Genomic DNA, 72,089 nt, shown 5'->3' on the forward strand with positions numbered 1-72,089 from the left:
ACTCATTTAAAGCTAAGCATAATTTGAGTCTACATAAAAAATTACACAAATGTTTCTTTTTTAACATTTTGATAATGACAGAAGCCTCATACTTTATAACAGTGCTTCTCAAACATAAATGTATATATGATACAAACATAAATGTATGTATACTTTAAAATGTAGATGCCTCTTCAAGTCTCTATGGGGCAAGAATTTTTATAGCTCTAACCAAAATGCAGTGCTACCTGATTTGGACCACCAATGCATTATCATAATAATTCAACTGATTGGATACTTGTAAAGTTTTTTGATAGACATTTGTAATTTTATGATTTGCTTTATACCATGAATAAAAAGTCTGATCAGGACCCCTGTTCCAGATCTGCTGACATTATACTCAAAATTCACCCCACCACAAATTATGCTGCTGTATGTGACTAGTTCTCAATTTCCACTGATTACCAGGTCCACCTGGGAAATGTTGGTTCATTGTGTCTGATATAGGTCTGAGCATTAGTATTCTTTAAAAGAGAGGACTGACCGATTATTCTAACATTCAGCCAGATTAAGAAGCACTGTTAAAGATAAACGCTGGAGTTAAGACATGTATTTTTCAAACAGTAGCCATGAACTGGACTTCCCCTGGGGGCTGCCCAGGTGGTGTTAGTGGTAGAGAACACCCCCGCCAATGCAGGAGAAGGAAGAGATGCAGGTTCGATCCCTGGGTTGGGAAGATCCCCTGGAGAAGGGCATGGCAACTAGTATTCTCCCGTATTCTTGCCTGGAGAATTCCATGGACAGAGGAGCCTGGCAGGCTACAGTCCATGGGATCACACAGAGTCTGACACGACTGAAATGACAGCATGCACACACGGTGACTCAGTAGTAAAGATTTTTCTTGCCAATGCAGGAGATGTGGGCTCAGTCCCTGGGTCAGGAAGATTCCCTGGAGAAGGAAATGACAACCCGCTCGAGTACTCTTGCTTGGAGAATCTCCTGGACAGAGGAGCCTGGGGTGCTATGGTCCATGGGGTCACAAAAGTGTTGTATATGACTTAGCAGCTAAACAATAACAGTCATGAATTAAGCGAGTGTCTGTCAAACTTGAGCTGTGTCAGTGTCTGCTGGAGAGCTTGTTAAAACACTGATTGTACAGCCCTATTCCCAAGAGTTTCTGCTGTGTGGATGGGTGCCCCCAGCTTTGCATTTCTAGCAAATTCCCAGTTGTTACTGATGATAGTACGGAACCAGGGAGTTCAGCTGTAGATCAGATGGCCACTCACACAGCCTTAAAAGTTAATAAAATTTACCTCTACATTCAATTATTATAGTTCCTTAATATTCAGCCAACATGATTTATTCAGGCAGGATATCATTGACCTGTAACAATCAAATGTAGACTTTCTAATAAATCATTTTTCAACAAAAATAACTTGACAAGAAGTATGCTCTGTAATGAAAATATTTGCTGCAGCCTGAGTGTCTATCATTGCAACAGAACTAGATTTCATGTGGGAAATTTTAAGGCACTACACTTTTTTCTCTCCATATATTTAAGGAATTAAATCCATGCAACATAGGAGAGAAAAAGAAAATTATATGCCTCACAATGACTTCCTCTCTCAAATTCTTTATTTAATCATGTAAATGATCTCAACGGTGACTTCATTATTATCTGCAAGTAGTTAATCTCATTCTAGAGACACTGGTGATGAAATTTCAAATCACTCACATTCATAGGGAGTAGTAGAATTTTTGTTACCAGTTTTTCATTCAGATTATAAAGAATACTATTATTGCACCTTGTATGACTATGAACAGTCTTAATTTCTTTTTTCCCCCTAGGAAAAGGATAAAAATATAAACCACACAAAAAGAATCTTATTTATGTAGGGAATTCAGAGTTTTGGTCTTTTGTTTTAAATGCCATATAGGATACCTAACTATAAAAACAAGGAATGGTCTTGTACAGTAACATTAATGTGGTCCAAAAATAAGGAATCACATTGATGTTAGTGACTAAAATAGAAATTCAGCCCAGACTTCCTCTGAAATGAGGACCCATGCTTCAGTGGTATCCATATTGGAATTGAATCCAGGCTCAGACCCTTACTAGTTATTTCAGATTGGTCAACTTATATAATTTTTCATAGCAGTGGAATTAATTATATCTCTCATGAAAATTGCAGCACATCCATAAAATGACAATAAACTTCTGATCACAATAACTGTGGAAAATTCTGAAAGAGATGGGAATACCAGACCAACTGACCTGCCTCTTGAGAAATTTGTCTGAAGGTCAGGAAGCAATAGTTAGAACTGGACATGGAACAACAGACCGGTTCCAAATAGGAAAAGGAGTGTGTCAAGGCTGTATATTGTCATCCTGCTTATTTAACTTATATGCAGAGTACATCACGAGAGATGCTGGGCTGGAAGAAGCACAAGCTGGAATCAAGATTGCTGGGAGAAATATCAATAACCTCAGATATGCAGATGACATCATCCTTATGGCAGAAAGTGAAGAGGAACTAAAAAGCCTCTTGATGAAGGTAAAAGAGGAGAGTGAAAAAGTTGGCTTAAAGCTCAACATTCAGAAAACGAAGATCATGGCATCTGGTCCCATCCCTTCATGGGAAATAGATGGAGAAACAGTGGAAACAGTGTCAGACTTTATTTTGGGGGGCTCCAAAATCACTGCAGATGGTGACTGCAGCCATGAAATTAAAAGACACTTACTCCTTGGAAGGAAAGTTATGACCAACCTAGACAGCATATTAAAAAGCAGAGACATTATTTTGCCAACAAAGGTTCATCTAGTCAAGGCTATGGTTTTTCCTGTGGTCATGTATGGATGTGAGAGTTGGACTGTGAAGAAGGCTGAGAGCTGAAGAATTGATGCTTTTGAACTGTGGTGTTGGAGAAGACTCTTGAGAGTCCCTTGGACTGCAAGGAGATCCAACCAGTCCATTCTGAAGGAGATCAGCCCTGGGATTTCTTTGGAAGGAATGGTGCTAAAGCTGAAACTCCAGTACTCTGGACACCTGATGCGAAGAGTTGACTCATTGGAAAAGACTCTGATGCTGGGAGGGATTGGGGGCAGGAGGAGAAGGGGACACCAGAGGATGAGATGGCTGGATGGCATCACTGACTCGATGGATGTGAGTTTGAGTGAACTCCGGGAGTTGGTGATGGTCAGGGAGGCCTGGCATGCTGCAATTCATGGGGTTGCAAAGAGTCAGACACGACTGAGTGACTGAACTGAACTGAACTTATTTTACCTAGCACATAATAGATGTTCAATAAATGATAATATTTTCCTCATAAAATGTCATCAAACTTCAGCTTGAACAAATTTAGTATTGAGCTACTCATTCTCTTTAATTCCATTTATAAGGCAATTTACAAATTGAGAAAATTCCTTTTTGTGTCTTCACATACTTCATTTTCATCTACAATAAACTTCAGCAACCACAATATGTTAAAGAGTTAAAAAGATGAACTCTTTCAGCAATAGCTGAAAGTATTTTACAATCTAATCTAATTTGACTTTTCTGCTGGCTCAGATAGTAAAGAATTTGCCTATAATGAGGGAGACACAGGTTCAATCCCTGGGTGGGGAAGATCCCCTGGAGAAGGGAAAAGCTACCCCATTCCAGTATTATTGCCTGGAGAATTTCACGGACAGAGGCCAGAGTCGTGGGGTTGCAAAGCATTAGACACCACAACTGAGCAACTAACACTTTCAATCTGAGCCTACACAACCTTAAAAAAGTAATGTAACACAATGAAGGATATAAATCCCAAAGAAAAGTAAGAATAATATGGACCTTGAAGTAGACTTTTGTCCCAATTTTGATAGCTGATGAGAAGCTATTAAAAATTGTTGGCACAGATTTCATTTTCTAGGACTTTATTATTGTTATTATATTTGCTCCAAACGTACGTATTGGTCATAGCAAACACCCTCTTCCAACAACACAAGAGAAGACTCTACACATTGACATCACCAGATGGTCAACACCCAAATCAGATTGATTATATTCTTTGCAGCCAAAGATGGAGAAGCTCTATACAGTCAGTAAAAACAAGACTGTGAGCTGACTGTGGCTCAGATCATGAACTCCTTATTGCCAATTCAGACTTAAATTGAAGAAAGTAGGGGAAACACCTAGACTATTCAGGTATTACCTAAATCAAATCCTTTATGATTATACACTGGAAGTGAGAAATAGATTTAAGGGACCAGATTTGATAGATAGAGTGCCTGATGAAGTATGGATGGAGGCTCGTGACATTGTACAGGTGACAAGGATCAAGACCATCCCCATGGAAAAGAAATGCAAAAAAGCAAAATGGCTGTCTGGGGAGGCCTTACAAATAGCTGTGAAAAGAAGAGAAGCGAAAAGCAAAGGAGAAAAGGAAAGATATAAGCATCTGAATGCAGAGTTCCAAAGAATAGCAAGAAGAGATAAGAAAGCCTTCTTCAGTGATCAGTGCAAAGAAATAAGAGGAAAACAACAGAATGGGAAAGACTAGAGATCTCTTCAAGAAAATTAGAGATACCAAGGGAATATTTCATGCAAAGATTGGCTTGATAAAGGACAAAAATGGTATGGACCTAACAGAACCAGAAGATATTAAGAAAAGGTGGCAAGAATACACAGAAGAACAGTACAAAAAAGAGCTTCACAACGCAGATAATCACAATGGTGTGATCACTGACCTAGAGCCAGACATCCTGGAATGTGAAGTCAAGTGGGCCTTAGAAAGCATCACTACGAACAAAGCTAGTGGAGGTGATGGAATTCCAGTTGAGCTATTTCAAATCCTGAAAGATGATGCTGTGAAAGTGCTGCACTCAATATGCCAGCAAATTTGGAAAACTCAGCAGTGGCCACAGGACTGGAAAGGTCAGTTTTCATTCCAATCCCAAAGAAAGGCAATGTCAGGGAATGCTCAAACTACCACACAACTGCACTCATCTCACATGCTGGTAAAGTAATGTTCAAACTTCTCCAAGCCAGGCTTCAGCAATATGTGAACTGTGAACTTCCTAATGTTCAAGCTGGTTTTAGAAAAGGCAGAGGAACCAGAGATCAAATTGCCAACATTCGCTGGATCATTGAAAAAGCAAGAGAGTTCCAGAAAAACATCTACTTCTTCTTTATTGACTATGCCAAAGCCTTTGACTGTGTGGATCACAATAACTGTGGAAAAGTCTGAAAGAGATGGGAATACCAGACCACCTGACTTGCCTCTTGAGAAACCTGTATGCAGGTCAGGAAGCAACAGTTAGAACTGGACATGGAACAACAGACTGGTTCCAAATAGGAAAAGGAGTACATCAAGGCTGTATATTGTCACCCTGCTTGTTTAACTTCTATGCAGAGTACATCATAAGAAACGCTGGGCTGGAAGAAGCACAAGCTTGAATCAAGATTTCTGGGAGAAATATCAATAACCTCAGATATGCAGATGACACCATCCTTATGGCAGAATGTGAAGAGGAACTAAAAAGCCTCTTGATGAAAGTGAAAGAGGAGAGTGAAAAGGTTGGCTTAAAACTCAATATTCAGAAAACGAAGATCATGGCATCTGGTCCCATCCCTTCATGGGAAATAGATGGGGAAACAGTGTCAGACTTTGTTTTCTGGGGCTCCAGAATTACTGCAGATGGTGATTGCAGCCATGAAATTAAAAGACACTTACTCCTTGGAAGGAAAGTTATGACCAACCTAGACAGCATATTAAAAAGCAGAGATATTACTTTGCCAACAAAGGTTCGTCTAATCAAGGCTATGGTTTTTCCAGTGGTCATGTTGGGATGTGAGAGTTGGACTGTGAAGAAAGCTGAGAGCTGAAGAATTGATGCTTTGAACTGTGGTGTTGGAGAAGCCTCTTGAGAGTCCCTTGGACTGCAAGGAGATCCAACCAGTCCATTCTGAAGGAGATCAGCCCTGGGATTTCTTTGGAAGGAATGGTGCTAAAGCTGAAACTCCAGTACTCTGGACACCTGATGCGAAGAGTTGACTCATTGGAAAAGACTCTGATGCTGGGAGGGATTGGGGGCAGGAGGAGAAGGGGACACCAGAGGATGAGATGGCTGGATGGCATCACTGACTCGATGGATGTGAGTTTGAGTGAACTCCGGGAGTTGGTGATGGTCAGGGAGGCCTGGCATGCTGCAATTCATGGGGTTGCAAAGAGTCAGACACGACTGAGTGACTGAACTGAACTGAACTTATTTTACCTAGCACATAATAGATGTTCAATAAATGATAATATTTTCCTCATAAAATGTCATCAAACTTCAGCTTGAACAAATTTAGTATTGAGCTACTCATTCTCTTTAATTCCATTTATAAGGCAATTTACAAATTGAGAAAATTCCTTTTTGTGTCTTCACATACTTCATTTTCATCTACAATAAACTTCAGCAACCACAATATGTTAAAGAGTTAAAAAGATGAACTCTTTCAGCAATAGCTGAAAGTATTTTACAATCTAATCTAATTTGACTTTTCTGCTGGCTCAGATGGTAAAGAATTTGCCTATAATGAGGGAGACACAGGTTCAATCCCTGGGTGGGGAAGATCCCCTGGAGAAGGGAAAAGCTACCCCATTCCAGTATTATTGCCTGGAGAATTTCACGGACAGAGGCCAGAGTCGTGGGGTTGCAAAGCATTAGACACCACAACTGAGCAACTAACACTTTCAATCTGAGCCTACACAACCTTAAAAAAGTAATGTAACACAATGAAGGATATAAATCCCAAAGAAAAGTAAGAATAATATGGACCTTGAAGTAGACTTTTGTCCCAATTTTGATAGCTGATGAGAAGCTATTAAAAATTGTTGGCACAGATTTCATTTTCTAGGACTTTATTATTGTTATTATATTTGCTCCAAACGTACGTATTGGTCATAGCAAACACCCTCTTCCAACAACACAAGAGAAGACTCTACACATTGACATCACCAGATGGTCAACACCCAAATCAGATTGATTATATTCTTTGCAGCCAAAGATGGAGAAGCTCTATACAGTCAGTAAAAACAAGACTGTGAGCTGACTGTGGCTCAGATCATGAACTCCTTATTGCCAATTCAGACTTAAATTGAAGAAAGTAGGGGAAACACCTAGACTATTCAGGTATTACCTAAATCAAATCCTTTATGATTATACACTGGAAGTGAGAAATAGATTTAAGGGACCAGATTTGATAGATAGAGTGCCTGATGAAGTATGGATGGAGGCTCGTGACATTGTACAGGTGACAAGGATCAAGACCATCCCCATGGAAAAGAAATGCAAAAAAGCAAAATGGCTGTCTGGGGAGGCCTTACAAATAGCTGTGAAAAGAAGAGAAGCGAAAAGCAAAGGAGAAAAGGAAAGATATAAGCATCTGAATGCAGAGTTCCAAAGAATAGCAAGAAGAGATAAGAAAGCCTTCTTCAGTGATCAGTGCAAAGAAATAAGAGGAAAACAACAGAATGGGAAAGACTAGAGATCTCTTCAAGAAAATTAGAGATACCAAGGGAATATTTCATGCAAAGATTGGCTTGATAAAGGACAAAAATGGTATGGACCTAACAGAACCAGAAGATATTAAGAAAAGGTGGCAAGAATACACAGAAGAACAGTACAAAAAAGAGCTTCACAACGCAGATAATCACAATGGTGTGATCACTGACCTAGAGCCAGACATCCTGGAATGTGAAGTCAAGTGGGCCTTAGAAAGCATCACTACGAACAAAGCTAGTGGAGGTGATGGAATTCCAGTTGAGCTATTTCAAATCCTGAAAGATGATGCTGTGAAAGTGCTGCACTCAATATGCCAGCAAATTTGGAAAACTCAGCAGTGGCCACAGGACTGGAAAGGTCAGTTTTCATTCCAATCCCAAAGAAAGGCAATGTCAGGGAATGCTCAAACTACCACACAACTGCACTCATCTCACATGCTGGTAAAGTAATGTTCAAACTTCTCCAAGCCAGGCTTCAGCAATATGTGAACTGTGAACTTCCTAATGTTCAAGCTGGTTTTAGAAAAGGCAGAGGAACCAGAGATCAAATTGCCAACATTCGCTGGATCATTGAAAAAGCAAGAGAGTTCCAGAAAAACATCTACTTCTTCTTTATTGACTATGCCAAAGCCTTTGACTGTGTGGATCACAATAACTGTGGAAAAGTCTGAAAGAGATGGGAATACCAGACCACCTGACTTGCCTCATGAGAAACCTGTATGCAGGTCAGGAAGCAACAGTTAGAACTGGACATGGAACAACAGACTGGTTCCAAATAGGAAAAGGAGTACATCAAGGCTGTATATTGTCACCCTGCTTGTTTAACTTCTATGCAGAGTACATCATAAGAAACGCTGGGCTGGAAGAAGCACAAGCTTGAATCAAGATTTCTGGGAGAAATATCAATAACCTCAGATATGCAGATGACACCATCCTTATGGCAGAATGTGAAGAGGAACTAAAAAGCCTCTTGATGAAAGTGAAAGAGGAGAGTGAAAAGGTTGGCTTAAAACTCAATATTCAGAAAACGAAGATCATGGCATCTGGTCCCATCCCTTCATGGGAAATAGATGGGGAAACAGTGTCAGACTTTGTTTTCTGGGGCTCCAGAATTACTGCAGATGGTGATTGCAGCCATGAAATTAAAAGACACTTACTCCTTGGAAGGAAAGTTATGACCAACCTAGACAGCATATTAAAAAGCAGAGATATTACTTTGCCAACAAAGGTTCGTCTAATCAAGGCTATGGTTTTTCCAGTGGTCATGTTGGGATGTGAGAGTTGGACTGTGAAGAAAGCTGAGAGCTGAAGAATTGATGCTTTGAACTGTGGTGTTGGAGAAGCCTCTTGAGAGTCCCTTGGACTGCAAGGAGATCCAACCAGTCCATCCTAAAGGAGATCAGTTCTGGGTGTTCATTGAAAAGAGTAATACTGAAGCTGAAACTCCAATACTTTGGCCACCTCATGCCACCTCATGAGTTGACTCAATGTAAAAGACTCTAATGCTGGAAGAGATTGGGGGAAGGAGAAGGGGATGACAGAGGATGAGATGGCTGGATGGCATCATCAACTTGATGGACATTAGTATTAGTGAACTCTGGGTGTTGGTGATAGACAGGGAGGTCTGGCAGGCTACAATTAGTGGGGTCGGAAAGAGTCAGAGAAGACTGAGTGACTGAACTGAACTGAACTGAAATGAGATGAATGCAATTGTGTGGTAGTTTGAACATTCTTTGGCATTTGGGATTGGAATGAACACTGACCTTTTCCAGTCTGTGGTCTCTCCTGCATTTTCCAATTTTGCTGGCATATTGAGTGCAGCACTTTAACAGCATCTCTTTTAAGATTTGAAATAGCTCAACTAGAATTCCATCACCTCCAGAAGCTTTTTTCATAGTGATGCTTCCTAAGGCCCACTGACTTTGGACTCCAGGATGTCTGGCTCTAGGTGAGTGACCACATCATCGTGTTTATCTGGGTCATGAAGATTTTTTTTTTTTTTTTTGTATAGTTCTTCTGTGTATTCTTGCCACCTCTTCTTAATATTTTCTGCTTCTCTTAGGTCCATACCATTTCTGTTCTTTATTGTGTCCATCTGTGCATGAAATGTTCCCTTGGTATCTCTAATTTTCTTGACAAGATCTCTAGTCTTTCCCATTCTATTATTTTTCTCTTATTTCTTTGTCTTGATCACTGAGCAAAACTTTCTTATTTCTCCTTGCTATTCTTTGGAACTCTGCATTCAAATGGGTACATTTTTCCTTTTCTTCTTTGCCTGTAGCTTCTCTTCTTCTCTCAGCTATTTGTAAGGCCTCCTTAGACAACTATTTTACCCTTTTGCATTTCTTTTCCTTGGAGATGGTCTTGCTCACTACATCCTGTACAATGTCACAAATCTCCATCCATAGTTCTTCAGGTACTCTATCACATCTAATCCCCTGAATCTATCTGTCATTTCCAGGGTATAATTGTAAGGGTTTTGATTTAGGTCATACCTGAATAGTCTGGTGGTTTTCTTACTTTCTTCAATTTAAATTTGAATTTGACAATAAGGAATTCATGATCTTAGTCACAGTCAGCACCTAATCTTGTTTTTGCTGACTGTATAGACCTTCTCCATATTTGGCTGCAAAGAATATAATCAATCTGATTTCGCTATTGACCATCTGGTGATGTCCATGTGTAGAGTCTTCTCTTGTGTTGTTGGAAGAGGGTGTTTGCTATGACCAGTGCGTTCTCTTGGGAAATCTCTGTTAGCCTTTGTCCTGCTTTGTTTTGTATTCCAAGGCCAATTTGTACACAGAGACAGACGTGCATGGAAGGAAAATGATGTGAAGACACAGGGAGAAGGTCACCATGTGATTGAGAGATGCACCTGTAAGCCAACAAAAATGCAAAGATTTCCAGCAGATATTGCAAGAGCCCAGGAGGTATTCTCTACTGGAGCCATCAGAGACCATGGCCCTTATGATAACTTGCCTTCTCACTACTAGGTTTCTGACTGTGGGACAATAAATTTTTATATTTTAAGCCACCCAGTTTGGGTGCTTTATTATTTGGGTATTTATTATCATGCTACTAATAAACTAATACAGTATGTATGCAAGTGTTTAAATGGTGTTCTTTTCCTTCCTCTGCATTTCATGCCAGTATAATTAATTTTCCTCAGTTTATAACCACAATAACCTCAAGAGGAAAGTTTCCACAAATCAGCACCAGTAGCTATAAACTTGCAGCGACAAAATAGTAGGATAATGAGACTTCTAGACCAATGGATTTTCTAAAGACATCCATTAAGTATCAACACTCAGGTATTTAGATATTCATCTGTGTGCCCATAACAGGCATTTTAGTTTGCAAAAATTGCTCTAGAGATAAAGGCAAGACTTTTCTTTTAAGATGGTATTGATATTATAAATTCTAAATAATTCACTTAAAAAATCAATAGTAATTTCTGAAAATTCATTGTATAAAATAAATTATCTTTGCTTTTATGTACTTGTTCTGTAGAGGAAAAACAATTAGGAGGTCTTTTGTGTCCCTCGGTGAAGTATTTAAATCTATACAAATAGTATCATCGGTAATTGCCTCTGTTTAATTCTATTCCTTTTTCTTTTTTTTTTTTTTTACAGTGAGATTGTGGTTTTGAACATTTCCCTGATATTTTGACTTTATAGCTTCTGAAAACTATTTTACCTGAAGTTTTTCATTTACAGAGTGTAGCACTCTGCCCTAAGTCGATGCCGATACCTTTATTCTAGTTGATAGTCATTAGAATCTATTCAGGCAAGGGATGCCCCTCAGTATTGAAATTTTCTGGGTGTATGTAGTGCATTTTTAATCTGCAGTTGTTGGATTGGCCTTAGAGTTGTAGGTTTTGTAATGAATTTGTATCATGATAGGTTAGTACCTAATTTGGTTGGCTGTTTCAAATTATGTCTCCTTGGAGAGTGATTTTCCAAACAGTCTCCAATGAAAGCAACTCTCCTTGACCCAGTTTTGAGTGAAGAGTTTTCCTAGGAGTACTTGTTCAAAAGAGATGGTCCCATATCCATAAGTGAAAGTCAGCAGAGCCAGACTTCATTCTCTAGGACTGTGATATGGTTTCAATGTGTATGTCAATGCTTTTAATTAAAAAATATGGAAGCACCAAGGCTAGATTCCTGGCATTTTGGTTGGAGTAAGCAGAAGGAGTGTTGGCAATATCAAACCAAGCCATCCCTATCTTCTTCTTGGATGACCTCATATATATATGTGTATTATCATGGTATTCAATGGTCTCTTTTGGGGAAACAGACTTGGAAAATTCTAAGTTCATAGGAAAATTTTTCTTTTTACTCTTATCTCCATGGGCAAGATGCTTTTTGATCAATTACAGTCAATATCCTTGAGTCGGTTTTAAGATTATGCTTTTCAATGATATATCTATTTATCAGTATTACCATGTTTGAATTATTTTTTATTCATATTGCATGCCAGTTATTATTTTAAAAATAGAATAGGAACCAAACAGTATTTAGATTCCTCAAAAAAAGCTACAAATAGAACTACCTATGACCCAACACTTCCATTCCTGGGTATTTATCTGAAGAAAATGGAAACATTAATTTGAAAAGATATATGTGCTCTTATGTCCATTGAAGCATTATTTATAATAGCTAAGATGTGGAATAAATTTTAAGTGCCCATCAGTAAAGAAGATGTGATGTGTACACACACACACACACACTGAACTATTACTCAACCATGAAAAAGAGTGAAATCTTGTCATTTGTGGCAGCAGAATTAGATCTCGAGGGTTTGATTCTAAGTGAATAAGTCAGACAAAGCCAAATCCTGTGATTTCATGTATATGTTGAATCTTAAAACAATGAATAAACATGACAAACAGAAACAAAGTCATAGACACAAAGAACAAACAGGTGTCTGACAGAGGGGAAGGAGGCAGGAAGACAAGAGAAATAGGTGGTGGAAACTGAGACGTAAAAACTTACAAAATAAATGAGTCAGGGATATAAAATGTGTAGTGTGGGGAGTATAGTCAAGAAGAAAGCAACGTATTTATATGGTAACAGATTATAACTAGGATTATCATGGTGACCATTTTGAAATGTATGGAAACAAAGAATCACTACGTTACGTGCTGGGAACTAACATAGTGTTGTTGTTCAGTCGCCAAGTGGTGTCCAGCTCTTTGCAACCCCATGGACTGCAGCACTCCAGGTCTCTCTGTCCCTCAGCATCTTCTGGAGTTCGTCCAAGTTATGTTAATTGCATTGGTGATGCAGTCTAGCTATCTCATCATAGTGTTGTAGGTCAATTATACTTCAAAAACAAGGAAATATGGACTTACTGAGACTTCATGACTTTAACCTAAAGTCAACTTAAAGTTTGAGGCTGTGTTCTATCCCTGAAGACCGTATGTCTGATGGTAAAAACAAGATACTGTGAAATAAGAATGCTATCTCTTACTGGCCAATATTTTTCTTTCCCAGGACCTGAGAAACAAGGTATGCTGAGGATAATATGAATTTAGTATCCATCATGTGTTTTCTGAATTCAGCCCTCTCCAGTGGCAGTTTTAGAATCTTTAATGAAGACAATGGGTTAGTGTTGATCTAGTCTCAAGTTCCTGTTACTATTTTTTTCATTTATTTATTTATTTTATTTATTGACATTGGAGTATAGTTGCTTTACAATGTTGTTGTAGTTCCTGCTGCGTAGCAAAGTGAATCAGTTATGCAAATATATATCCACCCCTTTTTAGACTCCCCAATTCTCAGGGTGGATGCCAACAAGAGTTTGACTCTTCTTTAATTAAAAGACTTTGACTCTTTTAATTAAAAAAAATAAAATGCTTGTGGAAACAGAAACAAACAAGCAAACTCATAGAAAAAGAGATAAGATTTGTCATTATCAGAGATGGGAATGGAGGGACGATGAATTGGATAAAAGTATAAGATAAATAAGTACTAAGGATGTAAAACACACCATGATAAATACAATTAACATTGCTGTATGTCATATATGAAAGTTGTTAAGAGAGTAAATTCTAAGAGTGGTCATCACAAAGAAAAATATTTTTCCTTTAATTTTGTGACTATTTGAGATGATGGATGTTCACTAACTTATGCTAATTATTTCATGATGAATGAAAATCAAATCATATCCTGTGCACCTTAAACTTGTACAGCTCTGTATGTTAATCATATCTCAATAAACTGGAAGGAAAAATTTGTTCTTAAATCTTTTAGCTATTTCCTTTCACTAAAATATTAAATTCAATTTATAAATAATATCTCAAGTTAAATATATTTTCTGTTTTGGCTGGGATTTTGCATCATTTATAAATTATTTGAGGAAATAATAGAAAGCCTTACCATCATCCATTCACTTTCAGTAAGAAAGAGAGCATATTTTCTTATTTATTTAATTTTTTTTGCCTTTATGAATAGTTTCAAAGATAATTTTCAGATCAAATAATTTCAAATCATATTTTTGTGATGAATATCTTCAGATAAAAGTAGATGATATCAGTTAGTAACTGTATTTGTCTAACGTGAAAAAAGAGCCTGAATATCAGTAGTTTAAACAAGACAGAGGTTTGTTCTATCACTTGAAATTCAGTCTGGAGTTTGGTTGTACAGAACTTCTACTGGGCTTCATGGCATAATCAATGGTACAGGCTTCTACTTTCTATTTGCACTGCTATTCTTAACAAGCATCTTCCCTGTTAATATTGCCTCATGTTTGAAAAATTGTGGCTGCACTGGTATCCATCATCCATCATGTTTACAAAGCCAGCCATCACACCTACAATTCAGGAAGGAATCAGAAAGAGAGGGGAAGGCAAAAGGTACCTGCCTGGTGAGTAAACCCCCAAATAAGCTTTATTGGAAGCCACATCCAATTATTTCTGCTTATATATCAGCAAGCACCATTGTCTTCAAGTATGTCTTGGGGGTGAAGATTTATTTTTGATAGGCATAGTTCTACCCTACAGCAGATCTTTTCATGAATAGATATTGGATAGCATCAATCTATCTCTATCTATCTATACATCCATCAATCCATTTTTATATCTATATTTCTACTTCTACTCTAGTTTCTCTGTATTTTACCTACTGGTAAAATTCAATGTTGAAATTTGTTTTTTAGAAATACCACTATGAGGAACTGTGGAAAACTGAATTATTAATCTAGTAATAGGTCATCAGTTCTCTTTGCTGCCCAGAGTTTTCTATCACTGATCATTTATCACTATCCCTACTTTTAACAAACAAACATTTTTCTCTTGCATGAGAAAAATGAGCTCTAAATAATATATCTGTTCAAATGTGAATATGCAACTGACTGCTAAATCACAGATTATTTTATGGTATTTAATTCCTCAATTGTCATTCATGCCAAGGAGTGACTCAATTTCCCAACCATTTTATCTATTCAAACCTGTTAAAGTTTTCTTTATATAGTATGTTATGACTTCATTTGCATGTGACATCAATGTTTGATTCATTTATTAAATTCTGTCTCTATTCCTCTCTCATTAGCTTGAGATAAAGTAATGCAATACTGTTATTTACCATATTCTTCTTTGTGATGTCAAATCACACTTTCAATTTATTAAATAACTTTGGAAGTAAAAGTCTAGGTCTATGAAAATGTCTTTCAATTACAAATTAACCCAGGATATTATCTGAGTTCTGTCAGAAACAGAAATGACTCTTGGTATTGCAAATAGAGGAAATTTGATACTGGTAACTGGATATATGCGTGATGGAAGACCTGAGGATTTGTGCAGAGGAACATGAAACATTAGAAGTACACAAAGAGCCTACCATCCCCAGAACAGAGAAGGTAGTGTTAGCTCAGTCCAAAAGCCTTGAGTTGTAGTTGAAACTAAAATGATATCCCTGCCCTGCCCTGTTTTGCCTTACCCTGTAAGATTTGGGACAATGATGAAAAGGACTCTCCAGTGGTAACTGAATTACCAAGGATATACAGATACTTTGGAGATAATGTCTAAGGTAATGAGAGATGTGGAAAGATGGAATGACTTGATTTCCTTCAGTCCTCCAATCTCTTCCTACCACTTCTAAATGACCAGATATGGTTAGAAACAGGATGGTAAGAAAGTCTGAAAAATGCAATTCCCTGTGCTAATGTCAGGTCTAGGAAAGAACAAGCAATGGGTCTGAGAGCAACCAGACAAATAATAAGCACACAGCTCTACTTTCCCCTACAGAATCCATTCTTTGCTCTTTTCTATCCAAATCTGGGGCCCTGAAAAATGACCACCATAGACTGTATCACCTCTATCTTTTTGCTTTTTGGCTTCCATTTGAGTTTAGCACTGGTTGAAGACTGAGGAGCTGGGAAGATTCAGCTGTGGGTGTTTACTGTCCGCATGCCTCTGTGCCAGCCAGTCTGGGTTTGATGATTAGCTCTGGCTTTTCCTTGATGCTGTTCCCCTATTTACCCTCTTGGGTTTATGTGTGTGAGCAGTTCCTTATTCTTGCCAGTCCCAGGGTACTTCACCACTTCTTATTTGTTCACTTAATTCTACAAATACATTTGTAAATACTCCCATCATTAAATCATCTTCATTCGTGTACACCTTTTGAATGTACAGTGTATTTTCTGCCAAGTCCATGTGTGTTATATTGAGCAAATGAATGAATTTTGTCTTTATAACCACTAGAATAATTCAGTATGAGGACAGAATTGTCATGTTGGCATTTGGTCTTGCCTGTCTATTGGCAGCTGGACTTCTTTACTAATACATTAGAAATAAAATTCATTTTAGGTAATTACTTGTTGTAACAGTCTTAAATTCACTTGCAAATGTGAGCATCGAAATTGCATGGCATTTCTCACTTATAAAATGTACAGTGAAGGATCTCAGAGAGGTCTGAAGCTTGGGATGACCAAGAATGCTCTGTCTTGGGACATTGCAATGGTCAATCTTGTAGAAACCCATTAAAACTGGTCTGTGGTCCTTCTGATGATATGAATGCAAAAATGAACAGTCAGAGAAATCTTTTTCTGTTTTTCAAGTAACTTCAGTTCAAAATAATCCTTGTGTCAAAGTGGCATATTTTGGGGTGGCATATTCTGCTGTCTCTCAAGTGTTAAGCTCACTTTCTTTGCCCTTAAGTGCTTTCTTCTATACAGCAATAATATTGCAAAGGAAATTTGAAGAGGTATGGACCTAGGACATATTGATTTTATTTACATGACCTATGAAAAGGGCCATCAGCAGGCAAAATAGTTCACTGGAATTGAAGCTTACCAATATACAGACCCAATTTAATTATTTTATATAACTCAGATTCTTTCCTTCTTTATATCATTCTTTGGTGGATTCACGAAATTCTTTAAAAAATTCTTTCCAACTCTCCCACATTAAAACTATCTGAACTACATCTTTTTGTAAAATACTCTCTTGCTAGTTACTACTTATTTAATCAATATATGACTTTTCCCACTTTAACATCATTTTCATAAAAGAGAACTCTATTGCCAAGGACAACTGGCAGACTGTAGTTCATTCTTAGTTCAATCTTTGCTGAGCCCTGAGCTCTCCTTGGTCGAACTCCACTGATGCCCTTAACTTGCTACACTCCTACCTCCTTTTCCTTCATCTTTCTGCTTCACCCCAGTGTGTCACTGACCTCCACGTACTTGCTTCTGAAATCAATGAATTTAACTTATATTATCTCTAGTAACTACCCTGAGAATTTTCTCTGCTTCAATAACAAGAGATTCATTCGTCTTATGAGCAGTACTGGCCAACACACTAACCAGCATGAAGCAATGATCTCAATGCCTGACATGTAGTACACAGGCAATAAATGATAACCTGATCTTTCTTTCTCTTATGGTATATTGATCCCTTCCCATCTAACATGATGTTATTTACTTAAGGGCTGACAGAAAAGTCATCAATTCTCTTGGCTTTCTGTTTCTTCCCTTTCCATACGGAAGGGAGAGTTTGGGGTAGGGGCAACACATCTTTATTCAAAATTTGAAGTAAGAGAGAGTTCCTCTAGGAGTAACTTACTCTGAGCTCTAGAAAGGAAAGGAAGACAGAGAGATGTGAGTCTAACAGCAGAAGGTTCCTGAGAGCTGCCAGACTGAGAACTGCCTTAAGGGCAGGACAGTGGACATCTCATAGGCCAACTTGGGAACTGATTGTTGAGGTCTAGATCTTCCTCTTTTTCTCTCTTTACTCCTGATACTTTTATTAGGTTCTTGAGCCTGTGGAGTTGGATTGAAAGGGACGTCTAAAGAGGACTAAGATTATTTTCTTTCAACTGAGAGTTAATGGGGCTCAAAACAGAAATTATCTTATGTTAGAGAAAACATATTTCTAACACAAATGAATTTGTAGACTGCAACATAAATATTATTAGTGTGACTATCAATTTATTTTTATTGTTTTTTTTTCTTGTTATAGTCACTCTGTGAGTAAAACGGCATACAGAAAATAAATATCCTAAGATTCGCAATTTCAATCCTCCAAGGATGGAAACACATTGCACAAATCAACTTGAATAAGAATTTAGCACCTTTTAAGTTGTAGCCCGTGGTGAAAAAGTTCATCTTTCACTTATATATTCCCATCACACATACACATGATAAGGTATTAACTTATCTCACTGCCCACCTGAAACCCACTGTCCCCTTATCAGCAAATATAATTATATTTTCATGGGCTTGCTTAACATTTAAATTTTTTTGCCTCTCTCCTGTCCCTGTTCATTCCCTCATGGTTTGTGTAAATTCTGTTTCCTTTCCCAGACCACTCAGTCTTGAGAGATTTTCTTTGTCCTTGTTTTTCACTCTTGGGAGCTTTCAGAGAGAGGTTTTATTTTATTATTTATTTATTTATTCTCAGATTCACGCTTTTCTTCTTTATTTCACTTTCTTTTTGGCTGTTGTGTTGTCAGGTTTTTTTCCTTTCTTTTTTTCTTTAGGTCATTTGTATAATGCTCTAAAATGAAAGCACCTTATAATTTTATAAGCTACAAGGCTTCCCTTGTAGCTCAGTTGGTAAAGAATCTGCCTGCAGTGGGAAGGGCACCGGGTTTGATCCCTCGGTTGGGAAGATCCCCTGGAGAAGGAAATGGCAACCCCCTCCAGTATCCTTGCCTGGAAAATCTCATGGACAGAGGAGCCTAGTGGGCTGCAGTCCATGGGGTCACAAAGAGTCGGGCATGACTGAGCGACTAACACTATAATTTTAACTATATTTAAATCACCCTTCCTATGAGGTGAATTAAGAATTTGAACAATGTTATTACTGGAGATGTTTCTTTCACAGTATTTAAAAGGTATTGTTCTAAATGGCACAACAATGTTTTTTCATTCACTCAACAAAGGTGTATTGGGTACTCTGTGCAGCAGGCTCTGTGCCAGTCCATGTTGAAAAGACACTCTTCCTGTCCACAAAATCTTTGGGGAAGGTAGATATGCAAAAATCACAAAATAAAATGGTCCTTGCTATAATGTACAATATTCAGAGAAAACCTAGGGGGACACCTCAAAGAGGGACTTAAAAATTCTTAATTTGAAGAATCAAGCCCAACAAGAGGAGTTGTATCTAGGGAGGAGTGGGAACAGGGTGATTCAGACAGAGATACCATGTGATGCCATAAAGGAGTGAAACACAGGGTGTTACAACATAGAGTGCTTGTGTATGGTTGGGAGAGGCAGATCAAGATGACAGAACCTGAGGATGGATTTGGTTCAAGATAATGAAGTATCTCCTACGTTAAATAGAAGCCATTATAGTCTACTGGGGGTGGTTATGCTTCTCCTAAAGAATCCGTCTGCAATGCTAGAGCCCCTGGTTGGATCCCTGGGTTGGGAAGATTCCCCTGGAAAAGGGAATAGCTACCCACTCCAGCATTCTTGCCTGGAGAATTCCATGGACAGAAGAGTCTGGTGGGCTACAGTCCATGGGGTCACAAAGAGTTAGACAGGACTGAGTGACTAATACTTTCACTTTTCAAGGGTATGCCTGGTTAAGTACTACAAGCTGAGGGATCTATATGGTGACTCCTCCAGGAAACTGTAAGGGTACTATAAATTTTTAGTATAAATTGTTATGTGGAAGATTATTTTTGCATATTTTTATATATTAAAACACATGACAATTTATAGTAGAAGACAAAATCCATATGATATTTAAAATAAAACAGTAGGCTTCAAAAATATTTGTCTTATAGTGAACTACTTTGAATAATCTTCTGTCCCCAGGACTTTATCCACTAATTCTTTTTTTTTTTTTTTTACTTTACAATTATTTTAACCCTTATGGAAATACAATGAGGTAGCCCTGTTTTTTGTTTTTCATTTTTTACTTTACAATACTGTATTGGTTTTGCCATACATCAACATGAATCTGCCATGGGTGTACACGTGTTCCCAATCCTGAAGCCCTCCCACCTCCCTCCCCATACCATCCCTCTGGGTCATCTCAGTGCATCAGCCGCAAGCATCCTGTATCCTGCATCGAACCTGGACTGGTGATTCATTTCTTATATGATTTTACACATGTTTCAATACCATTCTCCCAAATCATCCCCCCACTCCCTCTCCCACAGAGTCCAAAAGACTGTTCTATATATCTGTGTCTCTTTTGCTGTCTTGCATACAGGGTAATCGTTACCATCTTTCTCAATTCCATATATGTGTGTTAGTATACTGTATTGGTGTTTTTCTTACTGGCTTACTTCACTCTGTATAATAGGCTCCAGTTTCATCCACCTCATTAGAACTGATTCTAATGTATTCTTTTCAATGGCTGAGTAATACTCCATTGTGTATATGTACCATAGCTTTCTTATCCATTCATCTGCTGATGGGCATCTAGGTTGCTTCCATGTCCTGGCTATTATAAACAGTGCTGTGATGCTGGTTTCCTTGGTGTGTATGCCCAGCAGTGGGATTGCTGGGTCGTATGGCAGTTCTATTTCCAGTTTTTTAAGGAATCTCCACACTGTTCTCCAAGAATTAATTAAGAAATTAATTCTTAATTCTTATGACCCATTGAATCCAGTTTTTGTATTTGATAATGGCTTTTAACTCTTGTCTCTCCTTCATGCCCCCTGTTTGAGAAAACTGATAAGAAATGTACTAGTGGAATGTAGTGGTGGGAATGTACTAGTTTGCATTCCCACCAACAGTGTAAGAAGGTTCCCTTTTCTCCACACCCTCTCCAGCATTTATTGCTTGTAGACCTTTGGATCTCAGCCATTCTGACTGGTGTGAAATGGTACCTCATTGTGGTTTTGATTTGCATTTCTCTGATAATGAGTGATGTTGAGCATCTTTTCATGTGTTTGTTAGCCATCGGTATGTCTTCTTTGGAGAAATGTCTATTTAGTTCTTTGGCCCATTTTTTGATTAGGTCGTTTATTTTTCTGGAATTGAGCTGCAGGAGTTGCTTGTATATTTTTGAGATTAGTTGTTTGTCAGTTGCTTCATTTGCTATTATTTTCTCCCATTCTGAAGGCTGTCTTTTCACCTTGCTTAGAGTTTCTTTTGTTGTGCAGAAGCTTTTAAGTTTAATTAGATCCCATTTGTTTATTTTTGCTTTTATTTCCAATATTCTGGGAGGTGGGTCATAGAGGATCCTGCTGTGATTTATGTCAGAGAGTGTTTTGCCTATGAAACTATAAAACTCTTAGAGGAGAACATAGGCAAAACACTATCCACTAATTCTTAATGAAAATATTTAAGAATTACTACTTAGGGATGCATAACCACTGAAGAATTTTGAACAGGGTCATGGCATCATCAGATTTGCAAGTCTATGAGGTTGACATAATGGTGAAAGATGAATTGGCAGATGGTGTAGATTAGAGAAAGAGGGTGTATTTGAGAGGTTATGATATCAGTGCAAATGAAAGATGATTGTGTTTCATAATGGAATAAGAAGTTTGAATCCAGTTTTTGCATTTGATAATGGCTTTTAATTCTTGTCTCTCCTTCATGACCCCTGTTTGAGAAAACTGATAAGAAATTCTGACACTTTTCTTTTGGCTCTGGTGGCTAATGCACACCACACAAATCCCTGACCACACAATGGGATCCTCATCTTGTCCTTAGATCCTAACCACAATAGAAAATCTCAACCAATATCCTTACCTTTCTCTCTCAAGCCATTTTCTTAAAAAGGCTTCCCATAAATCCCCAGAATACTTTATTATGTAAGTAATAAAACTTCTAATGCTCACTTGGAATGTGTGTGGTGTCACTAGCTTTGACATCTAAACCAAGCAGTAAGGGTCAACTTTGCTTCCATAGGATGATCACACCACATAAGGTAAATATTTAGAATATAAGAAGGGAAAGGTGTTGACTAACTGGGTGAGGGAATATGGAAGAGGATGGACTCTCTCACTTTGGTAGAGAACAAGGCCAAGTCACACATGTGAAAGTCAATTTTCTAGACTTTTTCCAATAAATGAGTTTTCATAAACTTTAAGTTCTTCCCTGGTGACTCAATGGTAAAGAATCCATCTGCAATGCAGGAGATGCAGGTTTGATCCCTAGGTCAGGAAGATCCCCTGGAGGAGGACATGGCAACCCACTCCAATATTCTTGTTGGGAAAATTCTATGGACAGGGGAGCCTGGTGGGCTGCAGCTCATAGGGTCACAAAGATTCAGACATGACTGAAGTGAATGAGCAGAGGACAGCACAGTACATAAACTTTAAAAATAAAGAGAATGAGAAAAAAAGTAAAATGAAAAAGCAAACTAGTCAAGGGCCTTTTACACCTGAATTTCTTTGGGCTTTCTCTATTAAATACATTTTAGACTGTTTATAATAGCCAGGACATGGAAGCAACCTAGATGTTCATCAGCAGACGAATGGATAAGAAAGCTGTGGTACATATACACAATGGAGTATTACTCAGCCATTAATGAATACATTAGAATCAGTTCTAATGAGGTGGATGAAACTGGAGCCTATTATACAGAGTGAAGTAAGCCAGAAAGAAAAACACCAATATAGTATACTAACGCATATATGGAATTTAGAAAGATGGTAATGATAACCCTGTGTGTGAGATAGCAAAAGAGACACAGATGTATGGAACAGTCTTTTGGACTCTGTGGGAGAGGGTGAGGGTGGGATGATTTGGGAGAATGGAATTGAAACATGTATATTATCATATGTGAAACGAATCGCCAGTCCAGGTTCAATGCATGATACAGGATGCTTAGGGCTGGTGCACTGGGATGACCCAGAGGGATGGTATGGGGAGGGAGGTGAGAGGGGAGTTCAAGATGGGGAACATGTGTACACCCATGGCAGATTCATGTTAATGTATGGCAAAACCAATACAATATTGTAAAGTAATTAGCCTCCGATTAAAATAAATAAATTTATATTAAAAATTAAAAAAAATAAAGGAATAGGGTTTCGGGCAGAGCGGGGCAGGCTTGGAGAAAGGTTATATAATATAATATGTTCTTCAGGCGCCATATGAGGGGGAGACAAAGCTGCCTTATGGGACCTGCTCTCAAGTGCTACTTAGAGGCTTACATAGTCCTGGCTATTCTACCTCATGAAAAGGGAGATCCAATCAAAAAAAATAATTTTTTTTTTTTTTACAATCAAGATTGGTTTTGATGCAAAAAATTAATAAATACATTTTAGCCATTAATTTTAATGTCTGACCATTTAGTTGACTATGTCAACTAAAACAAAGTTACATGATAAAGCAAAAATAATTTTTGATGAAAAAATTTAAAATGGAAAATTATTTAGCTGCAGTACACACACACACAGACTTTTAGTCTGATTATCACAGTGGGTCTAGATGTCCAAGATGAAAAAATAAGAGTGAGAATAGAGGGGATAAAATAGTCATTGTTCTTTTCTATCTCTTTATCTCAAGTGTGATATTCTACTATTTTTTTTATTACAGCTTTACTTTAAAACCTTCTATAGCTCCCTTCTGTCTGTACAATAATACAAAACAACAACCCCTCCTCCAACCCCAAATCATTTTCTTTAATAGTCTAGTTCTAGACTTCCATTCTGCTTGTTACATTTTCATCTCAATGTAACCCTTTCCCTCTAGGCCATAAGGTCTACTCATTTTCTCAAAATATACTGTTCATTATTAACACACCTTGTAGTTTTACTCATACCATTTTCTCTACCTGAAAGATCATACCCTTTCTTTCTGCACATACCCTTTTTTTCTTCACATACCACTGTTTTCAAACTCTGACTAAGCCCTCTGTCCTCTGGGGTACTGGCCCTGAAGACCCACCAAGCAGTGACCTATAACTTCTCCAAAACATTTGCTCTCTGAATCTTCTCATTTTTCACTCATTATTTTCTAAAAAATAGAGTATGTATAGGCCCATCTCAGCCACAAAAGAATTTTCAGTGTGGGCAGGAAACAAGCATTTTAGTCAATTAATGAACTATGATTTCATCTTCTTCACTTGAATCACTAACTAGATATCATAGTAACTAGATCTCATAGTAACTAGATCTCATAAAGTGATTAAATCTTACAGAATTTTGATGACACATAAGTGCCAAGGAAATATGATGGAAGAGATGATTTTTGTCTTTTTTTCTTCATGTGTTTATCTGACTCAATCTTCCATTTGAGCCACACATAGTTTTTCTCTATTACTCATTCCTTTAATCATGGGGAAAATACTAGCTTGCTTTGTTAGAACTTATTTTAACACATATTTTCCAATATTTGTATTATCAGTTATGAAAGTGATAATCTTCACCTTCATAGTCTTAACCCATAACTCAGTTCTGGACTTGTTTTGAAAGAAAAGGGTAATAGTTATTAGACCCTCTTATATCCTGACACACTTCTTTGTACATGAAGTTACCCAAGAGATATTCGATCCACTTACTTTCTAAAATAATGATTTCTAAAGTAATTTATGGTGACAAAAAGACTTTTGATTAAGACTGTTGAGTACATGGCTGCTATTCTTAGCCTAAGTGGCTAAAATGAGGAAAATTATTTCATTAAACTTTAAGCAGGTACAGTTTAACTTCTTAAGGTAGCCCAATTGTGATGCATGGTATATTCTTTAGAAAAATATCTCTGTTTTGTAAAATTCATGTATAATTTTGAAGGGGAGGATATAAACGGGCAGCATTGCTGCTTCTAAGTCGCGTCAGTCTTGTTCGACTCTGTGCGACCCCATAGACGGCAGTCCACTAGGCTCCTCTGTCCCTGGGATTCTCCAGGCAAGAATACTGGAGTGGGTTGCCATTTCCTTCTCCAATGCATGAAAGTGAAAAGTGAAAGTGAAGTTGCTTAGTCGTGCCCGACTCTTAGCGACCCCATGGACTGCAGCCTACCAGGCTCCTCTGTCCATGGAATTTTCCAGGCAAGAGTACTGGAGTGGGGTGCCATTGCCTTCTCCGAAAGTGGCAGCATTACTCAGGCTTATAATTCAGGATATTCTCTAAATTCATCCAAACTTTTGTATTTTTTTCATCTCCTCAGTGACCATGATGAGTGACTTTTATCAAGAAGTCCATTTATCCAGGGACTGCAAAACCATCCATTTTATTCTCTTGATTGTGTGTGAAGAATACTTAGAGCACATTATATAAAATACAGACAGAAGACTCAAAAGTTACCAATGAAACTGATGGATATGACATTTTTTTATTATGACAATATTTCCTTGTTTTACTTGAAAAAATTGTTTTTGACTACTTATAGAAAACTGTATTTGTTCCATAAAATCCATAATTCCATTTAAATAAAAAATCTTTTCACTCAGCTCTCAAATGCAGATAGCTAAGTGGTTAAACATAATGATTCAGAGTTATTAAAGAGTGAAAATGACATACTTGCTTGAAATTGTATGAACAATTTAGGCTGAGAACACAATTTCCTGCCATGAAATTTAACCAAGTCTCTTTAAAGTAAAACCAGAGGATTTTGAAGGACAAATGTTCTGTACAGCTGTTTCACTTGGAAAGTCAATGAAAATGTATTGAATCTCTACTGAGTTCAATTTTTTTTTCTTATTTACAAACTTATTTTAACCATAAAATCTGCATAACCATATTTCAGAAAGTTTGTGAAATAGAAGTAGAAAAAATCACTTATAAGCATTCTAACAAAACTACTTTTCTGATTTGGAGTATGACTTATTTTCTTGGGTTACTTTGAACAAGCTATTTAATCTCTCAGAGATGCTGATTATGTCCTGAAACAAGTGAAAATAATACCTTGCTGAGTTAGAGTAAAAATTGGAAATTATATACAAAATTTTGTAGTAGGTTGTTTAACACATTCTAAGAGCAAGGTAAGGCATAAATTCACAAAATAATTAGGAAAAAACATGTTATATAGAAAATTATTTGCTTTGATATATTGCTTGCCAAGATTTTCCAAATAAATGTGGTTCCATTCATTTTTATAGTATGTGTTGTATGCAGATACACACACAAGACAGATTTTTCCCATAAAGTTTGAGTAAGAAGTCTCTTTTTGAGAATTCTGGAATAATGTCTCTTTAGAATGGCTGCACAGAGAAGATTTTGGATTTTCCTGAACTATCAGTTCTAGGGATTCACTTCATTTATCTCTTTTGTAGGAGCCTGTGATCATTGAACCCTATGAGTTCCTTTCTTTCTTGGTTTGCGTTTTTGCTTCGTGGAACACATTAACCAATAACTTCATGAATGTCCTAGTTCAGGTTTCCTGGAGGCTGGCTGATACTCCAAAAGAAAGAAATGCATACACATACCTAGAATACATGTTGATTCCTGTCAAGTTAGATAGCTGCCCCTCTCAGAAAGGATGGTCCTGAGAATCAACTTGTCACAAAAAGAAATGCTGCCATTATGTGACTCATAATTGGTTTTTATTCAGTCTACAGTCATGCCACCTTGAGAGTGCTGGATCTCGTCTGATCTTGGAAGCTAAGCAGGGTTGGACCTGATTATTAGTTGGATGGGAGAGCTGGTCTTTGTTTCAGCAGTAGCTAGATCAGTGTTGGTGGGTGTACCTTGTGCTATGAGGCCCATGAATAGTCTTTGAGGCTGCCACCATAACTACTTTAGTCAAGAGTTCATTGTTACAAGATAGGTAAGTTGGAAGAGACAGGCTGAAGAGTTCATTGTTACAAGATAGGTAAGTTGTAAGAGAGAGGCTGCCTTATGTCAACTGAGTAAGGCATTCAGTCCACTTGGCTGTTCAACACCTCTCCTATAGTGGGTTCTCTCTGATGCGCGTTGGTGGTGGTGGTGGTTTAGTCCCTAAGTCATGTCTGACTCTTGTGACCCCATGCTCTGTAGCCCACCAAGCCCCTCTGTCCATGGGATTTCCCAGGCAAGAATACTGGAGTGGGTTGACATTGCCTTCTCCAAGGGATCTTCTTGATCCAGGGACTGAACTCATGTCTCCTGTGCCTGCTGTATTGGCAGGCAGATTCTTTACTGCTGAGCCATGTGGGAAACCCCATATATGTAAAGAATTGATCCGTTTCTAAAATGAGCTTGGCCTCTCTCCTCCTATATCAGTTTCTCATAAGGGATAGGGGGAAAGTGTCCCTATGTCAAAAAGTTCTTTGTATTCACTTTACACTTAATCCATCTTGATCCAGCTCTTCAGATTCTACAACCATGTATGTTGTGGGTCTTACTAATATATATATTGGCCCTAACCTATATCTCCTTTTGTCAAGTACTTTTCTTTGTTTAACGGGCCAGCATCTCTCTGGATCATGTTATAAGTGCTAAGTCGCTTCAGTCGTGTCTGACTCTTTGTGACCCCATGGACTGTAGTCCACCAGGCTCTTTTGTCCATGGGATTCTCCAGGCAAGAACACTGGAGTGGGTTGCCATGCCCTTCTCCAGGGGGATTATGTTGTGAGTTGCCCCTAATTTTTTGTCTGTTAACTAGGAGGATCAGTGGAAGGAGATCCTCAGGAGTGTGTATTTTCCTAAAAGGCAGAGGCCTCTGTGTCATCTGAAAAATGGGAGCATTCTGACCCTTAATGGGTAGGAGTGGGCCCGTTTTGAAAACCTAGAGGTTGGGGGAAACTCAGGTCCCCAATTTCTTGTCTGCTTCACTCCTGTGTCTCCACCAAAGTTTTGGGGTCTCACTTCCTAATCTGAGTCCTGATTTTTGCATAGCACATTTGCTAGAGTTGACAAATCAACTTTCTCTGGAACTCTACTTTGCTTATAATTAAGTCCTAGATCTGATATTTAGTTTTTTTGGCTCCTGACATCAGCATATATAAACCTCATTTTCTTTCCTCAATGCATCAATAGCGTGGGCAACTGCCATTCTATCCCACTGTCCTTATAATAGCAACCTCTTCAGAACCTATCAAGTGCCCGAGATAGTGCACCTGCTGGTGCATTTTCTTTAATTGATTTCTCATCCCACTTCACAATCAATGCACATTTAAAAGTTTTCACTGCTGTAATATGCCGTTGCTATCATCATTCCAATTACCACCCATGATGCCCTTCTTATTGCCAGCCAGCTGGTGATGATCTAACTCCAAAATCTCATTTTTAGACTCTGCTTCCTCAACCATTTCTGATAAGGATTGTTTTAGTAGGGCTCCTCAGGAAATAGTCTCAAGGAGGAAATTTGTATTCAAGACATTTATTCAGGAGTGCTCTTAGGGATACTTGTGAGGAAGTGAGAAAGTTGGGCAGAATTAAGATGGAACATAGGTCTCAGCTTATCTAAAAGGGAGCTTTGGAGCTGAGATGGTTCTTCAGAGTGATTGCAAACTGAGGATAGATGGCTTAACATTTATACCCACCCCTACTGGGAAAATGTCCACAGCTTCTACTAACACCAACTTTTGCCAAAGCAACTTGGTCAGAGGTAGTCTGGCATCCAGATACTGGATATTTTAACATGATTGTATGCCTCCTTATGATCGTTGCCTAATCTCTTCTTTTCTTTGAAAGATTGAAATTGAGGAGACCTGACTTCTTTGATTAATTACTTTAGATGCTCAAGGCAACAATACTGCCCTATTTATTTGAAGAGTTTGCTTCTTGTGAATTGAGATATGTATTCTTGACAACTCTTCCCCACCATATCCAGTTCTGCAATGTTCTTGGAAGTGTGTGCTGGAATTGTTATTTACCTATCTTCCCTGTGTCCCTCTGCCCTTTTCCCAATTTTGAATCTTCCTTACAGCCAACCCCTCATTATACAAGATTTTTTTCAGAGTTCTCATGTCTGTGGTAACGTGGGTCCATTTTTTCTATTATCGTTTATTTTTTGTAGGTCTTATAATGGGGCAAGTAACTTTGAGAACTGAGTAGTTCCCAAAGTTTAAATAGTTTAAACCTGCTTTTGTGATGCTTCATTGAGCTTCCAGTTACTTTTTATGAAGTTGCAATATAATTTAAAATATTTCCTCTGTAAAAGAATATCTTATTATAAGACTCCTGGCACTGAGAGCTGTTGATGTTAAAACAAATAAATAATTGACTGTGAAAACTCTGAAATATCAATTTACTGATCTCTTTGCTTGAAATGGTTAATATCCCTTTTAATATACAAACCTGAATTTCAAGGAGAAATCTAAGTTCCTCATAGAATGTAGCCTGTAGGCTATTATTTATAATCTTTGAAGAAAAAATCTAAAATCAAATATATATCCTTTATGAATATACTATGTGTTATTTTAAAATATAATTATTGAATCAATAAGAGACATAAAGCTGAAGTAAAGTTTCTCAAATTCTACTCTTTTAGAAAAGTTGTGGCAAGGGGCTAAAATTGCTTTCAGGCAGTTTATTCAGAAGTAGTGGCAAAATGTTTAAAAATATGATCTTCTTCTTTGCTGAGATTGTAAAAGATAATCTTAAAGAGGCACTCACAAAACATAAGCTCCTTCTCTTGAAAAAAGAATCACCCTTGTTTTCTTGTGAAAATTCATCTTCTTCTTTTCAGCTGAGACAGAGACACGATCTGTCCTTCCCTATTGGTACCATCTGTGTCCAAATGAGGCTGTTACTCTAACTCAAAGCAGACTTGCAAGAATAAAATAATCAATCTTCATCATATTGCTGCACTTTCGACAGTTAATTTTCTAGAGTAATTTGTCATTGTGAGGAGCACACGATTTGTCTGAATTTGTGTCAAAGGTTATTGACTGAATTGTCACCTCATCTTTTCAGTCAATCTATAAATATGGGCAAGTTTGGGCAGAAGCTAATAGTCTCTTGCTGAGTGGATGAGATTGTCCAAGTTAGGCAGCTGATAAGAGATAGAAATATCTATTGTTCCACACATTCTTTATGCTAGAGTTGACTTAACATTAGTCTTGGAAAATTCTAGTGTCTTATTCATTTATATTTTCCTATAAAATGGAGTTAACAGTAGTCATGACTATAGCCGAGATTCCATGAAAGCTATCTCTGCATTAAAATTTATAACTTTATGAGAGTGACCCTATATTTTCCACAAAACTGAGGGTAAAATATTTTTATTTAATTTCTATTATATTTTTAAGGAGAGTGTTTTTTCTTTTTTTTTTTTGAAAAGCCTTGTTATGTTTACACTAAACATAATTATCAACTTTAAGTCAGATTCTTATTCCTTGTTTATATCCAGATTCTGATATTGAGAGGATGGCTACCGGCTCTATGAGGGATTTTATCATGTTTACTGATTTGTTACCTTTTTTGCTCACTTTAACAGTCTAATAAGAATAATCAGGTAGTAAACTTTTATCAGGAAATACCCATTCTCAATTCTTGCCACTGGTATGTTTCCTCCTTCCTTAAGGCTAGGGACGTGGGTGGTGGGAAAGCAGAGAGAAAAAACAGTTCACACAGTATGATTAACACTAATAAAATATTTAGCTGGATATCTTTTTAAGTGGGTAATTGTAGAATATTCTTGCTGTTCAGTCACTAAATCATGGCCGACTCTTTGTGACCCCATGGACTGCAGCACACCAGACTTCCCTGTCCCTCACTATCGCCTGGAGTTTGCCAGAGTTTGTGTCCATTGAGTCGGTGCTGCTATCTAATACTGTAGAATAGATTAGTTTAAAATACATCTAGCCCTGAAATATATAGTTGAATTATTTTTCATGTGTGTGTGCTCAGTCGCTCAGTCATGTCTGACTCTTTGCAGCCCCATAGACTGTAGCCTTTCAGGCTCCTCTGTCCATGGAATTTTCCAGCAAGAATCCCAGAGTGGGTTGCCATTCCCTTCTCCAGGGGATCTTCCCAACCCAGGGATCAAACGCACATCTCTCTCCTGTATTGGCATGCAGATTCTTTACCACTAGTGCCACCTGGGAAGCCCTATTTTTCATAGGTGTCAATTATTTATGCTATTTCTTCTAGGAAACACAAAAGAGCAAGGAAGCAGATTCTCCCCAGAGCCTCCAGAGAGGAATATAGTCCTGCTGACACCTTGGCTTTAGCCTGGTGAGACCCATGTTAAACTTCTGACCTGTGGAATTATAAGATAAATTTATGTTGTTTAAGTGTTTTGTAGTCATTTGTTAAGGCCATCATAGAAAACTAATGGAGAAGTGAAAGCCATCTGCATTTTATAAATGAGGAGACTGAGTCAGGATACATCATTAAACACAAATTTTTATCTCAGTTCTTAGCAATGCCTGGCATATGATAAGCCTTTAATGTATTTGTAGGATGAATGAATAAATAAGTGAGTAAATGGATTTTTTAATGTATTTTTCCTAAACCAAAGCATGTTTAACTCTCTCTCAAGCTAGGTATTTTCTTAATGGAATTACTTTACCTAGTCAGTGCTTTTACACAACTATTGTTTGTATCACTGCTCTCTGAAGGTTTCCCAAATATAACCCCTCCATAAAGTGCAGTACATTTGAAAAGCAAAATAGAGAACCATCAGAAATTCAATAAGAGTATACATTAATTAGTCAATAAAATAGGAGCACTATTTTGCTATAGTTCCTGTGTGATTGGAAAATATATAAATTTTATTGACCTCCTCAATTTCAACCCAAATCAAGTAAATATTGATAATTCCCTCTGTTTCTTAGTGTGGAGAATGCTAGACAGTTCTTTCTATATGAGAAACAGCTCAATTACTATTTTTTTCTTGAAATTCAGAACATCTATATTTGTGACTTATGATCTGAAAATTTGCAAACACCTCTGCAACCATTATATATTTCTTTGTCCACAATATCTTAACATTAACAGTGTATCTATAGACAAAAACTTTTTATATTTTCTTTCCAACTGTCTAGGGGAATGACTGCATATCTACATGTCTTTTTTTTTTTTTAATTTTATTTTATTTTTAAACTTTACATAATTGTATTAGTTTTGCTAAATATCAAAATGAATCCGCCACAGGTATACATGTGTTCCCTATCCTGAACCCTCCTCCCTCCTCCCTCCCCATACCATCCCTCTGGGTCGTCCCAGTGCACTAGCCCCAAGCATCCAGTATCGTGCATCGAACCTGGACTGGCAACTCGTTTCTTACATGATATTTTACATGTTTCAATATCATTCTCCCAAATCTTCCCACCCTCTCCCTCTCCCACAGAGTCCATAAGACTGTTCTATACATCAGTGTCTCTTTTGCTGTCTCGTACATCGGGTTATTGTTACCATCCTAAATTCCATATATATGTGTTAGTATACTGTATTTATGTTTTTCCTTCTGGCTTACTTCACTCTGTATAATAGGCTCCAGTTTCATCCACCTCATTAGAACTGATTCAAATGTATTCTTTTTAATGGCTGAGTAATACTCCATTGTGTATATGTACCACAGCTTTCTTATCCATTCATCTGATGATGGGCATCTAGGTTGCTTCCATGTCCTGGCTATTATAAACAGTGCTGCGATGAATATTGGGGTACACGTGTCTCTTTCCCTTCTGGTTTCCTCAGTGTGTATGCCCAGCAGTGGGATGGCTGGATCATAAGGCAGTTCTATTTCCAGTTTTTTAAGGAATCTCCACACTGTTCTCCATAGTGGCTGTACTAGTTTGCATTCCCACCAACAGTGTAAGAGGGTTCCCTTTTCTCCACACCCTCTCCAGCATTTATTACTTGTAGACTTTTGGATCACAGCCATTCTGACTGGCGTGAAATGGTACCTCATAGTGGTTTTGAGTTGCATTTCTCTGATAATGAGTGATGTTGAGCATCTTTTCATGTGTTTGTTAGCCATCTGTATGTCTTCTTTGGAGAAATGTCTATTTAGTTCTTTGGCCCATTTTTTGATTGGGTCGTTTATTTTTCTGGATTTGAGCTGTAGGAGTTGCTTGCATATTTTTGAGATCAGTTGTTTGTCAGTTGCTTCATTTGCTATTATTTTCTCCCATTCTAAAGGCTGTCTTTTCACCTTGCTAATAGTTTCCTTTGATGTGCAGAAGCTTTTAAGGTTAATTAGGTCCCATTTGTTTATTTTTGCTTTTATTTCCAATATTCTGGGAGGTGGGTCATAGAGGATCCTGCTGTGATGTATGTCAGAGTGTTTTGCCTATGTTCTCCTCTAGGAGTTTTATAGTTTCTGGTCTTACATTTAGATCTTTAATCCATTGTGAGTTTATTTTTGTGTATGGTGTTAGAAAGTAGTCTAGTTTCATTCTTTTACAAGTGGTTGACCAGATTTCCCAGCACCACTTGTTAAAGAGATTGCCTTTAATCCATTGTATATTCTTGCCTCCTTTGTCAAAGATAAGGTGTCCATATGTGCGTGGATTTATCTCTGGGCTTTCTATTTTATTCCATTGATCTATATTTCTGTCTTTGTGCCAGTACCATACTGTCTTGATAACTGTGGCTTTGTAGTAGAGCCTGAAGTCAGGTAGGTTGATTCCTCCAGTTCCATTCTTCTTTCTCAAGACCACTTTGGCTATTCGAGGTTTTTTGTATTTCCATACAAATTGTGAAATTATTTGTTCTAGCTCTGTGAAGAATACTGTTGGTAGCTTGATAGGGATTGCATTGAATCTATAAATTGTTTTGGGTAGTATACTCATTTTCACTATATTGATTCTTCCAATTCATGAACATGGTATATTTCTCCATCTATTAGTGTCCTCTTTGATTTCTTTCACCAGTGTTTTATAGTTTTCTATATATAGGTCTTTAGTTTCTACATGTCTTTTTAAAGTACTCCTGTCACCAAAACCTGGGGGGTGGGGCAACTCACATCAAAAGGCCCACTCTTCCCCCTGACAATCAGTGGGCAAGAGTTTTTACAGTGGACAGATGTAGCTTTTACAGATGTAGTAAAAGCATACATAAAGATGTATGCTTTTACAGATACAGTAGGCAGAAGGAGGGGGCTATGCACAAAAACAGCACAGTCAGTTGAGAGTCATCCTGAAATTGGTCATCTTGATTGTTTTGAGTACAGTTAATCTTTGGTTCTAGGGTCAATTTGTTCTCTTTCTTTGAGGCCAGCTCTCAGGAATGTGGCAGCTTTATGTCATGGCTACAGTCTGGTCATCATGTAGTTAACTTCTTCCACCTGGTGGAGATTTTGCTATCTGTAAGAGCACTCAAAGGATATGGGTCAGAATATTATCCAAAGTTTTTGAGGAGGGACTAATGATCCTTGACTTTACTCAATTATTATTTTGTCTTGTTTGACTTTTTTTTTTTTTACTTCTGCATGTTCTCATTTCTTTGATTAAACTTGTGTTCTGGCTAAAGTTTTTCTACAAAGAGGCAAGTGGAGGAAATGGGAGGGGGAAGGACCAAAAGGTCTTGCTCCGTCTTACCCCTACTTTATTGTTTTCCCTGTAGTTAACTTCCATATGCCACACAGCCTAGAAATTAGACCAGACTTTACATATGTTCCAGTCCTGGTGCAAATCAATACTCCAGTTTTAGTCGCTCTGAAGATCACAGCCTATTCCTTGGGGGAGGTATCCACGAAGCCCTAAATTTTGTGTAAGGCATGTAGCCTTATTACAAGCAGCTTATCACAGAGTACCTGAATTTTGTAATAATATTTCCATTTTATTTTGACTACCATAGCAACAGATAAATGCAATGTTTTATTTATAGATATAATATTTAGCTGGTTTCATAAAAAGTTGAGAAACTTCACTTTAGATTAAAAAAAAGACAACCCAAAGAACTGGGAATAGATCTAGGTCTTGAAATATACGTGTAAAATTTAATTAAACAGAAAACAGGAAAACAGACTACTCTGGTGAGTAGAGCCCGGATCCAGCCTGCTTTGTAATGGAAAACTACAGGATGTTTTAGGAGAATACAAAGAGACCAGTTTAAATAGAATTAACTGTAAATTAATGAGAACTATTGGAAATAAGCTTAAAAAGTTATGTTGGAGCCAGAGGGTAAAAAGTTTTACAAGATAAATAAGGAATTTGAACCCAATCTCAAATCATTTAGTTTAGTTGAAAGTCTTTGAAGATGAACAGTGTTACTGTGAAAGTGTTTTATATGTTCATAAAATGTTGCCTACTATGTATTTTAAAATATGAGTGGCTGTTTAATTCATAATGAATGACTTTCAAAAATATAAATCTGTTCAAATGACTTGATAGCATAAACATATAGGTTTACAAGTAGGAATGTTATAGATAAGCACACTTTATATATTTGAAGGTGTGACTTTTGAGATTGCGCACATGGATGAGACTATGTGAATAGGAAATAGTGGACAGAAGACTTGTGTTTTATATGGACATTTATGGATGTGGTGAGTTTCAATACATGCTTATTGAAACCTCTTGCTTTTACTGTTTTGGTTGAATAAGTGTTGAGATGAAAGCCTCATGTTCAGCCCGGCACTTCAGGTCTCAAAGGATTAACCTGGTGATTAAAAAAAAAAAAAAAAAACACACACCTCACTCTGATGACATGTTTTATCCAACTGACTGAGATGAAATAAACTGACTTTTGCTAAAATGCCTGTGTTGAAAAATTCAAATGATTCAAGTGTACAATGTTCCTCAAAAAAGGGTGCAGGAAATAGGGTGAAACTTTTTCATCAAAACAAGCTGAGCAATTTAAAAAATTCGTGGAGATAAATGTAAATTTCATGCTTCAAGGAAAAATCTAATAAATGTTTAGCCTGTTATTTCATGAGACAGACTTGTGTATGTTGTTGACAGAGGGTTTAAGATGGAAAAGACATTCCAAGTTAATACAACATTTAAACTTTTTAGAAGATAAAAAAATACTATTTCAAATATTTCTTTTTCTGTTAGTTTTGAAAAGAATTCTCAGAGACAGGTGAAACAAAATGTCACTTTCAAGCTGGCTGAAGAAAAACACCAAAATTGATTCTAATGAATTGCAATCATGAGTCACAATTCCTGTTACTTCATAGAATATTGGACAGGGTATTAAATTTTTATTTTGATGATCAAAGATTATATGTCACAATAATTTCAATGCAGTTATTATCAGTTAAAGTGCTATTTAGTTGGAATGACTTTCATAATATACAGTGTGAGTTACAGGTGTAAAAGCCATTAATCATCAGAACAAGTCTATCCCAGCCACAGGAGCTTAGGATGTTCCTATCTGTAGTATGGTCCAGAAGTCAGGTTGTTGTAAGACCAAGGTAAGACAGATTAGGTTTCTGTAACAAGTAGAAAACTCAGAATTCTTTGGACCCCCAGTCCCAGCATGGACACATATTATGATCTGCTGTACACTTGTTTCTTTATAACAATCTTGTTCTTACAATGAACTTTTACCCTGCATTTTCTCTTCTTTATTTCTTTCTTTTCTCCCTCCCTTCCTTTCTTTCTCTTTTGCTTTATTGCTGTTCAGTTGCTCTGCGTATCTGATTCTTTGTGATCCCATGGACTGCAAACACCAGGCTTGCCTGTCCTTCACCATCTCCTAGAGTTTGCTCAAACTCATGTCCATTAATTTGGAGATGCCATCCAACCATCTCATCCTCTGTCATCCCCTTCTTTTCCAGCATCAGGGTCTTTCCTAATGAATCAGGTCTTTGCATCAGGTGGCCAAAGTATTGGAGCTTCGGCTTCAGCATCTGTCCTTCCAATGAATATTCAGGGTTGATTTCCTATAGGATTGACTGGTTTGATTCAAGGATTGAACCCACATCTCCTGCATTGCAAGCAGATTTTTTACACTCTGAGCCACCAGGGAAGCCCCTTCTTTTGCTTAAACTTTCCTGCACTTGTACCAAAATACAAAACCAAAATAAACTTGTACCAAAATACAAAACCAAAATAAACAATTTAGCAATTTCACTTGGTACTGAATCTTTCTTACTTGTTTTGTTTGTTTCAGTTTATTTTCCAACCCATCATCTGTTATTCCTGATAACATTAATGCTCCAAGATGCTTTGATTTTTAAATAATTGATATACTGGAGAAGGAAGTATTTATTGATACCTAGCAATAAAAGTATTTATGTTAATTATACCTCTGAGCAAGGGACCTGTGTTTGATCACCTGCCAAGAGGAAGGGAGCCACTGTGGGAAGATAAGGTCAAGGAATCATGGAATCATTAGGGACCTGGGAACTTAGAGATGTGGTTAAGCTCTTCCCTCAGAGATGAATGGAAATGAAGGGAAATCTGGGGTGCTAGTAGGGGTGAAAGTGAAAGTGTTAGTTGCTCAATTGTGTCTTACTCTTTGCAAACTCATGGACTGTAGCCTGCCAGGCTCCTCTGTCCATGGAATTCTCCATGCAAAAATACTGGAATGGATAGCCATTCCCTTCTCCAGAGAGTCTTCAGGGATCAAACCCAGGTCTCCAGCACTGCAGGCAAATCTTTACCATCTGAGCCACCAGGGAAGCCCAGTAGGACTGAGGGTAGACAAAAATAGAGGACAGTAGAGAGAAGGATGACCTATTGCAAGACAAGGCAGAAGCCAGTGTGAAATAAATTCATATTTTATGGCAAGACAAGGAAAATTTAAACATAAAAATTCTTCTCTGCCCTTCGACTGGCCCTCTCTCCCACCACTGTGCATTATGTATCTGCATTATGCATCCACAAACCTCCCCACTGGCAGAAATACCTGCTCAACCATAAAGAGCAGCATTCTCCTAGCATCAACAAGACAGCTCCTTGAAAGATAACATTCCCTTTTGATCTTATAAGGAGATCAAATGGCACTTATACTTGGATTGTGTAAACTGTCAATAATACATCATTTGACGTAGAGCCCTCTGTCTCCAAAAACTTATGTAACTGTGCCTTGACTTCTAATGGGTAGGACAGTCCTCAGAGCTTTCTGAGATGCTTTTCTTGGATTAAAATCCTCAAATTTAGCTCAAGTAAAATTTTCCATTTCTTTCTTTGATAAACTGATCAATTTTTCATTGGCACAGGTTATTGAATTGAAAAAATGTCATAGGGGCTCTTAGTACCTGAAATCATGGCCATAAGATTTTTAATTGCTTGAGTTATTGCAATGTAAACATCTATAATTTTTTATCACTTTTAATAACAAATTCTTCCAGATATACGTATTTTATGTAAGTGTCTGATCTGATATGAATTAAGTTTAAAAATGGGAACTAATTCCATACCTGATAGAGTCAAATACATTACAAAGAAAAATCAGAGGTCATAATAAAAATTCCAGCTCCCTGTGAACTTAGGGAAATTTTGTTAGATGATTTTTTTTTTCCATGTGGTAAATAACAGAGGTTGGATCAATTTAAAATTGCTTGGGAGGGGTAATGAAATCTCTAGTTTACACATGTTTTATTTGTTTTTGTTTTTTCCTTGTGAATCTCTTCACATCTCTATGCATTTGGGGTCTTTGGACTATGTGTGATAGTTAAACTAATGTGTCAACTTGATGGACACATGGTGCCCAGATTAATTATTTCTGGGTATGTCTGTGAAGGTGTTTGCAGATGAGATTAACATCTGAAGGGCTTCCCAGGTGGCGCTAGTGGTAAATAACTCACCTGCCAATGCACGAGGCTTAAAAGACCTGGGTTCAATCTCTGCATCTAGAAGATCTCCTGGAGGAGGACATAACAACCCACTCCAGTATTCGTGCCTGGAGAATCCCATGAATAGAGGAGCCTGGCAGGGTACAGTCCATAGAGTCTCAAAGAGTTGGACATGACTGAAGTGACTTAGCACACACAACATTTGAAATGGTGGGGTTAGAAAAGTAGATTGCCCTCACCATTGAGGGCGGACATCCAATCTTTTGAGGGCTGGAAGAGAGCAAGAGGCAGAGGAAGGAATTTGTTCCCTTTTTCTTGCCTCACTGTTGAACTGAGACATCTCATCTTATCTTCTGTGGGCCTTGGGTTGGGATTTATACCAATCAACTCTTCTGGTTCTCAGGCCTTCAGTTTTGAACTGAATTATGTAACTGGCTTTCTTGGGTCTCCAGTGTGCAGATGACAGATTGTAGGACTTCTCAACCTCCATAATTATATGAGTAAAATTCTCATAATAAATCTCCCTATATATATATAATTCTGTTCCTCTATAACAATGCCTACTACCAAAATCTGTACTAGTAAGGTTCTCCAGAGAAACAGAGCCAGTAGGCCCTGTTTATAATATATTAACTATTCCAGAGATGTATTCATTTTATTTTCTCCGAGGGATAAGGCTAAATTGATAAGCTATGTCATTCTCTTCTAATTCATCCATCTCAGCTTTTTGTTTTATTCACTTCTTTCTTCCAATTGTCTTAGTTTTAATTGTTGCTCTTTTATTTTTAATTTTTGAGAGGCTACTTTAAAAGTAAAATCAATTAAGAATATAATTTTATTTTCATTACAAAACCTTTTATTTTAAAAGAATTTTAGATTCACAAGCATCGCAAAGAAAGCACAGAGCTTTGATCTGTTCTCCCTGATTTTCCTGCATGTTAATATTTTATGCAATCCTGCTACATTGATCAAAATTAGAAATTGACATTAGTACTATTCAATTAAGGAAAATACAGATTTAATTTCACCAGTTTACCCAATGTGTCCTTTTTTCAGATTAAATACATAGCATTTAGATATCATGCTTGATTAGTTTCCTCAGTCTGTAACAACTTTTGAATCTTTCCTTATACTTCATGACTTTGAAAGATTTGAAGAATGCCGGTCATATATTTTGTAGATTCTCCCTAAATTTGGATTTGTCTGGTATTTTCTCATTATTAGCCTAGGTATAACGTTTTGTGAAGAAGAACACAGATATGAAGTGCCCTTCCCATCATATAGTATAGGGGGTGGGTGATACAAATACAATATCAATAATGATGTTAACTTTGATCACTGGGTTAAAGTGGCATCTCTAAAGTTAGTATTTTCCCCTCTCTGTTCTCCATTAATTAGAAGGAATAGCAGCCTCCAATAAAATGTGAACAACTCTAAATATCTATCAAATGCTGAATGGTTAAACACACTCTCGTACGTCCAAATGATGGAATAATTTTCAGCAATAAAAAGAATAAGACTACTAATGCTGCAAAAATACAAATGAATCTTGAAAGCACTATGTTATATGCAAGGAGCAAGATTCAAAAGACAACATACTGTATGATCCTTTTTATATTAAATTCTGGATAAGATAGAAATCAGATCAATGCTTTCTAGAGCCTGGATGAGAGAGAAGGAAATTGAGTATAAGGAATTATGCCTTTTTGTATGATGGAAATATTACTTTTAATTGCATGGTGATTACATGACTGTTTGGGGTTGCCAAAATTTTTAGTAACTGCATGTATTACAATAAGGTTTACGTGTATATTATAGTATTTGTATATATGGTAATATATTGTAATATTACAATTTACAATTTTCTATATATAAAATATATCTCAGTAAACATATCTTAATAAAAGCGTAGAGCCAAAACAGCTTACTATAGATGAGGCTGACAGTTGTCATTAAATACCCATGAGGAAATACTGAGTTCCCACTATAAAAAGTGGATCTCAGGGCTGAGCATATGAAGGGAAAGTGAAGGTTCACAAATAATGACTCTGTCAGAGCCCCATCATAGAACCCTGAACACTCAATACTCTCCTAAAACTGATAGTTTCTTATTCAAAGTAAAACACAAGCCTTAGTTTCAGGGTTTTCTTTGACTATTGAAGCCTATAATATCTACAAATGTAGACGAACTAGCTATTCCACTAGGACAGTCCTCAACCAATGGCTTAACAGAGTTAGTGGGTAAATCCCCACACTCCCTTATTCCCTTCAGGACTGGCCTCCAATATGTACATGGCATCCTGTTTGATAAAGCCATCTTCATTCTTTTCTTCCCTTCCCTCATTTCCTCACTGCCCTATTGGTGTTTCCCAGGATCACAGATTCAATAAACCACTTTTACTCATACCTTATCTCGAGGCCTACTTCTGAGGGTGACCTATCCCTGAAAATATTTGGGATGAATTTCTGTTAATAAGTAGCATAATCCCCAAGGTTTCATGAGAGGACAGCACTCCCTAAAAGGGGAATTAAAAATACCAAAGCAAGGTTGTCCTCACACTAATATAAAGCGAAAGTGAAAGTCACTCAGTTGTGTCCGATGCTTTGCGACCCCATGGACTATACAGTCCGTGGAATTCTCCAGGCGGGAATACTGGAGTGGGTAGCCATTCCTTTCTCCAGGGGATCGTCCCAACCAAGGAATCAAACCGAGGTCTCCTGCATTGCAGGTGGATTCTTTACCAGCTGAGCCACAAGGGAAGCCCTCTCACTAATACAAGGCCCCAACTTTCTATTAGTAATAGGCTCTGTGGAGCAAATTCCCAGAGATACTGAAGGATGGGGAAGCCTGGCATGCTGGAGTCCAAGGGGTTGCAAAGTGTCAGACATGACCTAGTGACTGAACAACAACTGTCGTGTTCGGGGAGTGGTGACAGAGACTGTCTCCTTGACCAAACTTTACTCAGGTTTCTTTGAATCCTTTCGTCAGCCTTGAACTTTGGGCTTTCATGTTTGTCTTTGTTGTTTAGTCACTAAGTTATATCCACCTCTTTTGCTACCCCGTGATAGTTTATTTAGTAATTTATCCAAAGTCACATGGTGAGTTAATTGTGGTGCCAGATTTTGAAATTAAGTAATAGAATTTCAAAGCTCTGCCGTTAACCATCATGAAGTGCTGTTTGCTGTGCACTCAGCCACGTCCAGCTCTTTGCTATCACATGGACCATAGCCCCCCAGGTTCCTCTGTCCATGGGTTTTTCCAAGCAAGAATAGTGGAGCGGTTTGCCATTCCTTCTCCAGGGAATCTTCCTAATCCAGGTATCTAACTCACATCACCTGCATTGCAAGTGGTTTCTTTCCCACTGAGCATCTTGGGAAGTCCATTTGTCTTTACAAGGCCCAATTTAAGCAAGAATGCTGCTAAGTCACTTTAGGAAGAATTCTCCACCCTTAGCATCCGATCATCCTGGTCTGCCTTCAGTGGGAATCCTGTCAAGTTGGTTTAGTCGGAATTCTCCCAGCCACTGATGTTTCCATCTCAATTTGATTCTTGCCATAAATCCCCACTTGTCCTTGGACAGTTTGGAATTGAGCCTAGTTCTATACTGAGGTCTCTTTCCCCTCTACTGCGATCATTCCTAAATAAAACCTGTTTTTACCACTTTAACTAGCTTGGTTTTCTTTGACGGTATATACAAATGTAGATCCCAGAACAAAAGAAGCATAAGATTAGCACTACTTCAAACTTTTCTGCCTCTGGTTCAAAATAATCCCAGGTTCAAAAGCAGTCGTTTCAATGATCCCCATTGTAAAAGAGAAGAACTAGAGATACTGGAATCCACTCCAAGGCTCAAGTAGATAGATTTTTAAGTATTTGGTGTTCAATTAGCCAACTCTACTGGTAGAGATTACAGAAAGCATTTTAAGCCCAATTTGAAATGCCACAAAAATCATATAAGAAGAGTTTGGTATTTATTCTCTTTTATCATTTCAATTTAAAAGTATTCATGCTTTCATGAATGATGAGAAAGTAAATTGAGTGATGATGGTCTGGCACAAGAAATATTAGGAAGTTCAAGATCTCTTAATAAACAATACCTATGGTATTAAGGGGGATATTTTGGAAGGACATTATAACTGCATATAAATGTGGAGAATTATTATCTGGAGACCTACTTGAATTAGTTCTTTATATATTATTTTGGTTTGGGTACATGTGAAAAAAGAAACAATGAAAAATCATAAAAAGGGATTACACAAAAATTAAAGAAATGGATGTAACAACAGCTAGTGGTATTGTTATCCTGGCTGGTAAATGTTTCTGAAAGGAGTTCAAAATGAATATTTAATTGAAAGAAAACTAAGTCATTAACACCTTGATCAACATTCACAGCATGTTTCTAGTTTGTGTTATTCTTTTTTCATGCCACCACATATAATTATTATAATAGTAATAAGAGAAAATTTTATTTTTTCATTACTTAATCAAAAATTTTTATATTATACATATTAAGTATATATATATATATGTTATATACCCATATCTATGGGTAGTTAGATAATATTTGGTATCATTTCTATGAGTCACTGACCACTGATCAACTGATCAAAATGATTTTGGGGTGAATTATCATACAAAATGTGGCAGAGATATGAATAATTTCCTGTGTAATGAAGATTATTTGTAGTCAAGATAATAAGAACAAGAGAGAAATTGTTAATAAGCTGAACAAATAACATCTTCTCAGAGTCACTTTTGTCAGAAGAAGAATGTATGAATATAATATTTCAGGATTATTTCTCTAAATTACTTTTTTCCTAACATCTATGGTTATTCTTAGATTTTTAGCTACTAATACTTTTTTTTTTATCTGCTGTTAAAAATGTCTAAATAGTGCAAGAATTTCTTCATGTGCCTCTTGTTTATAGCTTACAGATTTTTAAGATGTAATTGTGCTTGTTTCTTATTCACATCAGTAGATCTAAAATTTCTACAAATAGGGCATAAGCATGCTTGATACAGGCTTCCCAAGTGGCACAGTGATAAAGAATTGCCCTGCCAATGCAGGAAACCCAAGAGACACGGGTTTGATTCCTGGGTCAGGAAGATCCCCCGGAGAAGGAAATGGTAATCCATTCCAGTATTCTTGCCTGGAAAATTCCATGGACAGAGGAGCCTAGTAGAATATAGTCCATTGGGTCACAAAGACTCGGATATGACCTAGCAACTGAGCACGCACACTTGTCTGATACAGTTGGCATCTAAATGCAGTTTCTGACAATATGGTTGTCCACAGACTCAGCAGTATGTGCAAATACAAAAATAGATGATCATTGCACAATTATGTCCAGTCTTCAGTGATTCAGGAAAGCCTGTGACTTGTCACATTCGAGACCAGTCACAGGATGCCTGTCAGGGAGAGTTAAGTAAGGAATTCTGTAACATGAGAAACAAAACACGGTGGAGCCTGGCTCTGTGTGATCTAAGGCAAGAAAATCAGTCATCACTGGGAACGTTCCACTATTCAGATAAAATATATTGAGGTTTTCAAGGAGCCCACTCTCACTAAACAATAGAATAGCATTCATGGATAATGTACCAAAAGAAAAGCCCTCATCACCCATCATGTGGCAAAAAGAGCACAGGCTTGGAAGTCGAGAGACATGATTCACAATTTTGTCCCTATATGTTATTTGACTTTTGAATTTGGTAGCTCATTCTGTAAAGAATCTGTCTGCAATGCAGGAGACCCAGGTTCAAGCCCTGGGTTAGGAAGAAGGAAATGGCAACCCACTGCAGTAGTCTTGCTTGGAAAATGCTATGAAAGAGTAGCCTGGTGGGCTACAGTCCGTGGGGTTGCAAGAGTCATACATGACTTAGTGACTAAACCACCAAGTTAGTTTTTATAAACATTAGCTATCTGAATAATAATAATACTGTTGACTACAAAAATATCATTATGAAAATTACATGAAATAATAGATATAAAACGTTCTGAGTTCCCAATATGTACTCATAGTTATTATGTATATAAACAAAAGAGTCTATATTTTGTGGTCAAACATCTTGACTCAATTCTATTATTTACTCCCCTATTTTGTGTCTTCTGAATATCAACTTCTTTATCTTCAAATATTGATAATATATGTCATCATATACATTTTTAGAAATTATATCAGATCAATACATGCATAACACAACACTATCTGACACATATTAGAGCTTCATATAGACACTGTTACTTTCTTCAGTAATTTCTGACACTTAGAGAACATCTGCTTTGTGCTAGATACCGTATATCAGCTCATTTTGTTCTGGCAAAAACCTTCAGAGAACTCTATGATTATTATATCCATTTTATAGATGAAGAGACCTAGGTCCATGGCAATTAAGTAATTTATCCAAAATTACACAGTGAGTTAATAGTGGTGCCAGATTTCAAAATTAAGTGACAGAATTTCAAAGCTCTGCTATTAACCATCATGCAGTGCTGTGTACTCAATTATTTCCAACTCTTTGCAACCATATGAACTGTAGCCACCAGACTCCTCTGTCCCTGGAATTTACCAGGCAAGAATATTGAGCATGTTTCCATTTCCTACCCCTAAAGGATCTTTTTGACCCAGGGATTGAATCTGTATCTCCTGTGCCTCCTGCATTGACAGGAGGATTCTTTACCATTGCACCACTGGGAAGCCCTAACCGTCACAAAACACTATGTAAAAGTGAAATTGTTGAAAAATATTGGTCATAATCATCTATTATTTCTGGACTCTGTTCTGAATACTGTGCATATAAAGTAAAATAGGATAGAGTTTAACATATATTTAGGGAAACAAGAGGTCTGTAAAAAGCATGAATAATTTAAAGGAAAATAAGTGTCTCTGCTGCTGCTGCTAAGTCGCTTCAGTCGTGTCCGACTCTGTGAGACCCCACAGATGGCAGCCCACCAGGCTCCCCCGTCCCTGGGATTCTCCAGGCAAGAACACTGGAGTGGGTTGCCATTTCCTTCTCCAATGCACGAAAGTGAAAAGCGAAAGTGAAGTCGCTCAGTCGTGTCCGACCCTCAGCGACCCCATGGACTGCAGCCTACCAGGCTCCTCCGTCCATGGGATTTTCCAGGCAAGAGTACTCTGAGTGTTTAGAAATAGGAAAAGCCTCAGAAATGTTATAGTTTCACTGTAAGGATGCAACTGTTCTTTTACTTTAAAGTCCAGGTGCACCTTAATAGAAAGAAAACATTTCAAAGGCAGAAAATCAGGGGGGTATCCAATGTGATTTTTTTGGGAAAGTGACAATGAGAGAAAATTCTATTTCAATTCCTTTATCAATTTGACTGTGATAAAATTTCTATTCTCACCAAGGTCATTATGAATTTATTCTCAGTGATTCTATCAGATTGAATTTCTGGATAGAAAAAACAAAGAGTCCTAACAGCTTGGAGAATTTGATTAGAGGATCAAAACTATTTTTGTTTGGTGATAATTCCTGCTACTATGGTGAAGACGGTTGGTTTAGCTTATTTATTACATGTGGATCTTTGGGAAGCAGTTTCTACAATGAGAATGTGATTAAATTCATATCTAGGTTAGACTGAAGTCTGAATATACTCTGGGATGCCTTATTGAATGTAAAAATTGCCACTTTACACCTGATAAAGTATATTATTTGAGGGTAATCCTAGATGGTAAGACAGAACTATTAGTAACATATAAAAATGGATCTTCTCTGCTTATCAGAAGACCTTAAAACTGGGCCTCAAAGAAACAGGAGTCTCATGGTCTTCATTTATTTGCTAGGTTTAGTAAAAAATACTACAATGAATAGAGTCTGAAGAAAGACTGATCAAAATTTCTCATGTAAAACTATTTTCACCATAAGCAGTTAAAAATATAATTTTCTTACTTCCATATGTATATATTTCATTGAAATTAGAGGGACACTGTCTTGAAGCCTGAGAGTTGAAACAATTATTCTTGCCCTTATCTAGGTTGTCTAGTCAAAATGATGTGCCATATGTCTCTAAGCCATATGTCCACTGATTTTTTTTTAAAATTCTGGTTTCTGCCAGAAAATTGGCTCTGGCTGCTAATTTCTTCATGTAATGAATCCTGTCTTGTTTGTTCTACCATTTCCTTTAAACTTTTTCAGTTATCTGGAATGAGGGGATTATAATCTGACTTTCTCTCAACTGGTTCCAATAATATATTGGAAAGAAAGACATCATATCTGCAATATACCTGGTTATTTTAAAATGCACAGAGATGTGCTCACTGTAGTTCCTTTAGAATCCTCAAAGAAACTTGATCAAATGATTGTATCTTAAAATAGAAATTAGCAAATATTTACTCTTGTTTATAGTAGCATTGTAAGCTATTACCTATTTAGTGAACATTCCACTGTTTAGTCATTTGTTCCTCTGACGTTAGCAAGAATAAATCTAAGTGATGAACTTAGGATAGTTTAGTAAATGAAGTGCATAGGAAAAAATGCAACCTGTTTTTAGGCTGTTACACTACACTACTAAATGTGCCAAGAAACTACTGTTGAAAGAATGGTCAAGAGCCAAACTGGAATGCCAAATTAGTGACTCCCTAAAGCTATGTGTTTGGAGCAACAAAATGCAACTGGTATAGGAAGTACCAGTGAGACTGCTGATCCTGTCTTAGATGAGTTTAGTAGGAACTGAAGTGTGTGTTGAATAAATGAATATATGAATGAATGAATGCAGCTACTTCAATTCCAACCAAACTTCCCCACTGCAGGGCAGGGAGGGTGGGATTCTCGCCATTTGAGTTAAAGGGATGTTGACTTGGCCTCATGCACAGTACTGGCTGGCACAGGGAAGACACCCAGAAACTGAAAGAGAGAATTTAAGGATTAACCAAGGCAACACAGTGGAGTGGAGGAAGCTTTCCAGATTTCAATTACCAACACATGGGTTTTCTTCCTCATGCCATTTATTTCTTGGTTCTATAGGTGTTAATGAAGGCCTACTATGTGCCAAGCAGTATACTGGACACTATGCATGTAATCATGAGTGATCTCTACTCTCAAAATCCTCTGGGTCCAGTGAAAGAGATAAATTAGCGAACAGTTTATTCCAATTCAATGTAATTCATGCTGTAATAGAGATTCATTCCATGCTTTGTGGGAGCAACATAGCAAACAAGCCCCCAGCAGCTTTCAGAGCTGGAATAAGTTTTACTCAGGAGGTGGGATGTAGAAATGCCCAGATTCAGCACTGTGAGTAGAGGAACAGACTCTGTAAAAACACAGCTGAGAGGAGAGTCTATTATGTTTAGAAAATATGAGCTGTTCACCATGGATGTAAAGAGCATATTTGGGTGGTACCAAATAGGGTAGAATCACTTGGGGATAATCTGTGAAGCCCTTTTTATGACATGTAAGAGGGGTTGAATTAATCCTGTACACAGGTAACATGTATGATATAGATCAGTTTGACATAGACATTTGTAACCCATACAGGTGAAAGTCAAGTAGACACAGACATTCTCTGAGAAGGTAATTATGAAAGGATATTCCCATAGAAAACACAGGATTATCTGCTGTTATATTAACAAAAGGCAGTTGTCATTTGTTTAGCTTTTGGTAATAACTAAGCATTATAAGTGAGTAACAAGTAATGGTTGCTGTGGCCTTATTAGAGAGCCTGGAGAGACCTCAGGACAAGAAAGGTGACATAACTTAGCTCTTTCTGTGGTGAGGAGATTCTAGGAAGTGCTAAAATATTTATGATGTGTGTATGCTAGTGCATGTATGTATGCATATATATTTATTTCTTAAGTTCAGAAGAAGGGGATTATGCAGAAAGTGACATAACAAAGGAAACCATGGTTTTGGTAAGCTTTCAGAACCACCTGGAACAACTGCTTTTAACTTGGTAATTTTATGAACACATCGACTAAAAAACATTCTTCACTCAGTGGTGATTTCCTTTGGGTTTTTGAAATGTAGCTAATTAGGTTCTGTCTGAGGATTTTATTAGAAAGTTAGTTAGAACTGGAATTTGTGCTTCCATGTTGAATTAGTCAATGTTGACAGAGAAGCAAGGCATCGTCCTGACATTTCCTTCTGTGCACTTTTCAAGGTGAAGAGGAGAGAGGGATTCTTTTTTTTCATGTTTCTCTCGTTTATGAAACCAGACGCTGACAAGACATAAAGCACTGAGAGCTATTCATACAAGAATACTTAGGTGATTTATAAACTTTATGAAAAAGTTATCTTATTTTGGGTAAACATTTTATATATACATATGTCCAATACATTCACTCACTCAGACTCCAGGAAAAACACAAATGCCTGCAGGGCTTAGTTGTTACCTCTATGACATTTATACACACACACACACACACAGATATAATTACTTGAGTACTTAAATTGAAATCAAATGGATTAAAACAACTTTATATTGGACTTTCAAACTTGAAGAACAAGAACTCCATCTATTTCTAAAGCTCCTGAAGTTGATTTAAGCCCTCAGATTTGGACTCCCTTCAATTAAAAATTGTTATTGAAGTATAGTTGATTTACAATGATGTATTAGTTTCAGGTATATGGCAAAGTGATTCAGTTATACATATATATTGACCCATTCTTCAGATTCTTTTCCCTTAGAGGTTATCACAAATCATTGTGTATATTTCTGTGTGCCGTATAAAAAGTCCTTGCCAGTTATCCTTCTTAACTATCCTTAGCCCTTTGATAACCATACATTTGTTTTCTATGTCTGTGGGTATATTTCTGTTTTGTACATAAGTTCATTTGTGTCATTTTTTAAAATATGGAACTCTTTTCCAAACCAGTGGAGGCTTCAGTTTAACAAAAATTTTATGGTAATAGAGGTAAGATGAGCTTATTTTATATTACTCTGCAACATAAGAAGCAAATGAAAATCCTTACCTTATAATAAAGCACTAATTGAAATAGATTCGAGGGATTAGATAAGATAGACAGAGTGCCTGAAGAACTATGGATGGAGGTTCATGACATTGTATAAGTTGAAACATGTATAATATCATATATGAAATGAGTCGCCAGTCCAGGTTTGATACTGGATGCTTGGGGCTGGTGCACTGGGATGACCCAGAGGGATGGTATGGGGAGGGAGGAGGGAGGAGGGTTCAGGATGGGGAACACATGTATACCTGTGGCGGATTCATTTTGATATACGGCAAAACCAATACAATATTGTAAAGTTAAAAAATAAAATAAAATTAAATTAAAAAAAAAAAAAAGAGGCAGTGATCAAGACTATCCCCAAGAAAAAGAAATGCAAAAAAGCAAAATGGCTGTCTGAGGAGCACTTACAAATAGCTGAGAAAAGAAGACAGGCTAAAGACAAAGGTGAAAAGGAACGATATGCCCATTTGAATACAGAGTTCCAAAGAATAGCGAGAAGAGATAAGAAAGCCTTCCTCAGTGATCAATGCAAAGAAATAGAGGAAAACAACAGAATGGGAAAGACTAGAGATCTCTTCAAGAAAATTAGAGATAACAAGGCAATCTTTCATGCAAAGATGGGCACAATAAAGGACAGAAATGGTATGGACCTAACAGAAGAAGAAGATATTAGAAGAGGCGGCAAGAATACACAGAACTATTAAAAAAAAAAAAAAAAGCTTCATGACCCAGACTACCACGATGGTGTGAGCACTCACCTAGAGACAGACATCCTGGAATGTGAAGTCAAGTGGGCCTTAGGAAACATCACTGAACAAAGCTAGTGGAGATGATGGAATTCCAGTTGAACTATTTCAAATCCTGAAAGATGAGGCTGTGAAAGTGCTGCACTCAATATGCCAGCAAATTTGGAAAGCTGAGCAGTGGCCACAGGACTGGAAAAGGTCAGTTTTCATTCCAATCCCAAAGAAAGGCAATGTAAAGAATGCTCAAACTACTGTACAATTGCACTCATCTCACACAGTATTAAAGTAATGCTCAAAATTCTCCAAGTCAGGCTTCAAGAGTACGTGAACTGTGAATTTCCAGGTGTTTAAGTTGGATTTAGCAAAAGCAGAGCAACCAGAGATCAAATTGCCAACATCTATTGGATCATCGAAAAAGCAAGAGAGTTCCAGAAAAAACATGTATTTCTGCTTTATTGAATACGCCAAAGCCTTTCACTGTGTGGATCACAACAAATTGTGGGAAATTCTTAAAGATATGGGAATACCAGGCCACCTGACCTGCCTCCCAAGAAATCTGTATGCAGGTCAAGAAGCAACAGTTAGAACTGGACATGGACCAACAAATAAGGAAAGGAGTACATCAAGGCTATGTATTGTCACCCTGCTTATATGCACCTTTACCTTATCTGCAGAGCACATTATGGGAAATGCCAGGATGGATGTAGCCCAAGTTGGAATCAAGATTGCTGGGAGAAATAACAATAACCTCAGATATGCAGATAACACCACCCTTATGGCAGAAAGGGAAGAAGAACTAAAGAGCCTCTTGATGAAAGTGAAAGAGGAGAGTGAAAAAGTTGACTTAAAACTCAACATTCAGAAAACTAAAATTATGGCATCTAGTCTCATCACGTCATGGCAAAAAAATGGGGAAACAATGGAAATAGTGAGATACTTTTGTTTCTTGGGCTCCAAAATCACTGCAAATGTTGACTGCAGCCATGAAATTAAAAGATGCTTGCTCCTTGGAAGAAAAGTTATGACCAACCTAGACAGCATATTGAAAAACAGAGACATTACTTTGCCAACAAAAGTTGTTCTAATCAAAGCTATGGTTTTTCCAGTAATCATGTACTGATGTGACAGTTGGACTATAAAGAAAGCTGAGCGCTGAAGAATTGATGCTGTTGACCTGTGGTGTTGGAGACAACTCTTGAGAGTCCTTTGGACTGCAAGGAGATCCAACCAGTTCATCCTAAAGGAAATCAGTCCTGAATATTCATTGGAAGGACTGATGCTGAAGCTGAAACTCCAATACTTTGGCCACCTGATGTGAAGAACTTACTCATTGGAAAAGACCCTGATGCTGGGAACAATTGAAGGCAAGAGCAGAAGGGGACAACAGAGGATGAGATCATTGGATGGCATCACCGACTCAATGAATATGAGTTTGAGTAAACTCTGGGAGTTGGTAATGGACAGGGAGGCCTGGTGTGCTGCTATCCATGGGGTCGCAAAGATTCAGACACGACTGAGCAACTGAACTGAGGTTGAACACGTCAGAGGTCAGAGATCTTAAGCTCATTGACTTAAAGATGCAAGTAGATGAAAGCCAAGCACACCTACTCCATGTAATTATATAATGCATTATTTTTGTAAATGCTTTTAATGAAATGAATATTAAGAAATATTTATTTAGAACTCTAAAGAAAATCATCAATTTAATGTTTGATAATATTTATAAATAAATTCAAATGGCTTTCTGTCTCCTCTACTCAAACTGCAGCTGTCAGTCCCAAGGAAGACTCAGATAGACTACTGAATACAATTTCCTATCTAGATTTTTTTGGTCAGAATCAATCTGTTTATCATTTCATGATAAAAACAAATTAGGCTGAAAGAGAGAAGCCAAGCTTTATTGGAAGTAACAGAAAGAAAAATTGATCAAACTCAGCATTGTTAAAAATGATATATTTTAGACGGTGAGTTTTGCCAGGATGTGACTTGAAACTGCTTTTACGGTAAATAGAATCTGACATAAAATGACAGTATATGGACTGCCAGTTATCATGTATTTAAGAGTTTTTGGCTTGGCTTTCTTGGACTTGCTGAACATACAAAGCTTGGTTCTAAGTACATTTCTTGATTCATCAGTATCGTTTTGGCAACACTGCTAAAGATAATCAAATGAAGTGTCTTACGCTAATTCTGAAGCAAAATAGGCATCAACTTCATAAATTAAAGCCATTAGTTCATTATTTTATGTGCACCTCTGCATACTGGGTTCTATCACAGTTATTCAAATGATCATTTCCAAAAAAACACTTGAGAATAAAACCTACCAGCTGTTATATATGATGTCTTTTTGTTAATGATATGTACAACAAAGTAGAGATATAAGCAATTTAGATCTTCAGAATAAAGTGAGACAGATTATCGACCTGCTAATACCTGTGTTTCTAGAAGTTCAAGCATTTACTCACAAGTGGTATTTCTGAGTAATTTATGATGGAATAAGTGGTCTTAAAAATCAGTAAGTACCTTTTGGCTTCCAAATAAACATTAAATGTATAGTTGTGATGGCTGATAATAACTTGCAAACATTAAGATTTAAACAAGAACTGAAACTGAATATTAATTGTACTGAAGTAAAGTTGGTGGAACAGTTTTGGGTTTAACCATGAATACTGTAGAGTAGGTATGGCATATTTGTACTCATGTCTGAAAGGTATGATGAAACTATAAAAAAAATAAGTAATTTATAAACTTATGAATAGATGTTTGATAATCACTATTCATGAAAATGCATTTAATGCATGCTGACTAACAACTACAGGTGAAGAATAGTGCCTTAAAACTGTCTTATGTTTTAAAATCATGATCAGTTCAAGAGAAAACTGGTTACTTTATTGAAGTGTTTTTTACATACTAAGTTAGCATTACTTCTTTGGCCACCTGATTTCAAATGAGCTGACTCATTTGAAAAGACCCTGGTGCTGGGAAAGATTGAGGGCAGGAGGAGAAGGGGACAGAGGATAAGATGGTTGGACGGCATCACCGACTCAACGGACATGGGTGTGGGTGGACTCCGGGAGTCGGTGATGGACAGGGAGGCCTGGCTGCTGCAGTTCGTGGGGTCACAAAGACATGACTCAGTGGCTGGACTGAACTGAACTGAACTGAACTGAACTGACTGAAATGGCTATTTTCCTTTGGAAAACATATATAACATAAGGAATGTTACTAGTATGTTTAAATTGAAGTTATTCATGTGTACATATAAAAGGAAATTATTTCACATGTAAAAAATGTATACTAACAAAAGAAGTCATTATCATGTGTCTATCAACTGTTGAATATAGTGAAATTAATTTATTGCTGAGAATGTATGAAATACACATTATTTTATATATACCAATAAGCAATATAGTCTCACTTACAAAATTAAAATATTGAAATATATACTATTCCTTGCTATACTGAATGAGTACCATGCTTCAGTTTTATTGACTTTTTTTTCTTGGTGTCTCAAGATTTATTTTGTTCATTCCACAGTTAATCCACTTAGATTGTATATTACTCTCTGGCTAGAAAAACAGGGCTGCTTCAAGTAGTCCATGAATACAGCACTTAATATAGGAATTTCAGTGCCTATTTTTTTTACCTAATAGAAGAGCTAGGCATCTAAATATCTGAATCTGTGTCTGTAGAATTGGATAAAGAGTCTCCCTGACATTTTCCCATAAGCATCTCTGAAGCAGAATGAGAAAATGAGATTGTAAGAAATGCCTGTACCATCATGATGTTGTAAAAGTCTGTGAACCACTTTGACCACAAAGTGTGAGCCAGTGAAGCATCTGGAAGCTTACTGAATCTGCCCACCTTGGCCACTATGATAATGGCTTCTGCTTTGCTGAGCTTCCAATCTCAAGAAAGTTCTTTGCCGTGACAAACTTTTCCTCACATGTAAAAAGGGAAGGAGACACTAGGAAATGTATTTCCTGATCTTAAAAGAGAGAAGTAGTAATAATGCCAAGTTGATGACCAGCCCTACAGAGGTGGATACTCATAAAATAATTTTTCTGTTTTTGTTGTTTTTGTTTGTTGAATCAAAGTTATATATGCTATTTGTATTTTAGGAATATAACACGGACTATGTATCACTATTCCAATGATATTAACACCAAAATGACCTGTGCAATGAAAAATGTCTCTATGAAAATGTAAAATAAAACACAGGCCAACACCTGTTTTCTGAGTCTTACTCTACTTGAAAGAAAGTTAACACTAAGGTTGGGATTCCTAGTTAGGAAGCCAAGGGGTAGAAATCTAATGGAGGTTTGGAGCATGGGCAATTCTACCAGCTACTGTTATTCTTTACAGATTCACAGCTGCAAAAAACCAATGTACCTTCTCCAGTCCTTCAACTTCTATGTGGCGATAAATTTCTGGAGCAAAGAAGTAGTACTTAATGCATCTTACAGCATTCACATTAGCTAGCAAATTTTATTGTTAATGTTCATGCATGCTCAGTCACTCAGTCATTTTTGACTCTTTGCAACTCCATGAACTGTAGCCCACCAGGCTTCCCTGTCCATGAAATTTTACAGGCAAGAATACTGGAGTGGGGAGCCATTCTCTTCTCCAGGGGATCTTCCCAACCCAGGGAATGGAACCTGAGTGTCCTGCATTGCAGGCAGATTCTTTACCAACTGAGCCACCAGGGAAACCCTTTAATGCTAATAGATGGCTTTTAAAAATTGTCTGCTCTGGTGGCTCAGACGGTAAAGCATCTGCCTACAGTGCGGGAGGCCTGGGTTTGATCCCTAGGTCAGGAAGATCCTCTGGAGAAGGAAATTGCAACCCACTCTAGTACTCTTGCCTGGAAAATCCCATGGACGGAGGAGCGTGGTAGGCTACAGTCCATGGGGTCACAGAGTCGGACATGACTGAGCGACCTCACTTTCAGGAAGGCACAAAACTTTTTTGGGGGCTCCAAAATCACTGCAGATGATCACTGCAGTCATGAAATTAAAAGACTCTTACTCCTTGGAAGAAAAGTTATGACCAAACTTGAGAGAGTGTTAAAAAGCAGAGACATTACTTTGCCAACAAAGGTCCATCTAGTCAAAGCTATGGTTTTTCCAGTAGTCATATACTGATGTAAGAGTTGGACTATAAAGAAAGCTGAGCACTGAAGAACTGATGCTGTTGAACTGTGGCATTGGAGAAGACTCTTGAGAGTCCCTTGGACAACAAGGATATCCGACCAGTCCATCCTAAAGGAAATCAGTCCTGAATATTCATTGGAAGGACTGATGCTGAAGCTGAAACTCCAATACTTTGGCCACCTGATGTGAAGAACTGACTCATTTGAAAGGACCCTGATGCTAGGAAAGATTGAAGGTGGAAGGAGAAGGCGATGATAGAGGATGAGATGGTTGGATGGCATCACTGACTCAATGGACGTGAGTTTGAGTAAAATCCAGAAGTTGGTGATGGACAGGGAGGCTTGGAGTGCTGCAGTCAATGGGGTTGCAGATAGTCAGATATGACTGAGTGACTAAACTGAACTGAACTGAGGAAGGCAAGGGATTTTTCAGGAAAGAATGCTGGAGTGAGTTGCTATTTCCTTCTCTAGAGCATCTTCCCAGTCCAAGGATTGAACCTAGGTCTCCTGTTTCTCTTCCACTGCAGGCTTATTCTTAGCATGCTGAGCCATCAGGGAAGCCCAATATTTGATATGAATGTGAAGTGAAAGTGAAAGTCACTCAGTTGTCTCCAACTATTTGTGAGCCCATGGACTATACAGTCTGTGGAATTCTCCAGGCCAGAATACTGGAGTGAGTAGCTATTCCTTTCTCCAGGGGATCTTCCCAACCCAGGGATTGAATCCAGGTCTCCTGCATTGCAGGTGGATTCTTTATCAGCTGAGCCACAGGGAAGCCAAATATTTGATATACTAAAATACTAAAAGCACTAAGCTTTTTTTCCCTGAAAAATTGAAATATTTGTATTCTCTGTCTTATGAAGATGCTTATGTGATTGGCAATATCTACAGTAGAATTTATTTTAAAACTCTAATTAATCATTACTTACCTTTTGAATTATTATAGGCTTCTTTGGGTGATAGATTATTTTGTTTTTTTACAATAGCCCATTTTGCTCAAATTATACTCTCAAACTTGTGTAATTAAAGTTGCTCGCATACCTTTATTGCCAATAAACATTTCATATTACATTTGCATCTTCTGCCTCATAAAGTATTTCTTCTACTTTGATTGTGAAAAAATTGCATGAATTATAATATTGATGATGGTAAAGTTAATAGCAGCATCATTGAGTGCTTACTGTGTGTCAGGTAGTCATATTAACATTCTAACTTTACAGACAAGAAAATCATGATACCAAATGGCTACGTGATTTAGCTAAGATTGCAAAGCTATCAGCTATGGAGCTGGGTTCATTATAACCCATAGACTCTGGATTCAATGCACATATGTTCTTAAAAATTACACCATTTTTCTCTTGTGATCTATGTCTCCATATAACAGTGATGAAAAGGCTTAAGTGTGTGTGTAAGCCTTTCCTTTACTTCTCATATACTTTAATTCTAAAAGAGCTCACATGATGTTTCTTTATCTCTTTTGAATGAGATGGACTAGAATGTGGTGATAGATTGTGGTGACAGAATGTGGTGTTTGCATATTACCAGAATTAAAAGAAAATTACTTTTAAACTCCTTTCTTAGGCAAAATTAAGTAGGGTATGTGACGTGCATTTTAGAACCGGTAGAGTAAACAATGTATTCTTATGCAAACCTCTTTAATAAAACATTTTTTTAGCAAGGTGAGATCTTAGTGTGAAAAAAGAAGTTGGTTAATCACAAACTGACTCTAAGAAAAGAATTATTTGTTATCAGAATCTGTCTGCAAGCTAAATAAAATACAAATGGAGAACTCTATAAATTCATTAAACTTTGACTTAACTCAGATTTGAATAAATATCAAATGTATTATCTATTTGCTTCCAAAATTGCATTCTGTTGTGTTTCCAGAATGTGTATTTAACATTGGTTAGATAAGCAAAATTATAAAAACTAATGCATACCTGAACAACTTTAATTTTTTATTAAATTTGATATAAATTGTAAACCTGGCCCTAAACACTCTTCTCAGAATTGACCTGGAATAATTGTGTCCAAGAAGAACAAATAAAAGCATCACTTTACACTAATGCAGCAGAAAATAAGTATTTAGTTTGCCTCTGTTCTGGTGAAGAGGAAGTTAAATATTGTTTTTCTTTTTCATGGTAGAAATACAGGTTAATATTTTTATGGAACTTCAAGGATAAATCTGGGTCTAAACTTTATATTATCTTGTTCATTTTCAAGAAGAATTATATAATGAAAATTGTTTTGATATTCTAAAATGGAAACACTTTAAAGGATAGAACTTCCCTAAGGGAAATAAAAGCATCGGTTCACATTGAACATTTGCTCAGGTATTAAAACACAGAAACCAAATGTCCTCCAAATGACAAGGTGCCCTAGTAACAGTCCTGGAGGCTCTGAAAGATGTGTTTCTGGTAAATGAGGCAAAGGAAAAACTTGGACCAATGTCAGAAAAAAAAAAATTACAAGATTAGTTCGGTGCCTGTTATTCCCATTGTTTAATGTCATTTCTAAGACTTCAGGGAAACTAGTCCAGGACATTCAGGCCACACTGTAATGTCACAGCAGCCACAGATCTCAGAGGAGCAAACTTGTCAAGTTCAGAACATGCTCATGTTACTGGGACAGCATTGCAGCAATATTGTATTATGTTTGAGTTTGAGTGTCAGGGGAGGAATTTACATAAGAAAAGAGAAAAGCATTTTCTGTTAGATGCAGCACCCCTGCAAGCTATGCAGAGGGGAGTGGCATAGAGGCAGTACTTTGCCGGACAGCACAAGCACCTCAGCAGACACCCGGCCCGTTGTGCTATACTTGACATCATAACAGCACCCCAAGGAATGATCCAGCTTGGTGTTCCCTTTCCTGTTAGAAGAGGATTTCTTGGATGAGATGTGTATATTCATTTTAGAATTGCCCTTCATAATAGATTCCTAAATCAATTGAAATGCATTCAGAAGGTATCGATGCTTTCATATAGAAGTCAGGGTTTGGAGTTACAGATAAATGGAATTTTTTTAAATTTGTGAATTTCTGATTAAACATGCTAAATTTTGAGTTGAATTTTGTCCCATATTTAGTGCTCAGTAAGGGCTTCATTCAATTTACATCATCCTGTTCATAACAAAATTTTGAAAGATAAATATTTTATGCAAAAACAGAAATAACTTGCTGTAGAACAGGGGTTCACGGGTTTATGGTTGGAGATAAGTAGTTTCAGGTTAGGGAAGTGAGGTGAAAATCAAAGTCTGCTAGAAAACGAACTCCTTTTGATTTGTGGCATGAAAGGGAAATGGAGAAAGGAGATGTTCTAAACACTCTTTGATAAGTGTAGGTCAATGGCATAATTTGCTTATTTTTTTGTTGTTGTTGTTCATGCAGAAGACGTAGCTAATTCTAGCGAATTAGAAGATTAGGAATTGGATAAGAATATTGTTCATGGCAGAACACTGTCAAAAGAAGTTACCCTAGGGAGCCAAGCAAACTTAGATAATGCACAGTAAATTGACCTCTGGAAAAAGGGTAGTTAATATCATAATATCAAGCAGGTAACTCATATAGATAGATAGATACATAGATAGATAGAGAAATAAATGTATTTCAAAAAAAACAAAATGAGTCTCCCAATTGGAGAATGCACAATGAATAGAACAGAATATCAAGAATAATTGAAATGTAAGGTTTTAGATCTAAGGTGATAAAAATTGAGCAAAAATTCCTGCAAGAAAGGGGTGGCTCAAGCTAAATTAATCCAAAATAAGCAGACAAAAAATGAAAACACATAATGGAAAATCCAGGGTTAAAAATCTGATCATTAACAAAAGAAAAAATTATTTATCTTCCCTTACTTGACCCAGTACTTTTGTTGACAGCTAAGAGAGAACAGGCGTGAAATAGTCATTATGGTACTTATGTAAGGGGAGATGAGTCATCACTGTTAGAACTTTACCTGGAACTCAGGAGAGAAATATACAGATGCAAGGATTTCAAAGCTATTAGAAATCAAGTAGTTGAAAGAAGAGTCCATGTACTTTTCTCTTTGAAGTTCTAAAAAGAAACAGAATCAAATTAATAGGAGCTCATATTGATCAGACTATAAAATCACAATTCAGGCTTTCTTAACTTTAAAATTTGGTCTAAAGCAGTACATCAAAAATGTAGAAAATTTTTACATGTAGAAATAGGGGTTGAAGTTCAAAATTTGCTGAACTACAGGGTGATGGAGAAGGCAAATCAAATATTTATGAAATTCTTTATAATAAAGGATCTAGAAACACCAAGATGGATAAATATTTAATAAGTATCATATTAATAGCAGAGACATAACACTAGAAGAACATAGGGGAAAAGGGAAGTAATTCTTTTAGGATGTTCAGGGATAGCATAGGTGTGGGGAATCCATATATGAGGCAAAATTTTTACCATGTTTTATGATTTGAATAGGATTTTGCCTGATGGAGAACAGCAGGGGTGTGTGTGTGTGTGTGAGTGTGTTATGTCTTTCTGTGTCTAGAGGTGAGAGGATATAAATTTCTTTCCTTCCTTCCTAAAAAAATAACTTGAACTAACGAAAGTGAGAGGACCCAACTTGCTTAGGGCTCATAAGACACACTCGTGTATGATGGAATTCTTGTATAAAGACAGGCAGGAGATATATTGGGAGAAGGTATAATATGAAAAAAGCGTTACTCATAAAATTCTAGGATCTCTGGGGAAGGCAAACTGGAAAGGCTGGGTAACTTTCCTAAGGATATTGAGATTTTTATGTGAATGGAACATGGTTTAGGAGAAAGTAGAGTTTATAACACAGAGCCAGAAAAACTAGTTTTCATGGGAGATGGATCCCCTGCCCCTAAAGAAGGTAGAGGGCTGTGTGAAAATGCAATTCGTGTGTGTGTGTGTGTGTGTGTGTGTGTGCGCATACACTGTAGTTAAACTTGCAAAACTCCTGAGCGTGATTTGGTCTCTTGTGGGGCAAGGAGAACGGATGGTATATTAGGATCCAGGACTCATCTATGGCAGAATCAAGTCACATTGCATGGTATTAAAAGATTAATCCCACAAAAACAGACTTAAGAGGTTATCAGACTCAACATTCAGTTCACCTGCAGAGATTAAAATGTGCTTATACCCAAAAAGGGAAGCCACAGGCACCACGGTTCATGGAGATTAGAGCTGGTTAAGGCCAGAGAGTTAAGTACATTTTGTGTCTTCTTAAGGAAGTTTAGCTGTATTCCAAAGGCCCAAGTCAGAACATGCAAGCCAGCCAAGCTCTGTCTTCATTCTCAATTCTTTCTCCCTCCCACAGGAAAGTATTTAAGCAGCAACATCACTTACATAATTCTGTTGTTTTTTATCCCTTTTTCTTTTAGTGCTTAAAAAAATTTTCTTGTCCACCAAATCACGCACACACCCACGCTCATATGCACAGATGCTCACATGCACACATGCTCATGTACTCCTGTCTTGGGCTGTGCTTTGGTAAATCCATCTCTTGGCATGCTCTCTATTTGATATCAAAGAGATATATAATATGTGCATGCAGAGCTACCACTTTAAATTCCATCAATAGTACAGTGAATTGCTAAAATAAAATGGTGCAGGGCACTGCCCTTGGTGATACAACAGTGATTCTTTTTGTATACGGCAAACTCAGAGTAGTAGTGAATGTTACATTTCATCTCAGGTGGGAAGTTAAAACTAAAACCAATGTAGAATTGATAAATGTCCCATCTTCCCCATAAAACATCTGTGCAAGAAAACAACAGGCCACCTTTACTACAGATTTGATGAAGCATTAACTGTAGCTTACAGAGAAAAGGTGAAAGCAAGGCTGATTCCTAAACTAAATAGTTCATAAAATTAGGTAACAATGTAATATATACAAAACTCAGACTTCCTATCTTTTCTGTACCAGCTACTTTGTCACAATCAATGCCAAAGCAGTAAGTTGGTGAAGCATAGGACATCTTTGGTTTAGACCATTAGGAGAGCTATTTGAATGTTTCTGTCATGTTAAAAAAAAAAAACATTGTTGTGACTTATGCTGTACAAAAGGTTGTGATTTTATAAATTCTATATAAAAATAACATTCTGTTATTGAATTTACTTCAGTGCACTGTTTCTTAAAAATAGCTGCAGGCAATCTCCTAAGTATTTAAAATTTTAAGTATTTAAAAATCTAATTTCATTAACCAACACCAATATATAAGATTAAACAGATTTTACCATGAGGTTTCTTTGAGTTAAATTGCTGTCATATATGCAGTATTCCATATCTAAATAGTCATTCTTAGCCAATGAACAAATGTTCAGTAGTATGGATGATCTAAAAGAAGCAATTAAATTAACAGCAGAATTAGATAGTGCCTGTAATGTTAATGTATTAAGTTACAAATGGACATTTTATACTTATAAATCCCTTGAGGCAAATGAATGCTTACATTGAATTAATACCTAAGAAAAATAGCTTTAAGAATATACGCCAAATAAATGTATTAGTTCGTACTAAAGTCTGTTTATTTTCACTTAATCAAAGATAAAGGGGGATTTACTGAAAAATTCCAATTCCTTTTAGTGTTTCCAACAAGCAAAAATTTTCAGTTTGTCTCCATGATTAAGAAAAATAGAAAAAGCTAGGTTCTGCAATGTTCAGCGCATCCATGCACGCCGGGTCTGACACATCACATTCATGGAAGAATCAGCTTGGTTCTACAAATCCTCTCATTAGCCTACACTCGTGGATTGACAAGAAGTGGCCATTACCACCACTCCAGACCTCAGTAAAAACTCAGTTTACTCACTGTCCTCTAAGAAAGCTAGAGTAGAGCTTATGAAATGTTGACCCCTGTCACGCGAGTTTTATGTTCCTTGGTTCTTTGTCTCGTCACAACAAAGATTTGGAGTGACGGACATTAAAGCCCCCTCGGTGTGTCACAGCTCTCAGGTCTTGGATAGACCGTGTTATAGCTCTCAGGTCTCGAATGGACCATGTTATAGCTCTTAAACAAATCAGTGTTACAGCTCAGTGTTACAGCTCTATATTATTTAGAAGATAGCAGGAAAATCCATCTTCGAGGCGTGAGGGCACGTTGATCCAAAGACACGAGGAGAAGAGCGCCCCAGCGCGTGGGGGAGAAAGAGAGAGAGCTAGATGGCTCCTCTATTTATATGTTTATCTCTCCCTGGGCCTGTCCTATGTAAATTGGGCCAGCCAGGAGTGTTGTTTGTTTTACCTGAGGTCCTCACTCCGGTCCTCGGACCTTCTTTTGTTTTATTTTCGCGGGCTTTTCCCTTCCTTGTCTTTTAGCCACCGCCATTTTGGACTCTTTTTCCCTATTCTACCTACCTAACAACCCCCCAAAAATAGGGTCTTAAATGGGTATGGCTTTATTGGGGTATACATTTGGGGGATCGGAAATGAAAACATTAGATAATTAGGTGGTAGCAACATGCATTTACTGCCCACACAGCATAGTATGACAAACAAACAAAGAAACACTGAACTGACGGTAAGGGTGTTGGGAGTTCTGGTTCGAATGCCAGTGCTCATCTTCTGAATGATTTAAACAATACCTTGCCATTTTATGCTATAAGTTTTCTCATCTGTAAAATGACATTTGAATTATGCAGATTTCCTCCAATTTGAAAATATAAAGGCAATATACAGGGTGGGCTAAAATGGTACCAGAAATATAGTGAACAAATATTGGAAATATTGTGTCCAATGGAAAATACTGTTAAATTCGATTGGAAAATATTAAGTTCAAATGGAAAACGTTGTTAAATAAAAACAAAATGTAAACTTTGGAAAGGGGGAGATGCTGGGTTTTGGTCATTCATTATGTACATGACACTATACTATATTCTTTATTGCATAATCTCTTTTAATTCTACCAGCATTGCTATGGGCTGTGAAAAGTTAGTTGCAATTTGCCCATTTTATATAAGCAGGAAAATTGATATAAATTCTCAAAATAATAATCAATGTAATTAAGGAAAATATTTTGTAGGCACACAAATAGTTGTTGGAGAACACTAAAATAAGGGAGGAAAAATAACTGTGATGTCTTTTTTTCCATGCGTGAAAAAATCTCCCATTAACATTATAACTTTAGTTGGCATAAATCTTATTAAATCAATGTGAAGAGGGCTGTAGAAAGCTCTGTTGGCTTTCTTCTTTTGCAGTACAGTCTACTGTATTGCCCTAAATAATGATTTATTTTGGATCAGTGCTTTTCATCTTTAAGGGGAATATGGCATATAAACCACCTGGAGATCTCATTACAATGCAGATTCTGAATCAGTAGTTCTGGAGTGGAGGCTAAGATTCTGCATTTTCCATTTACAACACCCAGACTACTTCCCTCGGCAGTTAAGCTTTATCACAAACTCATTAAAAATATATATATTTCCAGTTTACATATATTATTGAATACTGTCTGAGATCTGTGTTCTTTATAATTTCTACTTCTGCAGTATCCTAATTACTTACTGAAACTCCTACTAAGTCAATATTTTAACTAGAACCTGGTTGTTTTGATATGTAGTGCTGAAAGCAGTAATCTGCTTTTCTTTTATTTTTAATGAAGAAAAATAAATATAATCAAATTGTTTTTAGATGATGGAGAATATGAGATAGTCATTGTGTTCTAATTTCCATTCACATAATTTTCATCAAAGAGTATTAACATTATATGAAATACAGTGGGTAGAATTTTGTTTCCCCAAAAGCTATGTTTGAGTTCTAACCTCCAGTACCCATGCATGCTGTCTTGCTTCAGTCGTGTCTGACTCTTTGCGACCATATGGACTGCAACCTTCCTGGCTCCTCTGTCCATAGGATTCTCCAGGCAAGAATACTGGAGTGGATTGCCATTTCCTCCTCCAGGGAATCTTCCCAACCCAGAAATCAAACCAGTGTCTCTCATGTCTCCTGCTTTGGCAGGTAGGCTCTTTACCACTAGCTCCAACTGGGAAGCCCAGTACCCATGAATATGACTTTATTTGGAATTAGGGTCATTTCAAATGTGAGCATAAAGATGAAATAATACAGAATTAGAATTAGCCTTAAGTCAAATAACTGATGCCCTTTATAAGAGAGGAAAACACATAGAACTACACACAAGCAGATGTGAAGATGGAAACAGATTGAAGTGATGCAGATACAATTTAAGAGCACAAGAATTTCTGGCAACTGCTAACAGCTGGGGGACAGACATAGAGCAGACACTTTCACAGAGCCTTCAGAAAGAAAGCACCTTGATGACTAGGCTGTGCTGAGCTAATCATTCCAGGCCTGATATCTTACTATGTGCCCCTTCAGAGTTGGCTGGGGGCTTCTGTACTGCTTCATTTTTAATCTGAGATCTGGGATAAAGGAGCATCTAACTATTTAAAATTTATCATTATCACAGCAGATAGAAAGAAAGTGATGAAGCAAGCAGGGGGCACTTACAACTTCTGCCCAAGAACGATACATGTTACTTCTACTCACATTTCTTTGGCCAGTTCAGGTCATAGGAGCTCTCCTAACTTCAAATGGGAGTTGGAATTCAGTCTTGCAATGTGTTAGGAAGAAGAGGGAACCAGAGAGTTTGCAAACATCATTGAGGATACGATATACAGAGTCTATTTTTGTCCATCTTATACAGAAAAAGGAAACACAGAGAGTATTACTCAGCTGTGTCCAACTGTTTGTGATCCCCTGGGCTGTAACCTGCCAGGCTCCTCTGAGCATGTAATTCTCCAGGCAAGGATACTGGAGTGGGTTGCCATTTCCTACTTCAGGGGATCTTCCTGACCCGAGGGATTGAACCCTGGTCTCCTGTATCGCAGGCAGATTCTTTACCATCTGAGCCAATAGTTCCATCCATCTTATACAGAAAAAGAAAACACAGAGATCCTATGTAATTTGTCTGAGGTCATGCAGCTATTAAGTCTTGAAGTTAGGACACAAATAAAAATAGCTTATGTCCAAAGTCTTTGAATATGATGGACATATAATTTCATGTACAATTTTCACATATAATTCCAAGAGATTTCAGGATGCTCACTCATCAACCCTGAGGCAAGACAGACCAGATTATACTGCAATAATGTGGTGCTGGTGCTCAGTCGCTTCATTCATGTCCAATTCTTTGAAATCCCATGGACCATGGCCTGCCAGACTCCTTTGTCCATGGAATTCTCCAGGCAAGAATGCTGGATTCGGTTGCCATGACCTCTTCCAGGGGATTTTCCTGACCCAAGGATCGAACTCATGTCTCTTACATCTCCTGAACTGGAAGGTGGGTTCTTTGCCACTAGTATCACCTGGGAAATCCACTGTAGTAACAAACCACAATAAAGTTGCATTGGCTTAAAATAACAAATTCCTAAGCAAAAGCTGGAATCAAGATTTCTGGGAGAAACATTAATAACCTCAGGTATACAGATGACACCACCCTTATGGCAGAAAGGGAAGAAGAACTAAAGAGCCTCTTAATGAAAGTGAAAGAGGAGAGTGAAAAAGTTAGATTAAAGCTCAACATTCAGAAAACTAAGATTATGGTACCTGGTCCCATCACTTCATGGCAAACAGATGAGGAAACACCGGAAACAGTGACATCTTTATTTTTCTGGGCTCCAAAATCACTGCAGATGTTGACTGCTGCTGCTGCTGCTAAGTTGCTTCAGTTGTGTCCGACTCTGTGCGACCCCATAGACGGCAGCCCACCAGGCTCTGCCGTCCCTGGGATTCTCCAGGCAAGAACACTGGAGTGGGTTGCCATTTCCTTCTCCAATGCATGAAAGTGAAAAGTGAAAGTGAAGTCACTCAGTCGTGTCTGACTCCTAGCGACCCCATGGACTGCAGCCTACCAGGCTCCTCTGTCCATGGGATTTTCCAGTCAAGAGTCCTGGACTGGGTTGCTATTGCCTTCTCCAGCAGATGTTGATGACAGCCATGAAATTAAAAGACTTACTCCTTAGAAGAAAAGTTATGACCAACCTAGACAGCATATTAAAAAGCAGAGACATTACTTTGCCAACAAAGGTCCATCTAGTCAAGGCTATGGTTTTTCCAGTAGTCATGTTTAGATGTCAGATTTGGACTATAAAGAAAGCTGAATGCTAAAGAATTGATGCTTTTGAACTGTGGTGTTGGAGAAGACTCTTGAGAATCCCCTGGACTGAAAGGAGATCTAACCAGTCCATTCTAAAGGAAATCAGTCCTGAATATTCATGGAAGGACTGATGCTGAAGCTGAAACTCCAATACTTTGGCTCATTTGAAAAAACCTGATGCTGGGAAAGATTGAAGATGGGAGGAGAAGGGGATGACAGAGGATGAGATGGTTGGATGGCATCACCGATTCAATGAACATGCGTTTGAGTAAACTCTGGGAGTTGGTGATGGACAGGGAGGCCTGGCATGCTGCAGTCCCTGTGGTCGCAAAGAGCCAGACACTCAATTGGAAAGAGATTCTGCTTATTATTTTCATTTAGGATTTCAGGCTGAAGGATCAGCCTCCACATCAGACACTTCTGGATTGATATGTGAGAAGAAAATATGAGCTCTGGGGTATTTCACATGACCAATTTAGGTTCCATCTAGGAGATACATCTGACACTTTTGGCTAGAACAAGTTGACACGCCCTGACCCAATTAAACGGCATCCTAATGTAATTCTACTACATGCTCAGAAGAGATGAGAATCAAAAATAATGGACAAAGGGTATTAATGATCACAGATCCAATCCAAGGTGCTAACTAACTATAGACATTACATTAACTTACAAAAGTATCACATAATGTGCCTCCCACTCAGGAGCAGCACATATTTCTACAGAAATACCACAAACTAATATATTTAACAAATATAGAAAAAAGTTTTCAGGAAATATAACAAAAAATCCCTTTCTGTGTATATAGAGTTTCATCAGTCCCCTGAGACACAAATTGTGAAAGACGATTTTATGATTTATTTATAAAGTTATTTTAAAATAAATCATCACCTTAAAACCCATCATTTATGATATTCCTCTCTCCCTTTAACTGTCAATACCAGTTATCCATCCCACTATAGCTTTTCTGTTTCAATCAATAATTCACTTATTTTCCAAAAGTTACATGACATTTTTGATGTGTTTTGATTACTTACTCTTCAGCATTTTCCCCACTGCAACTGCTGAATTCTAATCATAATGGAAAAGAGTTGGTTGTGGTTATATTTAAGCAGAAAATTGCTCTGGTCTGTGGGATGCCTTTAGGACGCAATTATTCATACACCATGCTGTGGTATCTTAGGTGTAGCAGATGGTAGGCAATGGCTGTCCATCATTAAAATGGGATGATTTGACTGATAGGGTGGCATCAGTGTGGGGAGTGAGCATCCATTAGCTTTTATTATCACCCAACATGACAATAGCTAATCCCCTCTATTACCTATGTTCACTTCATTACTTTAATGAAAGGCACAGCGTTTAAAGGTGATAAATCCAATAATAAATTTGAAAAATACCTAAAAGTGTAGTTGATATTCTAAAATTGGCAGCCATCAAAATAAAGCAATAGTGATTTTCTACTTCAAAAGAAAGAGAAGGAAAATGAAACAAAACCAAAAATACACAAAATTTCTCTGACTTCCTCCTGTCTTCATTCTTCACATCCAATCAGCCATCGATTTCTGATTATCCCTTTATGTATTATTGCACTTTTGTCTTCTCTTTCATATTCTGTCATCTTCTTTATTCAAGTCTATTGTCCATTTCATCAGGACTATTGCATTAAATTTACTTTCTACTATCTACTACCAGGAGTGTGTGTGCATGTGTGTGCTCAGTCGTGTCCGACTCTTTACGATCCCATGGACTGTAACCTATCAGGCTCCTCTGTCCACGGAATTTTTTAGCCAAGAATACTGGAGCTGATTGCCATTTCCTACTCCAGGGGATCTTCCCAATGCAGTGATTGAACCCACATCTCTTGCATCCCCTTCATTGGCAGGCAGATTCTTTACCACTGTGCCACCTGCAAAGCCCACTACCAAGAGTACATGCCCTTTCATGATTCCATAAAATGCCAGTGTTTTTTAGTGAGGGCTCTATACTAATCCTTAGGGAGAGTTTTGAAATTTCATGGCAATGATTGGTTTATCATTTTAATTGAGGGAATTCTAGCATAAACTAGGGTACTGGACCCAGGCTTATTAGATTGCAAATGTGGGGCAATCTCATGCAAAAAATTTTCCTGGCTTCTTGCATGATTCTCAACATGTGGGGAAAATTTTTAAAATTAAATGAATCTAGGAACTATCATATTTTTATAAGAATATAAAATATTTGTATATTTTAATATACAATGAGTTTTCCAAGATGTTATCATTTAGATTGAAGATTTTTAAATAAATTGATGAAATGTTCTTAGTATTTCTGAAAATTATGTCCCTAAAATTCATTATATTTGTGGTTTTTCAGACACAAATAATCAACACTAACCTTGGTACTCTCTTAAAACATTCATTCATGATAATTCTGAATACAAATGCTGCTGAACTACGCTATGTGTTCTATGTAGTCATGTTAAGGCATCTGCAGATTCAAATATATATTATTTCATCAAAAATTACTTTCCACATATATTTTCCTTTATATTATTAGTCAAGATATTATGTTTATACTTTTAAAATATTTATAATTTATTTCAGGAAATTAATAAATTTGTTATCACAAATATTTACTATAAAAATAGAGTTATGTATCTAACATTGGTGAGAATCTGCTCAAATAAATGGCAAATTATTTCACTTGCCTTTTCAAGCCTTCCAAAATTTCCTTTACTATCTTTACTACTTCTCAATGTGGACCCTCTGTTTCTGCCTAATTGGTTGAGTCCTCTTCACTGAGTGAGTCTCAGTACTGACAGAATGGCTTGTCTTCCTTTTTCCTCTTTATTAAAAGACTCAAAACTCCTCAAAGTCTGTCTTTCCTGATTGCTCCAACTTTCAGAAGGGAATCTATAGCTTTAATCTTCAGTACCATGCATTTATCACTTATATTATGCCATGTGTCTGTCTTTGTGAGTGTATTCTAATTTTCATTTTCTTGAGGATGAAGATGTAAGAACTCTCAGATTCCTTTATCTTCCCCATCTTGCCCAGTACATTCTATAAATGATAAGTACTAAAGAGTATTTGTTGATTGATTCATTCTGTGATTAATGTACATCTCAGTTCAGTTCAGTCACTCAGTCATGTCCGACTCTTTGTGACCTCATGAACCACAGCACGCCAGGCCTCCCTGTCCATCACCAACTACTGGAGTCCACCCAACCCATGTCCATTGAGTCAGTGATGTCATCCAATCATCTCATCCTCTGTCGTCTCCTTCTCCTCCTGCCCTCAATCTTTCCCAGCATCAAGGTCTTTTCAAATGAGTCAGCTCTACCCATTAGGTAGCCAAAGTATTGGAGTTTCAGCTTCAACATCCGTCCTTCCAATGAACTGATCTCCTTCCAGGACTGATATCCTTTAGAATGGACTGGTTGGATCTCCTTGCAGTCCAAGGGACTCTCATGAGTCTTCTCCAGCACCGTAGTTCAAAACCATCAATTCTTGAAGCTCAGATGTCCTTATAGTCCAACTCTCACATCCATACATGACTACTGGAGAAACCATAGCCTTGACTAGGTGGACCTCTGTGGACAATGTCTCTGCTTTTTCACATGCTCTCTAGGTTGGTCATAACTTTTCTTCCAAGGAGTAAGCATCTTTTAATTTCATGGCTGCAGTCACCATCTGCAGTGATTTTAGAGACCCCCCCCCCCCCACAAATAAAGTCAGCCACTGTTTCTACTGTTTCCCCATCTGTTTGCCATGAAGGGATGGGACTGGATGCCATGATCTTAGTTTTCTGAATGTTTAGCTTTAAGCCAACTTTTTCACTCTTCTCTTACACTTTCATCAAGAGGCTTTTTAGTTCTTCTTCACTTTCTGCCATAACGGTGGTGCCATCTGCATATCTGAGGTTATTGAGATTTCTCCTGGCAATCTTGATTCCAGCTTGTGTTTCTTCCAGTCCAGCATTTCTCATGATGTACTCTGCATATAAGTTAAATAAGCAGGGTGACAATATACAGCCTTGACATACTCCTATTCATATTTGGAACCAGTCTGTTGTTCCATGTCCAGTTCGAACTGTTGCTTCCTGACCTGCATACAGGTTTCTCAAGAGGCAGGTCAGATTGTCTGATATTCCCATCTCCTTCAGAATTTTCCACAGTTTATTGTGATCCCACAGTCAAAGGCTTTGGCATAGTCAATAAAGCAAAAGTAGATGTTTTTCTGAACATCTCTTGCTTGATGATCCATCGGATGTTGGCCATTTGGTCTCTGGTTCCTCTGCTTTTTCTAAAACCAACTTGAACATCTGGAAATTAATGGTTCACATATTGCTGAAGCCTGACTTGGAGAATTTTGAGCATTACTTTACTAGCATGTGAGATGAGTGCAATTGTGCGGTAGTTTGAGCATTCTTTGGCATTGCCTGTCTTTGGGATTGGAATGAAAACTGACCTTTTCCAGTCCTGTGGCTACTGCTGAGTTTTCCAAATTTGCTGGCATGTTGAGTGCAGCACTTTCACAGCATCATCTTTCAGGATTTTAAATAGCTCAAATGGAATTCCATCACCTCCACTAGCTTTGTTCGTAGTGGTGCTTCTTAAGGCCCACTTGACTTCATATTCCACGATGTCTGGCTCTAGGTGAGTGTGAGTGATCACACCATCATGATTTTCTGGGTCATGAAGCTCTTTTTTGTACAGTTCTTCTGTGTATTCTTGCCACCACTTCTTAATATCTTCTGCTTCTCTTAGGTCCATACCATTTCTGTCCTTTATTGAGCCCATCTTTACATGAAATATTCCCTTGGTATCTCTAATTTTCTTGAAGAGATCTCAAGTCTTTCCCATTCTGTAGTTTTCCTCTATTTCTTTGCATTGATCGCTGAGGAAGGCTTTCTTATCTCTCCCTGCCGTTCTTTAGAATTCTGCATTCCAATGGGTATATCTTTCCTTTTCTCCTTTGCTTTTCACTTCTCTTCTTTTCACAGCTATTTGTAAGGCCTCCTCAGACAACCATTTTGGTTTTTGTGTTTCTTTTTCTTTGGGATAGTCTTGATTCCTGTCTCCTGTACAATGTCACAAACCTCCATCTATAGTTCATCAGGCACTCTGTCTATCAGATCTAGTCCCTTAAATCTATTTCTCACTTTCACTGTATAATCATAAGGGATTTGATTTAGGTCATACCTGAATGCTCTGGTGGTTTTCTCCACTTTCTTCAATTTCAGTCTGAATTTGGCAATAAGGAGTTCATGATCTGAGCCACAGTCAGCTCCTGGTCTTGTTTTTGCTGACTGTATAGAACTTCTCCATCTTTGGCTGCAAAGAATATAATCAGTCTGATTTTGGTGTTGACCATCTGGTGATGTCCATGTGTAGAGTCTTCTCTTGTGTTGTTGGAAGAGGGTGTTTGCTATGATTACTGCATTCTATTTGTAGAACTCTATTAGCCTTTTTCCCTGCTTCATTCTGTACTCCAAGGCCAAATTTGCCTGTTACTCCAGGTGTCTCTTGACTTCCTACTTTTGCATTCCAGTCCCCTATAATGAAAAGGACATCTTTTTGGGGTGTTAGTTCTAGAAGGTCTTGTAGGTCTTTACAGAACCGTTCTACTTCAGCTTCTTTAGCATTACTGGTTGGGGCATAGACTTGGATTACTGTGATATTGAATGGTTTGCCTTGGAAATGAACAGAGATCATTCTGTTGTTTTTGAGATTGCATCCACATACTGCATTTCGGACTCTT

This window comes from Bos taurus, chromosome 6, assembly GCF_002263795.3.
Source record: "Bos taurus isolate L1 Dominette 01449 registration number 42190680 breed Hereford chromosome 6, ARS-UCD2.0, whole genome shotgun sequence".
Taxonomy (NCBI): Eukaryota; Metazoa; Chordata; class Mammalia; order Artiodactyla; family Bovidae; genus Bos; species Bos taurus.